This window comes from Centroberyx gerrardi, chromosome 1 (assembly GCF_048128805.1).
Source record: "Centroberyx gerrardi isolate f3 chromosome 1, fCenGer3.hap1.cur.20231027, whole genome shotgun sequence".
NCBI classification, from domain to species: Eukaryota; Metazoa; Chordata; class Actinopteri; order Beryciformes; family Berycidae; genus Centroberyx; species Centroberyx gerrardi.
In genome coordinates, this window is record NC_135997.1 from 12,174,060 (window position 1) to 12,240,447 (window position 66,388).

At 40.6% G+C, this 66,388-nt stretch overlaps 4 protein-coding genes across 4 annotated transcripts; 2 read left to right on the plus strand and 2 right to left on the minus strand.

Moving 5' to 3' along the window:
* Nucleotides 1-8,351: 8,351 nt before the first annotated feature.
* Nucleotides 8,352-12,758, minus strand: nsun3 (NOP2/Sun RNA methyltransferase 3). The gene is made up of 6 exons (XM_071919559.2): nt 12,498-12,758; nt 11,244-11,347; nt 10,609-11,141; nt 10,059-10,213; nt 9,050-9,171; nt 8,352-8,843 (listed from the first exon to the last, which is right to left on the minus strand). The coding sequence occupies exons 1-6, from the start codon at nt 12,672-12,674 to the stop codon at nt 8,531-8,533; spliced, it is 1,404 nt and encodes a 467-aa protein (XP_071775660.2). The 5' UTR covers nt 12,675-12,758; the 3' UTR covers nt 8,352-8,530.
* A 642-nt stretch (nt 12,759-13,400) lies between these two features.
* On the minus strand, nt 13,401-16,104 carry LOC139927399 (ATP synthase F(0) complex subunit C3, mitochondrial-like). Its single transcript, XM_071919525.2, has 5 exons — nt 16,055-16,104; nt 15,685-15,777; nt 15,023-15,094; nt 14,642-14,841; nt 13,401-13,811 (listed from the first exon to the last, which is right to left on the minus strand). The coding sequence occupies exons 2-5, from the start codon at nt 15,721-15,723 to the stop codon at nt 13,697-13,699; spliced, it is 426 nt and encodes a 141-aa protein (XP_071775626.1). The 5' UTR covers nt 15,724-15,777; nt 16,055-16,104; the 3' UTR covers nt 13,401-13,696.
* A 2,826-nt stretch (nt 16,105-18,930) lies between these two features.
* Nucleotides 18,931-22,696, plus strand: rrad (Ras-related associated with diabetes). The gene is made up of 5 exons (XM_071919533.2): nt 18,931-19,013; nt 19,422-19,807; nt 20,650-20,723; nt 20,859-21,063; nt 21,662-22,696. Exons 2-5 carry the CDS (start codon nt 19,438-19,440, stop codon nt 21,937-21,939), a joined length of 927 nt encoding a protein of 308 aa, XP_071775634.1. The 5' UTR covers nt 18,931-19,013; nt 19,422-19,437; the 3' UTR covers nt 21,940-22,696.
* Nucleotides 22,697-23,736: 1,040 nt separating this feature from the next.
* Nucleotides 23,737-50,979, plus strand: cdh16 (cadherin 16, KSP-cadherin). Its single transcript, XM_071919538.2, has 17 exons — nt 23,737-23,781; nt 23,900-23,998; nt 26,019-26,153; nt 26,702-26,831; nt 27,087-27,245; nt 29,165-29,361; nt 34,019-34,144; nt 36,232-36,382; nt 37,398-37,610; nt 38,442-38,518; nt 40,896-41,087; nt 45,519-45,760; nt 45,888-46,018; nt 46,708-46,947; nt 49,395-49,511; nt 50,636-50,752; nt 50,879-50,979. The coding sequence occupies exons 1-17, from the start codon at nt 23,737-23,739 to the stop codon at nt 50,977-50,979; spliced, it is 2,472 nt and encodes an 823-aa protein (XP_071775639.1).
* Nucleotides 50,980-66,388: the final 15,409 nt, after the last annotated feature.

Here is a 66,388-nt window from a genome sequence, read left to right on the forward strand (position 1 = left end):
CAACTCAATCTGGCGACCCCTATTCTCCATGACTACGGATGAGCAGTTAATACCTGGGCGCATGTACCGGGGAGGTCTACACAGGGGGCGGAGCAGTGTGTACACAGCGCTTCGATGTGTGTGTTAGGATCACATCCACATGTAGGTAGGAGAGGATCTGGGTGGATAGAAGACCTCTTTCATATGCATGAAGAGAGGCTGATTTTCTAAAACGATGAGCTGTCTTGAATAAAAAATGTTAGAGGTAATTTAGTCTACGGACAGCGTTTCTGAGTGTGAACCACTGCTACAAGTCTCGAATGATCCTACTTGGTTACACGTGCAAAACAAAGTTGGACAAACAGTGGACTTGGTTGAGCAAGATGGTATTGCTTCTCACTTGAAATTAAACCAGTGATGAACCAGTAAGAGTTTCTCCTGAAGCTGATAGAAGTTGAACTGAACCTTCAGGGAGTGGCCAGTAAAGCCAATTGTCATTTTCCCTTAGGTACCTGATTGCTTACGATGTAATTATCACATTTATTATTTAGCAGAATTTATTTAGACAAAAGTCCCCAAAGCAAAAGGACACACTTGAAACTTGTCAGTTACTATTTTAACATCAAAATAGCCTTTGTTGAGGGAGGCAAATGCAGTCGGATCAATCCTTAAATAGTTCCTCATAAGGATCCTAACCTGACAAGTCATATGGATTTCCTCAGCTTAAGTTATGTCATTTTTCAAGCTTGCTAAATCCACACGACTTGTCATGTACAAAGGATCCAGAAATGGACTGTTTCTTTGCAAACACAAGTCGAGTAAAGGTTTCACATGAGATATCGGTGATAGCTGATAGGATCTCATTTATCCTCTCAGTTTTACAGTGTGCTGTTTTAGTGGACAGTAATATATGTAAGCCAACAGCCTAAACTGACATAATTCCTTCCCATTTTTGCTGCATCTGCATTATTATTATTGATACCTAACTTGTTCCAATTTGCATTTCATTCGTGAAAATTGATGGTTTGCTACTCAAACCCAGCAAGAGACCAGGCAGTCCTTTCTCAAATCCCATTTTGCTGCAAGACTGTCAGAGGCTTAGTTTTATATCTCCCGATCAATCCTGTCTTTTCCTCAAAGGATGAATGAATGTCTGGGCCGGGGTAATCTGTCCTGCCTTCAGCCTGTTAAGCCTGTGCTTTGTCTTCACATGCAGCTATAATGGATGTCTTCTTCCCTGGAGCTGCGGAGGCTCACAGAGAACTACGGGGAGGCAGAGGCACAACACTGCGTCCCTCCTCGGTGTAGTGTGAGGGACCACACTGCAGTGAGTCTTGAGAGTGCTCCAATGTTTTGTATTACACATCCCATCGGCCCTTTTGAACCGGAACTTTCGACACTTTTGCAGAAATGTTACACTTAGATGATTGCAGCAGACGTACATTAGCAATCTCTTGTTTTAAAAATGTTTGAATATTGCTGAACCACAGCATTCCACTACCCTGCTTGTCGTTTGAACACATAGATTACTTTGGGACATCAAATGGTCCGGGTGCATGCAGCGATTATGAATTGTGGCGTTAAGAGACATCTGACATCTAACTGAAATCACGGGTTGTGCCAGAACCCTTTGAACTAGACCTGTGTGTGTTGCATTGGATCGTCGCCCTACCTGGTGTCCTCTTTCTCACTTTCCCTTCTAATCCTCTGTAAATCTCTAAACAAAAATAAAAAAAACACTATTCTATAGTAATTGTCACTGCTCTTGAATTGTCTCCGCATTTGGAGTCTGTGTGTATGTGTGTGCGTGTGTGTGTGTGTGTGTGAGAGAGAGAAAGAGAGATAGATGAAAGAATGCTGGGGATTTCTGTACTTTTTTCTATTATCTTGAGGTTATTTCAGTTACCCTCTCACTTTCAGTCTGGTCCCATTAATTTTCCTCTGGCACCGTCTGCCTGCGCTGACATTGATGGCACTTGATGGCTCCCCAGACCATAAAACACAGGAGAGGCACCGTTTCTGCCACATCCACAGAGACAACATGCTGTGTATCTGATAAATCCTTCAATAGACATCCTTCATTCTCCATTCTCTTTTTTCTGTCTCCTGTTTTGCATTTGCATTATACAACAACTTGGGAGCAGGTGTATTACAAGCACAGTACAAGCTTATTAAAGTTATATAATCACAATGAATACAGTTTGCATACATCCCACTAAAGCAACCAGGTGTATATTTGTGTGTGTGTGTGTGTGTGTGTGTGTGTGTGTGCGTGCAGGTGAAAAATACAGCAATTGACATGAACTTTACAAGCATTCATTCTTTGTAGTCTATTTTTTTCTTAGATTAGTAGTGTAATCAATCAATAGCTGCAATCCTACTCTTTCACTTCGACTGATGGAATATTGACGAATGATGAAGTTTGAAATGAAGGATGGAAACTCAGAAAGGCACAAAATCTGTAGAACCGCTTGTTGTTAACTCTGCAGCTTGTTTACTGGGTTAAGTTCAAATGCATCCAACCAAACGTTTTGCAGATGTGCCTCAAAATCAAATTGACACAAGTGTGTTTATTGTGGTTCAATCTGATTAAGCAACGCAAATAGTGATCAAGCTTTTCCAATTCAGTGATGTTAAATATGACTGAAATGCTGTGGCCCAATCTAAACACACACATGCAATGAAAAATGAAGATTACTTTTAACATATCCTTTCAAATCTGGAGGCACTGTGGTATCGTAACAATGTGTGCTACAAATTATAAAAGAGTATATTCATGGCCAAAGTTGAATCACAAGCTTGTCAGTTAGCTTATTTTGAAAAATTGTAGGTTGGTCAGAGAGTGATGAGGAGGAAGAGAAGCAAACACGACAACATAATATTAAGTATTCCTCACAAGTCACAGCATAAAACAGCACATTACACTAAATGCATAACTGATTAACTCATTTTCTTTTTCTTATGCCATTCAGGCAGTTATGAGGAAGTGCTAAAGAAAATTCAGATGTCTGTCTTTGAGCTGACTTTATATTGAGACGTCTCTCATGTTCCTCATGGCTGCAGAAGTGCAAACAGTTTTAAAGAACTGAAGCGGAGGGATAGGATGCAGCTGCCCAAGAGCCTAATTTTGTTTGTGTTTGTGCTGACTGGCCCATGCCTCCCTTCATCCAGAAACTCTCCCAGATTACAGTTAGAATATCAACAGGCACATAAATGCTTGCGGAAAAAAAGGCATTGAATTAAATAAAAGATACTGTGTAGATATCCAACTATAATATAACCCAGATCCGGAGTCCACAGCTCAGCAGGTTCGGCTCTCGTTGCTTGTCAGGCATTCTGCATTCTCTTTTATCATCTGTTTCTGGTTTTGATGAGTGGAGATCTGGTTCTGGTGGGTTCTGGTTATATTCATTTTTTAAAGAAAAAATAGTTTCTATTAGAACCAGCATTGTAAATGCAGACACTCAAACTCCCTGGGATCTCCCTGTCCATGGCCCTCCATCTATGATGTCATCCTTTGATGTGGTGTCAGAAGATGCCATCAGTGAAGTTATTAGCAGGATGAAGTCTTCTACGTGTGTTCTTGATCCCATCTCAACCAAGCTGTTTAAATCCTGCTTCCAAAGCCTTTCCCAAGAAACAACAAGTATAATAAACTCCTCTCTTAATTTGGGCATCTTCCCCACAGCTTTCAAGACTTCAATGGTAAAACCTCTCCTCAAGAAATCAAATCTAGATTACTCAGAGCTAAACAATTACAGACCCATTTCTAATCTACCTTTCCTTGGTAAACTTTTAGAGAAAATTGTTTTTAATCAACTACTTGTTCATCTAACCAACAACGGCATCTTAGAAAAGCTCCAATCTGGTTATCGAGCAAACCACAGCACAGAGACTGCCCTACTGAAAGTTGTAAACGACCTGAGAATTATTGTGGATGCAAACAATGTTGCTGTCCTTCTTCTCTTAGACCTCAGTACAGCATTCGATACAATCGACCACGATATTTTAATTGACAGACTTGAGAAATGGGTGGGTCTCTCTGACCGTGTATTAGCTTGGTTTCAGTCATATTTAACTGATAGACAGTTTTTTGTCAGCTTGGGTGCTTTTGTATCAGAGACTCATGGTATTGAATATGGTATTCCTCAAGGAAGCATTCTTGGCCCAATTTTGTTTTCATTATATATGCTCCCACTTGGAAATATTATTAACCATCACCATGTCAGTTACCATTTTTATGCTGATGATACACAATTGTACATCTCTGTCTCGCCAAATGACCCCAATGCACTGCATGCTCTCATTGCCTGTCTCACAGACATTAATGTATGGATGGGTAAAAACTTTTTAAAGCTAAATGAGGAAAAAACTGAGATTATTTTAATAGGACCCAAAGCAGCAAGAGAAAAACTGCACTCAATGCTTGGTGGTCTTAGCAAACAGATTAAAACTAACATCACAAACTTGGGAGTGATTTTAGACTCTGATTTAAATTTTAATTCTCATTTTAACAAGGTCATTAAAACATCCTTTTTTCATCTTAGGAATATTGCCAAAGTCAGACCTTTTTTAACTCAGAAAGATGCTGAAATACTTACTCATGCTTTTATTACTAGCCGTTTAGACTATTGTAATTCCCTTTTTACTGGATTACCTAAAAAGTCTATAAGAAAACTACAGCTAGTTCAGAATGCTGCGGCCAGAGTCTTAACCAAAACAAAGAAAATGGATCACATTACCCCACTGGCTACCTGTATCTTTTAGAATTGATTTTAAAGTTCTTTTACTTATTTATAAAGCTTTAAATGACCTTGCTCCTCCCTACATCAGAGATGTTCTTTCATTTTATATTCCAGCCAGATCACTAAGGTCCTCCACCGCTTTTCTTTTAAATGTGTATGTATGTGTATGTATGTGTCCCATAAAAGTACAGTGAGAGTGCCTTCTGTTTTTATGCCCCTAAACTGTGGAACTCACTGCCTCTGGATATTAGAATGGCAAGCTCTCTCTGTATTTTTAAAAGGAAATGAAAGACCTATCTTTTTAATCTGGCTTTTAATTTGGAGTAATGTTATAGCCTTAGTTTTTAAGTTCTAATCATTGGTTTTTACTTTATTTTTTATCCCTGGTGTTTATTTTATTGTATTTTTATTTTATTTTATTGACTCTTATTTATTGATTTTTTAACATTTTATTGTTTTATTGTTGTAATTTTGCTATGTGAAGCACTTTGGGCTGCATGCTTGTATGAAAGGTGCTATATAAATAAAGTTGAGTTGAGTTGAGTTGAGTTGGTTATGATTTGAAAGATTTTGTTTCTTTCCATGTGTTTGTGCCAATTCTGACGTGTTGTTTGACGATCAATTGCTACTATAATGGTTCTGCTGAATTTAATAGCATTTTTTTTTTCTTCACATTATATACAGGGGGTGGACAAAACAATGGAAACACCTAACAAATAAAGAACAGGGAGACATTTTGCCTTCAGGTATGGTGTGGTGCAACTCTCTTGTTATGTAAGTCCCTTTTGATAAGCTTCGACTTGCGACCCTTGTTCCCCTTTGCCTGCCATATGTTGTCAGCATTTTTCCCCTTTCCATGCTGAAGTTGCACTCGGCACAGTTTTAATGTAAAAACACACCCATCTTATCTGTCTAAATCACAAATTGGGGCTGCAATACAGATGAGCATCCCATGCCTACTAATTGAAACCCCATAGATTTGCCTTATTTGCCCAAATTAATTTCAGGTGTCAGGTACGGTCACTGGAGGGAAAGTTCAGGAAGTGATGAATTGAAACCTAGGAGTGAAATACAAAACTTTCTCCTAAACAGCAGTGAGTAAGGGCTCCATTGAGAGAAAGCTGGACTCACCAATGATGGTTGAACCTTCTGCGAAAAGACTGTTCTTTTCACCATCTGCATCCACAGCAGCCACTAAGAGGAAATTTCGATCAGAGGAGTGCACAGTTTACTGATCTCACATTACATGATTTCTGGGTAATGAAGTCTTTCAAACTGTCAACAATTCAAACTGTTATCTCCCGCTGCCACTTGCCACTAAAGTGCAAACTTGCATTGTACACAGATTGTACATCATTTTTCAGTTTTTGTGATAAGTGCACCTGCGATTTGGGCACCGACAATTTGGCCTCTTTGGAACTCTTACTTGCCTCATGTTGCATTTAAAACTTACATGTAAAAATAGTGATGGTTACATTCTGCTAAATGGCATTCAATGTAAGATGACTTGCCTGTGTACCTGCCTTTGTAATTGTGAGGTAGTTACTTCAAGTCCTTTTTTCATGATGTGTTTCCATTATTTTGTCCACTCCCTGCATAATAAAAGGATACCAGATAAAGGCAAAAGAGAAGGATTCATTTCACAACACCAACAATATGAGTGACACATCTGAACGTTAATGGCCTGAACAATCAGAATCCTAATAGAGCTCAGGAAAGATTAGCCTGGTTAGCTATCGTCTCCGACACTCATGTCTGTCTTGTGCTCCATATCTCTCCTTCTCGTCTCCTTTTCTCTTTCTACGCATGGTGTCTACTGTTCTTGTTCTAATTCTTCCTCTAATTTCCCCTCCTCCTCTCTCCTCATTGTCAATAGCTAGGGTTTTAATGATTACATCTGGCGGTGCCACAAATTAATTCCTGCCTCTCTGGCAAAAAGCTGTTCCCCACCTGATTATGCAAAGCAGGCCTACATTCTCTCCCTTTGAAGTGGAGGAAAAGCTGCTTAGAGATTCTCCCCTTGAGGAAACACAGCAATACGGGGAACATCAACAACCAGAGTTCACACAGGGGTCAACGACATGGTTACCCCAGCCGTGCTTCAACTCCACGTCTCTTTACTTTAAGTTGTGTTGATGTTGTGGTACGATGATGTATTCATACCAGACAGCGGGGCTACTTTTCTGCGGAGAGGCATGCAGAAGTGGAGGGAAAGTAGGACAGCCAATAAAAATAGCCATATCTGAATGCACCCAATAATCCTTGTGTCTATGGCCAAGTAGAGTAGTTGGATGAAACAGGTGCAAAGCCCTTGTAGCTTCCTTATTCCAGTGATCATATTCTTGACAGTATCACAGAGCCAACAGCCGTATAACCTCAGGAGTTTAAATAAGGCTTTCATATATTACTTGGGAGCAGGTTACTCAGAGAGCCCTTTGTGTTCCAACAGCTAAAAATACATGAATTCTTGTTTGGTATCGAATACAATTTTTACATTTAAAGCACCTTCTGCTTCTGCTCTGTACGTTTCTTCTTCTTCTGCTTCTGTTCTGTGCATTTAGATGTTGGAATATTAAGTTATTTAATGGAAAGCTGAATTATTGTGATGAAATAATATCTACTTTTCTACTCAAGCATAACGAGAAAAAGAAGTCTACCACGGTAATGAGCCAGCAGAAGAGATGCTATTGCCTTTTCAATCACGCTGGAGAGAGGTATGATGAAAGATGTGACATTACATTTAATGAGACCTGAACCATGAGTTTCTCCTGAGCAGGACAATGGAAGCAGAGAATAACAGGAGGGAAAAGATGGATAGATCCTACAGACAGGAGGGGCTAAGGTGTGAGTCAATTATGATATCATTATCCCTCTCACATTTCCCAGTAAACTCTGCAATGTTATTGAACCCATCTCAGACAGAAAACCTGGAGCTGTCTGCTGTTGATGCCAGTTGAGTACGTGATGTCTGAAGACTCATTTCAGAGGGTGAGATGGCAAACTTACATTTAAAACAAAAAATAGGCCACAACACATTTCAATTGTGGACGTTCAGGTAGGACCATTTGAAATGTTCAGTGATGACTTATGGCAACATGTAATCACAATTTACTGAAAACAGCCTGATTTACATATGAAATGATTTCAACTAGACAAATTGAAAATGAAAATTTCAAAGTTGTGAAGCAATGTGTGTGGCATCAAGACACTATTCAGAGGTAACAGATGTTTTTGTGCGGTTCGTAATTAATATTTACTTACATGCCCTGACCTTGTTAAGCTCAAAAGACGGAGGTTCTGAATGTCAGCTGCTATGATTCCAGATTCTACACTCTCTTAATGCCATCTCTCTCACCCTGCAACTACTGGCCAAAAATATGGTTAGAAACCAGTTTTCTAACAAAATTCAGACTGTAAGCAGTCAGTCCTGTGTGAATGAACTCAGCCATGACTTGAAAGTGAAAGCAACACAAAACTTTACAACAAAAATGACAATGTTACAAAGTCATAAATGCTTATTTCCACAAAAACACAGGTAAGAGATAAGATAAGATAAGATATACTTTTATTGTCCCTGTGGGGAAATGTATCTTGGACTCTGTGTTGCTGTGTCACTTGTTAAAAAACACCAGTTCCATACAGAGCATCCTTCACATCATACATACAATCATGCATACATACATCGTCATACAAAAAAACACACAAAAAAAACAGAACAAAGAACAAGGTTTCAAAGGATGTGCAAAGGAGATGTGTATGCTTAACCGTTTCCTTGCATGTGTCTCTCCTGCACAGCAGAATAGACACTACTTCTTCCTTCTAATCCGACACAAGAACATGGGTCCCCAGGTCCTTCCTGGCTGGGGAACCACTAGAATGCCGTGTTTGTGGCGGGGAGAGGACACAGTGTCACCCTGTGAGTGTCTATGAGCTGGGTGAGCGGGGCTAAATGTGAAGTGGTTTGAGAAGGGAATGACAAGCTCCTCCCACAGATCTTCAGGCTCAGCCTCGGGGCAGCTGTTCAGCACCGCCTCAACCACAGCATGGTTCTCTGAGCTGGACAATGTGCAGGTTGAGTAGACCACAACGCCTCCTGGACGCACCGAGGACAGTGCAGACCTACAACACACACACATACTTCAAAATTCATCATTTGGACCAAACAATTCCATTATTCAGTTAGGATTCCCAGTGATTTAGTGGACACTCATGAATGTATCACATATCCTGGGCAGCCACGTGCAGGGGACTGGGCGGATACCACAGGGGTGATGAATGGTAGATTCTCGTTGAGGGAGTAGCTTTAGTTTGGGGAAAGGACTTACCTAAGCAGCTGAGCCTGGAGGCCAGGCAGCCTGGCTCTCTCCTTCAATCTCTGGTCCCCCTGCTGGCCATTGGAAGAATACAGCCAGCTCCTGTCGTTAGAACATGGAGCGTCTACTAAAACCTGTGATGAAGAGAGGAGGGATGAGAAAAGTGAGTAATGAGTAATGGCAGAGTGAGAGAGGACAGGAGTGGGATGGCAATGAGGGACAACAAAGGGGGTCAGAGAGGACGAGCAGAAGTGAAGGAGTAAGAAGAGGTGAAGCTTAAATTCATATTTAAGGTGAAAACGACTACAGACTGATGCTGGAGGTCTATAAAACAATCTAATTACACAAATCCCAGCACACTTTACATTTTACCACAGTGCTATTGCCACAGCACCATGGTCATCAAGAGGCAAAGTCAGGTGAGTCAAGGTGAGACAATTTACTCCTCTATACCTGCGCACTATCAAACTTCATCATTATTCAAATTTCTACAAATCATGTCTGTTCCTTATTAAGCAGTATCTACTTACTAAAAGGAAGTAAACGTTGTATTATTGTTAAATTATAACTTTAACTCTGAATCTTCACAACTTAGCTGAGGGTTTTCACACAACTCTGTCCTCTTGGCATATTTAGAGAGAACTACATATCATTGTGCACCGTGGGACTGTGCAGAATCTGTACTTTTTTGTCCCCCTCCATTGCTGATCGTCTTTCAGGCTCTGTTCATACTGTAGTATATTTTCCTCTCAACCTTTCTTCACTTCAATCTTTTCTGTACTCCTTTACCTCAACATTTTTGTTCTAATATCTATCACTTCTAGTCCTCCATTCCTTCCTATCCGTTTGCCATCTGCTCCTCTCTTGAACAAACATCCTTTTCTTCTCTGCTGGGCTTATTAGCCACTGTTCAACAGATTGCTGTTCTTATTCATCGTTGCAACGCCTCCATTTGTTGGACATTAACGTGAAACGCAATTGCATGTTGTCAAAATGTATATGACAGCATTTCTCTCCCCACCTTATCATACTTCCCCGCTTCACTCCGCCCAAAAGACCGGCCATCCTGTGAAGATACGATCACTCTGCTGCTTAGTGAGTGAGGGAGAAAAGATTCCAGGGTTTTGGCCAGCCAATCCCGTCTGTGAGGATCTGGCTCATTACAGCAGAGCAATGCTGCAACATAGAACAAGTCAGCAACATTTATCACCGCCATTCAACATAGATGGGCTATTCATGACTGACAAAGACATTGCTAAATGAGATCATGAATGGCAAACTAGAGGAAGTAATGATTTAAGGTAATTTCCATCTAATCGAAAGTGTATGTTTATATTCAAAACTTAAAAAGCTGACATTTAAACTTTACTTTTGAGTATCAAAAATACCAAAATCCATTATTTGCCATTTTATTTCAAAGTTTGAGCTTAAAATATACACTCAAACTGTATAACTAGTTTAATTAGCTTTTATCTCACAACTCCCTTGCTCTACAATAATTGTACTGAACCCACAGCAGCATACCTCAGCCTGTCCCTTTGCACAAAAAAGTAAAGTTTAAAAAGTTTTACCTGGGGTGGCAGTCTGCATTATGGCTAAGGCTTTTCCCCCGGGGGCAGAGCAAAGATCCAGAACTTTTTCCCCATTTCTGACTTGCAAAGCCAGCACTGGAAGCAGGGAGGCTGCATTCAGGAGGTAGTACTGTTTGAGCTGGCCGGGCCAGTGGGCCTGGGAGGGGAAACGCAACGCAGACGGGTGGATGTAACATTGTAGCAAGGGACGGGGCAGGCTGGATGAAGACTGAGGCTCTGACTGAGGGTGCTGACTCAGCGAATGAGAGGTGCGGTCAAGCTGGAGATGGGAGTCATCAGAGGTAGGTGGACACGTGGAGACGGAGTGAGGTAGAAACAGCGAGGCTTTTTCTACTTGCTGCTTGGAAGGGGAGACCATTGAGGAGGCATCAAGAAGCAACGTGGAGGCGCCGGTTTGCTGTAGGACACTGGAGAAGCCCTGTGATTGGAGGATATGTTTGATGTTTGTCAGGGTGGCAAAGCGGTTCAGCATGACCCCATACTGCCAGGAGGGAGGGTCCAGGAGCACGGCTCTGCAGAGGAGACACGACCCAATGAAGGAAGGGCAGAAACACTGTGTCGTGTGTGTGTGTGTGTGTGTATAAGTTGCAATAATTTTTGGAGACAATGTTTACCTTGCAGATGTCCATAGGTTTCCAAGTTCATGACTGTATTGCTGGTCGAAACAGTCCAGTATTGGTTGACATGCAGATCTCTCTCTCTTACGCCTTTTTGTTACCTGTTGCAATAATGAGGCAGGTGAATAGGCCATGTTGTGGCAAACGGCAAACAAAACTTTAGCAATAAAATTGGAAATGTACCGAAAAAACTACTTGACTTGTTGCACTAAATCTGTCTCCACCTATTGGGACATAAATGAGTAAAAACTGTTTTGCTCTTTTGCTGTACTGCTGCCACATACAACTGCAGCTGAATTAGTTAACATTAGGCTAAGTCTGTTAAAGGCCAATATTTGTACCACATCAGAAACAGACAAACAGCTAATGATGTAGCAGTTAATTTAGCATACAATTGCCTGGAACGAGACCAATGTCAAGATGCATAGGCCCTTACTGCTACTACACAGCTATTATAGGAAGGTCTGCTTCCCTTATCCAATAGCTGAAAAACTGATGGTTTGCACTGCCCCTAGTGGGCAGTAGGTGTAAACCTGTTAAAAATGACTGGAAGTAGCCTACACTGAGTTACAGGGGTAAAATGCCCAGTGTATATGGACACAATAACACATTGACAACGCGGATCAATTATAAAACACACTCGCACAGCGTTACTGAGCTGTAGGCTATATTATCCATGTTCTTATCCATTACTCTTATCCATCTAACAGTAGCTCAAGTCATTCATAATTTTCTGCGCACCTGACCTATGCTTACTGCGTCATCTAGAGGGCAAAAATATTCACCTTATAACTATCTTTGGTTCAATTTTTATGAATGTATTTGAGTTCTGAGATTAATCTAAAACTTCTGAGAATAAAGTTATAAGTCTGAGTTTAAAGTCAGAATTCTGAGATTAAAGACTGAATTTATTCTCAGAGTTATGCCTCTAAACTTAGAATTCTGAGAAAAAAAGTCAGAAGTCTGAGTTTAAACGCAGAACACTCAAACACATTTTTCATGTGGCCCTAATCCTCTTCCGTAAACCACTCGGAGGAAGCTCGGAGGAAGTGTGTTCAAAGGTGGAGGTGTGTGTCATATGATATGTGTCAAACTCAAGCATCAGTGGTACCAGTTCTAGTTGGAGGGGAGCTGTACCAGAGGTGATGCTCCTCTAGGACAAAAAACAGCCGACTACTACCACAACTAGACAAGCAGACGAGTACACGCAATGCTACCAGTTAACATAAAATCCTATTCTCAATAGTTTACCTGGTTCCTCGGTGCTCCTTTTCGCTTAGTCGACTGCTGTAACACAAAGTCGGGACCCGTGTGACAGTTAAACGAACACACCCACCATAGACCTCTCGGCGTTAGATTTTTGGTTTTACAGCAAATTATCCTCCGCTTAGTATGAAGCGACTGTATCGAAAGCAAGTGTTTCAACATCCGCTTGCTTATTTCAAACCCTTGGTAAGATGTACGAACATCTTTTTGTCGTAGAGTAAGTAGATACTCTACTACTACTGTAGTAAGGCAAAACACCGGGGTTGTGTATGTACGTTGCTCAAATCCGTCCCCCCTCAACTCGGACTGTGCTCGATTAGTTCCCACTCTTGACACTGCCAAAATGACAAAGCTTACAAATATAATCGAAAATAATAACGTTACATGTTATCCACATTATTCCCCATTTCTTTGTAGCTACTTCAATGTTGGGATATTATCAAGTTCAGTGGGGATAAAAGTACATCCTGCCTTTATCTTGTTCAAACCATTCTAGTCTGTTTACAAAAGAGCTGCTCATTGGACATTGGAGTAAAGAATACAATAATTATTGGAAAAAGGAATAAAAGTCATACTTTTGTGTTGGGATATTATGACACAGCAGAATTTGTGGCAAATGTGTAGGTAAGTTTGTCAAAAACACTGTCACAGATGAGTGTGACCAATAAGAACAACTGTCAACTGTGGGACTATCAAGGTGCTGTCAAAATCCAAGCAATCATTGGGGTTTGATTGGTGTGTGTGTGTGTGTGTGTGTGTGTCCTGCTATTCACAGTAGAAACACACTGCCACTTAACATAACTGCCGCTGAATTTAAAATAATTAAAATATTGAAATAATCAAAATCATAAAAATGTTGCCCCACAAATGCACACAAACACATTTTAATAATGACTTAAATGTATTTTATTTCTGTTATTGGTTGCATGTTCTCTTTTGTTAACAAAAACATTTGAAGAAGAAATATACAATGCCATGACAAAACCCATCATTAAAAACATAATGACTTTGGTTTGCCTGTGTGTCATACAGTCACATCAGTGGGTTCACAATCATCTAAGAAACACCCATGAAGAAGAATCGGCAACATGATAAGCTAAATCATCCTGCCATTCATGGGAATATGAAACTGCTAATTGTGGTTAACATGGTGAGGTACCGCTTTACAGCAAATGCCAAACTGGTTACATGGCAAACAGGATGAGGAACGCAACCATCAAACAGAAGAGACCCATGGCTTCAGAGAGAGCAAAGCCCAAGATGGCATAAGAGAACAGCTGCTGCTTCAGGGATGGGTTCCTAGAGAGAGAGACAGACAGACAGACAAACAGACAGACAGACAGACAGACAGACAGAGGGAGAGTTGGGACAAATCAGGGGTAGAAAGTGTTAAAACCATAACTATCAAGACGATAACATGAGAACTAAGAGGATGAGGAACTCATTTGTCCCAGTGGGAATAAATCTATCAACATTTGCACATGAAACTTCTCCGTTTGTTATGATCTTGTTTGGCATTGTGGGTGTTTTTATGTTGTTTTTTTTATTTGTTTTGGCTTTAGTGTTTCATTGTATTGTTTTTATTGTGGTTTTACTGTGGTTTGGTTATTTGCCGTATGTTTTTTAAACCCCTGGCTGCAGACAAATTTTCCCTTAGGGGACAACAAAGGTTCAATTGAATTTAATTGATGACGCCCATGTGACCATATATAATTATTCCATCAATAATTAGACACCACTTGGAAAGCACAAATTTATGCCAATGCTGAACAATTCTCCACCTTGCTGTTACACCCAAAGACATCATTCCTATCACTTAAATTTTGAGTTTGAATGATTTTTTGACCCAGCAAACATATCCTTAGTCTCTAACTCTGTTCATTTCATAGTTATGGTTTAAATGGTTTATTATGGTTTATTAGAATTGATATCCCAGATCATCACCAAAATTTAATCAATTGCTCCTTGGCTCAAAGCCTATCTGTCCACCAATTTTCATGTAAATCCATTTAAAGGTTTTTGAGATATCCTGCTGACAGACAGGCAAATAAACAAACTGGGGTGAAAACAAAACCTCCTTGGCAGGAGTAATAATTGTTCTAAGATGACAGATGATGTCTTTAATTTACCTGGCGTATCCGATAATAAGGCTACCAAACACTGTTCCAATACCGGCTCCAGACCCAGCCACTCCCACAGTGGCGGCTCCTGCTCCGATGAATTTGGCGGCAGTGTCAATGTCGCGGATCACGGCGCTGGTCTGGAATCCCCGCAGCACCATCTGCTGCTGGGAGGCCACCAGGCTTTGTGGTGCCAGGATTGAGGTAGCCTGAAACAAAAACATAAACTAGGGTTAGCACAAAACAAGCAGGATCACAAAGCTGCAAGGGAACAAAAAAAAATCTGTAATTTATTGCAAAATGATGGCTCTCTTCAACTAATCAATGTAAACAGAGTCACCAGTGTCAGATACTAGAGCCGGTCAACTCTCAGCACTGATAGTTGCTCACCTCTGCTCCCCTGGCATCTGACACCACTGTTGCTGAGAGGGGTCTGTACAGCGCCCGGGATCCAGCACGGACCTGCATCAACACAAAACACCCACTTTGTTGTAACTATGAACTCCAGTTGGTGATCAACACAAGTCGACAACAAACAATTTAAACAATAAACCAGAAAATCCTCATTATAGCATTACTTTAATTTTTTTCTTTAATAGATCAATTTTCATGTAACTTAAATGTCTGCTACTACTTACTATATTATGTCCTGTGATTTTAGATAATAAAGATTCATATTAGCATATTAGGCGGGTAAACTCTGTTTCACATAGATAAAAGTGGGTAAATTGAGTTTAGGTGGGTTTGTCCTCCACTGCATCCCTGCTCATGTTAAAACTATGGGAGCAGCATGTGAACACTCCGCCCTTGCAGGGGTTAACATCAAGGCTAGCTAACTTTAGCAGAAGGGCAACAGGAAGGCTACATAACTGTGTGTCACTGTTAGCTAGCTATATCAATACTGCTGGTTGTTTCACCCTGAACGAAGACTTGGAGCTAGCTAACGTCAGCTTCTTGCAAAATATGATCTAATGCCATGGCATAAGACGCATTTTAGCTGCCTGACAAAACACATTTACCTCCATGTTGACAGTTCATTCATACAAACTCACCAGTGAGGGCGTGGAGACGAACTTAGCACAGGCGTACATTGTGATGGGATGTGTTGGTTAGGTCAACCAAGGGAGCTGGCAGTGACTCAGTGTCTGTTTGCAGAAAGCAACAAATAAAGCAGAAGATACAACTTCGGTTAGTTAACTGTCACTGCTGTTGCTAACTAGCTGTGTGAAGTGAGCGCGCACAGTAAGGTCAAGATCAGCTGCACACAGAATTAGCTAGAGTGGCTAAAACCAAGTAACTGGCAAATTACAAGTGCTGAGCAGCGCTATTAATTAAGCTACACGGTTACACTGTCAGACAAACACGAGACATGCAGATATTTTACGCAAAAGATTAGTTGAGATTGAAGAGGTTTGCTCCTACCGGTTTGTAGTAGAGGTCGAACAACCGAGAGGAATGCGCATGCGCTATACCACGCTTAAAGGGACGAGTTCCGGTTTCCAGCAGTCTGTGGGGGGAGTCTGGGGGAATCAAACAACTATGGGCACAGTATGGTACAGTAGTTAAAACACGTTTGGGACCCTTAAAATATAATGTCTCGTCACGATATTCACATTCTAATGCAATATTTACATGCGTATTATAATTTCTAAAAACTTGTAACTTATAACTGAATTAATGTTTAAGCAAGTTCAAATTGATTTTCTGTGTAGGCCTAGGTTATATGTCAACACAGATGCAACTCCTCCATATTGCCTATGTCTATATTGCATTAGAGGACAGAATTTTATCCGTCAACTTTGACTGTAATTTAGCACACAAGTGGAGTATAACTTTTAAATAGAATAAATACGCTTCGGATGTAGCCAAAAACAACACTGGTGAAAGACAAGAGCACCAGTTAGTGCCCAATTATGGAAACCCATTTCATGAGATAGGAGCTCATCATGACTAAATCATAATACGAAAGCTGCAGAGGTAGAATTGGAAAGTCATAGTCCACAGCTCCTGGTATAATTCACTTTACATTTATATTAATGTTTTCCGATGGAGTGTGTCATTTCCAGCCACAAAGGTCAGCCATCCATTTAGTCCTTAACTGTTAGTACAATGCAGTTTCTGAATGGCTGAACAGACTTTTTCAAGTCACATGGGTCAGCTGTCCCATCGCTGATGATTGATGACCCTAATCCTAGAATAGGCTATACTTTTTAACTGCTGAGCAGGCCATCCCAGGTCTGTAAGGTCAGCCATCCCATTCAGCTATTGTTGTTGAGTTAGGAAATTATCGGTTGCAATAAGTGTATGTGCATGGTAGTGTAAGTGTAATGAAGGTGAGTATAGGTCAGTGCTGTGAAGGGGTACAGTAGGAGGTGACACCAGGACGGACACCAAGATTTACTGTTGACCAACTCTCATAATGCCCTGAACTCATTGAATTCAGCACAAAATGGCTCATACAGAATCATTAATTATGGGACAGTTTTTTCCCCCAGGGCTTTTTACAATACATAAGCACACACACACACACACACACACACACACACACACACACTTAAAAGCAGTGAGTCTAGGATTCTTCAGCTGTAATATAACACATGAAGCCACAAGGGGGCAGGAACACACCATAGTCTTAAATTCATTGTAGGATTTATTTCAGCTCCAAAGGCTCAACCACACACAGCACAGATCAGCGCCGTCCTCTGCAATTATACATTATATGCAAGAGCAAAATGAAATAAATATGCTGCAAGAGTTAAGAAAAGGCATGCATACGGAAGAGGATTAGGGCCACATGTGAAAAATGTATTTGAGTTCTGAATTTAAAGTCAGAATTCTGAGTTTAAAGTCTTAAAGTCAGAATTCTGAGACTTTAAAGTCAGAATTCTGAGAATAAAGTCAGAATACTGACTTAAAGTCAGAATTCTGAGATTAAAGTCAGAATTCTGAGGAAAAAATTCAGAATTCTGAGTTTAATGTCAGAACTCAAAATTCTGACTTTATTCTCAGAATTCTGACTTTAAACTCAGAACTCAAATAAATGTTTCACATGTGGCCCTAATCCTCTTCCGTACATGCAAAAGTAAAGTAGGCTATAGAAAACAGAAAACAGAAAAAACATTCAGCGACTGTAGGCTATTTAGCCTATACGAATTGTGGCTCCAAAACGCAAGTAGCCTATGAAATGACTAAGTCTAAACGCGATTTGCCTGTAGTTTGTTCCATAAGGTTTATAAACCGAAATTGTGCATAATTCAATCGAGGCATTAACTAGTTCAGCAAACTCAGTGAGTAGCTTAGGCTGTTGCTTAGGCACTATCAGTTGGTCCAAAATAGTTGCAATGAGATATGATTTCCGTTATGTGGATAAACAGATGCCGATGTTGCTCTTGTCTTGCAAACCGCAAGGGACAGGCTGGGTGAGGTGGGGATGGATGCTGAACTGTCTGGAGCAGTTTCAATGACAGAGCTGCAGTAGCCTATAGGCCTTGATCATCTTCTTCTCATTCTTAAAGTCCCTATAGTCCCTATAATACATAGGGGACAAAAACACCTTAAAGTACAATAAGGAACCTTTAAACTTACTATTGAGTACCACAGACGCTCTATGAGGATCGAGTAGGAATATGCAATTATAGCAATATTGTAGCGATATTTCGTTAAGGTTGACCCAGATGGGGCTAGGCTATTTATAATGTGAAATTTTCTCTCTAGGAATTCCACCGCTTATTCCTCAGTGGTGGATGGGGGCGTCTCCCCTCATATCAAATTGAATTGCCTCTGAACCAAATGATTTAGCGGTAAATGAAAAGGTGGGTAAACTATAACCTTCATTTGATAATCACCATAAGGCGCAAAATAATAATTAAAAAAAAAAAAAAAAAAGCAATTCGATTTTCATAGAAGCATTCATTTATGCTTAAAAGATCCTCATATCCTACAATGCATGGACACTACTTAAGCCTACTATGATGTCTGTGAATTTATATTTAAGATTAATATATCTCTCCAAAAAGCCCGGGAACACTGAGTTCAGGTGGGTTTTCCCTGCTCCACATCCCTGGCTGCGCCCTCAGAAATAAGTTTCATTTGGCATTGCGGAAGGGAGATTCCTCAGCCCTTCCAGTCACCCCTCCCTCCCCCTCCTTCTCCTCCTCCTCTCTCTCTCTGTATGATGTTACCGTTACGCACCACTATAATAAGCGGAGACGTGATTCTCCGGGGCGAATCCCTCACGACGTCACTCCCAGTCCAGCATAAATAGGCTGATCAGCACCATTCAGCAGACTGAACCTAAAGCTCTTTATACCACAGCATCACTTCAAACAAAGGATTACTGCCGGTGGATTCCCTGTTCGTTGGATTTAATTACAAGCGCCAAGTAAGTTCTGACTATCGATGGGACATTTTAAGCTGTTTTATTATGTGTTCTGTTATATTTAGTGTAGTAGCCTAGTAGTAGTAGTAGTAGTAGTATAAACATGTGGTAAACTAGGTATAATCTTCAGTCGGTGGACATTGAAAAGCAAAAATGAAACAAAAATCAATCAGGTCTATATTTTCATTTAATTAGATGTTTTCCTTAAAGGAGCCTACTATGACTTTATGTCCTAAAGATTTGTGTGTAGACTGTTCTGCAAATAAAAAAGGTACAGTGAGTTTAGGTGGGGTTAGCCTCCACTACATCCCAGATTGTAATGACATAACTTAACAGACTTTAACATTTTCCAACTGAAACATGAGATCACAGTCCTTAGGTGTCATTAACGCATGGCACGTCTATCCACAGATTCTCGCTAAGCACCATGACTTTGAACAAGGGTGACAAATTGCGGAACATGGACAAGAGGAGAGGCAGCGTGCCTTTCCCCATGCATCTGCCCAACCTACACAGGAGGAGCATGCCCGTGGACGACCGGGACCTGCGCGCGACAATGCCACAGACGGGGCAAACCGGAGAGCTGTCCAACCTCTTGCGCTGCACGTCCTACTCTCCCGGCGAGCCGCACCGGGACAGCTGCGTGTCGGACTCCTCCGACTCCGTGATCTCGTCCGGCAGCGACGCCGAGAGCCAGGTGTACAAGGTGGTTCTGCTCGGGGAGCACGGCGTGGGCAAGTCCAGCCTGGCGCGCGTCTTCGGCGGGGTTGAGGATGGTCACGACTGCGATGAAACAGGTAAAGTGGTGGTGATGCTTCAGGATGAGTCATCAATCCCCCCACCCCCCACCCTTACTCACACACACTGATTGTGATGATGGTGCGATGATGGTGTGGTGATGACCATGGAGATATGTGAATGGCTGTGGTGGTGGTAAAGCTGATGATGATTAAAATAACTGTAATAGCTTTGGTTATTGACATGACACTTAACAATACAAAATACTGGTGCATTAACACATTTGTAAGCTTGTAATTCAATCTGGATGGAGTGCAGTTCTGAGATATTGAGCATCAAAGATTTGACATCCCAGACTGACAAAACTGTTCCTACTTCAAATCTAACATTCAAAGATCATGAATATGTGGATAATTCAATTTTGATTGGTCAGATAGAACCTAATTACAAGCTCACGAGTTGTCAATCATGCTTGAGTCTCTGAGCACACTGACAAAGTTTGGCTGATGGATTAATAGAAAAAACAGGGCTCACGCAAGAGTGTACATGTATTGATTATTGTTATTTCCATCTAGACAGCTAGGCACCAGCCCTGCCCTACAGCTGTCAGAAATACATCCAAGAATACAATGCGAAGGGAAAATATCAAAAGCCAACGAGAGAAATGATGGCACTGTCCACATCATAGACCCACTCACAAGCTGCACCAGCCATATTGTGTCACAATTTTGCCAGCTCTATTAAGTCTGATTCCACTCTGTGTACCAAAAGACAAAAGTGCTAAAATAAGTTTGAAGAAAAGAATAACACACATTGAAGAGTCCAAAATATGATTGTTTAGATTGTCTGTGCTTCACTCCTCTGTGTCAATCTATAATATATCTCTTTTTTTCTTCCTCAGGAAACACTTATGACAGATCTATTGTAGTGGATGAAGAGGAAGCATCCATTATGTTGTACGACATCTGGGAACAGGTGAGAATTAATGTATTATTTATGCTTTGATGTCTACAGATTTAGAAGTTGGAGTCTAATTGATATTGCATTAGTAAAAATAGGATCAGCCAAATCATTGTATGTTGCTAAACTTGGTGTCTACTTGGCCTGCAGGATAACAGCCAGTGGCTGAAGGAACAGTGCATGAGGATGGGAGATGCCTACATCATTGTCTATTCAGTGACAGACAAGTCCAGCTTCGAGAAGGCATCAGAGCTGCGTATTCAGCTGCGCCGAGCCAGGCAGTCCGAGAACATTCCCATAATCCTTGTGGGCAACAAGAGTGACCTGGTGCGGTCCAGAGAGGTGTCTGTTGATGGTGAGTCGCTGGGATCTTGATTTTATCTACAGGCATCTCTGTAAATAAGTGACCGTCTGGCTAATAGCCTTTTGAACCCAAAATGTGCCACAGGCCAACGTGTTTGGCCACTGTAGGTTTTCAGGTCATAGAAGTGAGTGTTGAAGTAAACAAAGGCTTGCAAAACGTAATGTAATATTTATCATTTAAGGCTTAAAAGCAAGCCTGTGGCTCACTCTACAGCTCGACATTCATGCCCAAATCTGACAGAATCTGTTTGGTCCGGACCAGTTTTGGTTGCATCAGGCCAAATTTCTCACTTAACTGCTCAGGTTCAGGTCAGGTTTGGGTTCAAAAATACCACTGAAAACTAAAATGTTGTGTTTCAGGCAGGGTCAGGCTCATATTACCCCTTAGGATTGATTTACACTCAGACAAAAAATTGTCAGGTCCAGCTTGGGTAGGGCTTGAATTTCCAATTTTCAGTCAAAATCTACTTGAACACTGCTTTGTCATTTCTTAATGTTTTTGTGGATTTTACACTTCCTCATAGGCCACTGTTCTTGAGTACGAATGACTCACAGCTCATTTTCCTTCTTCCATCTGTCCTGTGTTGTAGAGGGTAGCGCCTGTGCGGTGGTTTTCGACTGCAAGTTCATCGAGACGTCCGCATCCCTCCACCACAACGTGCAGGACCTGTTCGAGGGCATCGTCCGACAGATCCGCCTGAGGAAAGACAGCAAGGAGGAGAACGCACGGCGCATGGCCAACTGCAAGCGTCGGGAGAGCATTGGCAAGAAAGCCAAGCGGTTTCTGGGCCGCATGGTCGCACGCAAGAACAAGAAGATGGCCTTCAGGCAGAAGTCAAAGTCCTGCCATGACCTATCAGTTCTCTGAGGGACAGACAGGACAGAAGGACTCCAATCTTTTTCTTTGGCCTCTGAAGACCAGAAGCTGTGTGTGTTTTAACACTAACCCTAAAGGACTAATAGAGCTGTACAGAAATGCAATATATTTTTATTTTTTAGACACAAAACAAAAGCAAATAGAGGACTTAATTCATAAAACATGACTGGCGTTGTTCAAGTCATATCATGATAATGGTGATAATCTGCATGAAGCTTTTCAACGTTAAGACTTTTATTTTGAAATATGTTTTTGTCTGCCTTAAATGTGTTGCTGTCATAATGTGTATGACTTATGAAGTATGTATGATAAATCCACAAAGGCTTGTTATTTCTAGTTATGAGTTGTAAAGAATGCCTTGCTATTGGGTTGTTATTCTGCTCCTTTGTCTGAGGGAATTGATGTATATACTGAAACCTGAATGATGCTGAATATACATCTCGCTGTCCAGAAAAACATGATGAAGGATCTCAGTGTTAAGCCATCTGGAGTCATATTTACTTGAAACGTGGTACGCAGGTTCGTACTACAGCCAAGTTACTGAGGACTAGCCGGCGGTAATTGATTGCAGAGCTGAGAAAGAAATGATGTTACTCTATGTTGTTCCAGAACATTCAATTCAGGTTGTGAATGAATGAGTCAAAGCAATAAATTATATTGGTCTTGTGAACCTTAACATTATTTTGACATTATTTTGAAATTCTTTGTTTACATTTGACTTTTTTTGCAATAAAAATCTAAAATCAAATTCCTTCTTCTCCCGGTTATTCTTTCAGACAGTAAAATACAGCATGCGACAGAAAAGAAAGATCTTGTTCAAGCAATTTATGGTCCTCATGAATATTCATTTGATTGTATCAGTGGAATGGAACCTCACTCGCCATCGGTTTTACAGGAAGGAAACAAGGTAGTTAAGCATGGTTATCTGAAGGTGTTAACCATTAATCCACTGAGGGAGTACAAGTACACAATTTTTCCAGACAATTTAAACTCTTCTCACACCTCTTGGAAGGAGCACACACATCATTCAGAGAAGGTAAGAAACAGGAGGAACCATTCTGGAATAGCATTTGATAGGTGTTGTGATTTAACTGCGGACACTTTTTGCCATCATCATCATCATCAGCATCATCATCATCATCATCTGCTGTTTGTTGTTATTCTTCACTGGGCAGCCACAGAAGCTTGAATAAGAATGAATGGCCTGTATGTATAGGGTATTAGAAGAACTATTGCTATCTGTTATTTGTGCATTGCATTGTAGCCTGTGCTTTGTTACTGCTGAGAAAAGCTGTTTCTCAAAGATGTCTGTAAGGCATTTAGTTGTTACTGAAATTAAATCAACACTTGTATTCTTCCTTTTTTGTCTGATCATGAATAGTTTTGCAATGCACTGTAATGTAAGCTAAGCCTTACTTAAAAGGATGCAATTCATTATCTGACATTCAAAAACAAGCTGGCAAAAGGCAAATAGGAAGAAAAAATCTAGATATTTCAGCTAATCCGTCTTCATAGGCAACTAGATTTTCAAATAGAACAAAGCTTTACTTTCAAAATAGAACAAGGCTTTATTGCTCTTTTGTGACAAGTGTGGTTATCAGGTGTTGCGTCAAATTCCCATGTAAGTGAGATTTAAATGTAGGCTGCCTGACGTGCAACTCTGTGAAATCTGAGTGTATGAAAGAATTCCATGGTGGTGAATCAGTAACAAGACAGAAATTGTGTTGATTGTTAGGCTGAGGGCATGTGGCCTGAAATGTTGTGAATATGCTTCATTTACAGAGGCTCATGGCTGACAGAGGAGCTGTACCAATGTTCATCATACCTCTCACAGTAAGATAACATAATTTATTTTGGTCATCCTTTATGTCTATTACAGTTTATTCTGTTACGAAAGCAAAACGCTGCATGAACAATGTAACTGAGATACAGTTAATGTCTTATTTCACAGTTGGTGACACTTTATACATTTGCGCCATGCTCTGGGGCAAATGTTAAAATAGGCGTCCCTGAAAACTATGACGGCATTTTCCCATGGTACCTATCCAAGGTAAGGCATTTGATTTTACAAAGTAAGTTCAGGTAACTATATTTCTTTTAGCCTTCACAACCGCAGTAGTAGATGTATAATGCTCACAATCTCCCAAGTCTTCCTAATGTCTTTCTAATTTCTAATTTCTGGATATGCTAAATTTACGAATCCTGTTTTAGTAATGTAGCTAATATTATATCATTACAGCATGTACAACTCAGTGGAAAATCAGCTAGAGCTAAAATATTATGTTGGAGTTTTTATTCTCAAATTCATTGATATAGCCCTTGAGAGAACGATTGGCAGTATATGACAAACAGACACAAGTTTAAATGTATTTTGCAGCTGTAAAATGGTTAACATTTGCATTTTTTATGTGAAAATGTGCCTGTAGTGTGAGTAATGATAGGATAGAAAAACGTCGCAAGTCCTACTCATAAAGAATATAATCTATCAATATGTAATCAGAATTAATACAAGACAGAACCCACTCATCCACAATTCCCTTCAAGTGTCCTCAACATCAGACAGCAATTATTAAAGAAGGATTTTAATTCTTTTTTTTTTATTATTACTGAGTATTCTTCAAGAACAAGCCTGTTAATTGAAAACTTCTGCTGCCAGAGGAATTTTTCATACTCGTTCAACAGTCTTTGTGAGCCTGCAGGTCTTTGTGTGGCAAGGACATTGCTATATGCACAGAAAATGAAGGTAAAACGAGTTTCATCAGTGGCTGTATTTTTCCTCTTGCCTCTGCACTCAAGGCTCAAGATGTATGAACACGCCACTCTCGTCACTAGACTATAATTGATGTTGCGCACAATGCCTTTCAGACGTCAGACCCAGCCTCTGCATGCAGTCCAGCAGGGTGGCAGGCGGGATGTTTTATTCACACATGTCACTCAGGCATCATCTGGATTATGCAACAGCATTAGTATCTGGCACTTTAAGTGGCTGCATTGTGAATTCATCAAATTTAGTATGAACCGCAGTCATATTTTCACTCCTGTGTTGGATCCAGCATTATTAAAACACCCTTCAAATAATGTTTTAATGGCTGGAATGGAGGAGTTAGATAATAACCCCACTTTGTGATATAAATGGAAAGGACATAATGATTGCTTCAAATTGGTTTCAGGTAAAAGCTCTTCACAAGGGTCTGTGCATTAGAGAGTTTTTTGTCTACCGAGTTTTCCTTTTTTTACATTTTAGATGATCAACTCTGCAAACTATTTGGAGTGCAAAAGCATTGCAAATGTCACCAAGTAACCTGATAAAATAGAAGACTGTTTCAATCCCCTGGTGGCCTACTGCCTCATTAGACCACTGGCCTTAAACTTAAACATTTTGATGGTAGGGTATTCTTGCTTTGAGTGGACCTTATGTCAAAGAATGCAAACGATTCTGAACCTTGTGTCTGGTTATAGACCTAGCCTTTCTGCAAAGCATCACAAAGGTGTATGATTGTTTTTACCAGTAATTGGCCCACCAGCCACAGGACTAAGAACCAATTTTAACGTCAGGATACAGGCCAACAGAAAATATAAAGCATGTGGGGCAAGCAGAGAGCATCAGCAGCCAGTATGGGTGTTGTATTATCATCCGCTGTTCCTTAGTCAACATTTCACCACGCACGGTAATGGAGTTTCATTTTAACTGGACATGTGACTTTTCACCATGAATACCAGAGGAAATGGAGGCTTGAGTGTCATTAAAGCCAAACATATAAAACACACTCTGTAATTTTTACTTTGTGGGCAGATTTTATAAAAAATCTCAACAACAGACACCATTACTTTATGTTTCTTTATGTTGAGACTTGCTGTTGATGTCATGTCCAGTCACTAACCCTCTGCAGATGACACCCATATCCCTAAGTAACTTGTATAGATGCAGATGTATGATAGGCTGGCTGGAATAGTCACCCTGCTGATCCTTACACCTACCCATCCAAAACTCTTACACTTTGTTAATTAGTCGTAGGTCTTACTTTTTAACAGGAACGGATGTTTTATGAACTGTATTCTGCTCCATACAGCTCCATAGCCTCCCAGCCAATTACAGTGACCTGGTGGTAACGGGGGACGATGAGGGGATTTTTGGAGTCGACGCCGGGTTTCTGTATGCTCTCAAGCCACTGGACAGAGAGAAGCAACCATCTTACTCTCTACAGGTGGGCCATCATTAACGTTAGACACATATTTTACACAGTGATGTCCATGAGTGAATGCTGGTAATGATACTACATGTCTTACTTTCACAAATGTATTAATTGATTTTTTTTTTTTTTTTACCTCGAATTCATATTTACTTTTATTCAAGTAATCAATCAATTGTGAATATGGATCACTCTGATGTGAATATGGATGTACTATTTTACTGATTTAAAGAAAAAGAAGAGAGAATACTTGACTCTGTTGTCACCTGTTTGTCCTTACAAACCACAGAATCACAACAAAAATCATTTTTCAAGGTTCTGTACATTACTTACTTACTTGCTCTTATCATCTGGAGGCCATGTGCTTATGTTTGATCCTATATGAAGCATGAATTGCTCTTTGGATTCTCTGCATAGGAAGGTCAAATGCTCAATCCTGTGTCGCCTTTGAAGAGGTTGGCATTCATAGCTAGTAAAATGGAGCATAACTCAAAATTGGCCGGTCTGGCTTATAGAATGTCTGTGTGTGTGTGTGTGTGTGTGTGTGTGCACGCGTTCCGCAGGTGTCCTTCAGAGCATTGGTGCAGCGTCAGAGCTTCAACGTGGAAGTGTGTGTCATAGACAAGAACGACAACGTGCCCACTTTCACCGAGGAGAGCATGAGAGGCAGCGTGCAGCTTGGGCTTCTCAAAGGTAGAAAAACCTTCAGCTCTGATGTCACGCTGTGAGAGTCTGAAAGAGATTATTAAATCGTGATCACAAGGAAATAAAAGTTTGATATCAGACCTCCACATACCCTTGAAGGCTGCCTGCCTCAAGCTTTGTCATTTATGTATTCAGAACTCAGTGTGTTTTGTTGGAGAGACTTCTACTGCCACAGAACCACAATTCACATACACTGTATACAGTTGGTTACATTTTTGACTGACCGTGTCTTCTGTCTGTCAGGGATCCCGTTCATGCAGGTGGAGGCGTCGGACCGTGACGACCGCAACACAGCCCACGCCGAGCTGCGCTTCAGCCTGATGGAGCAGACACCCAGGATCCCCTCCAGTCACATGTTCTCCATCGACTCCGTCACCGGAGAGGTTTCCCTCACCGAGGATGGTCAGTGCCAGCTGAGTGACTGAAGGGAAGTTTTCAGGGAATGTGATAGCTTATAATTGGCCCCCGTAGAGTAATTCTCGTTTGGCTCGTCCCCTGCCTGGGACGCTACAGAACAGCGATCCTGAAGTTCGTAGTTATTCAGTGTCTTGCTCATGGACACTTCAGCAGAGCAGAACCTCCTGCTTGCTGACACTAGAACCTGTTTCCTCCATTTTAAAGTCCCCATGAAATGAACTCCCATTAATTTTACTACCTGAAAAACAGAGTATCTTTAATGGTGACTTCATGCTGCACTAGTAGGCATAAACATTTTTTCTAAATTAATAAAACCAGCAGATTTTTGAACAATCCCGCCACTCCACACCCCTCCTATCAAATGAAATTGCCTTTCTCTCCCTGACCCATATTCCATTGGTTTAGACTTTTGAAAGATCCCTCACTGCATTAAGTCCCGCCCCAACATCATGTTTCAACAGGAAATACATCAAATCAAGGAAGTAAAGATGCAATTTCATGGGGTCTTTAAAAGCAGTCTCCCTACTCACTAGGTCAGCATGCTGCAGAGAGGCCTTTCCCTCCTGATCATGAGTCTCTAACCTCCTCTTGAACATTAAGAATGTTTTCACGTCATAGTTTTGTTTGTTAGCAAGCCATTAGTCTCAATTAGTCTCACGTGCAAGCCGTTCCATACACTTGAAAGTAGCTGTGTGCTGTTTTGAGAGTCACGGTTTCATATCCCATTAACTTGTTCTTACTGTGCAAACAGATATTAAAAGGGGGCTGGTGCCAATTTAGAAATAAAAGCTCTGGCTCTAAAAGTGTTTGAATGTCCCAAGAGGAGGTCTGGTTAGTGGTCCTTAGGATAAGCTGCTAAAAGTCGTGAACCTTCCCTTTAAGTGATCTAATATTTGGATTCATTGGGATTATTTGACAGTTATCAAATAATATAAACAGGAGAAAAGCTTGATTGCATGGGGAAATGTAAATAGTTCACAGATATATAAAAGGCAATAATTTGATTTTTTTTAAAGACATCATTTATCTGGTGGTTGGGGTTAGTATTTATCTGACATTCACATACTGTTCATGAATTTACAGCTGTAAAACACAAATCACATATTGTACTGGATATATTAGATGTTTATGAAATAAGATACATAGTAAATGTAAAGATATGATACAAAAGTGATGCTAATGTTTGCATTTCAGCCAGTAATGTTTGGCTGAGACATATACAGGCAGGCACAGGCAGGCAGGCACACACACACACACACACACACACACACACACACACACACACACACACACACACACTAGACCCAGCCAAATCCTGTATGCTGGTGCTATTTCTGGAGCTGTGGTGTTGCCCTTTGTTCCAGCTTGGCGAGAGCTGGATGACTTTCACGCTTGCTGGTCCCTTCCCGCCCACACTGCTGCCTCTTTCCAAACCGCTTCACAGCAGTGAAACTGAAAATTACCTTCTTGATTTTCTACCTTGTCTGCAGGCCAGCTGTTACTGATGGCTGTGATTACCTTTCTAGTGGATTGCTCATGTTACTTCTCCCTCATTTTAGCACGAAATTGCAATTTAAAAACCAAGCGGTGAATTCAACTCCCAGATAGCAAAGGGAAGTCATGGGTTTAAAAAATGATGGACATCTTAGATTGAACAGGCGCTGTGTGAGATGTTTCAGTTATCACTGGGAAAATACAGTCTGTTAAAGGTTTTTGGTGTTTCCATAAAACACCACATAATTCCGCTGTTTTTCTTTCAATTGCATGAATTGTTTCTTACACAATATAGGACTTTACAGACATATGTTCTGTCATTAAACACAGCACAACATGTAGATGTCTGTGTGACAGAGGTTAAATAATTTTTTGTGTCCTTTTATCATATATCCCACTGTGACCACCAGGAGCCTCTACTCTGGACCCAGAGATGTGTGGCCGCTATAAGCTGTCAGTGATGGTGAAGGACATGGCTGGGAAGGCCAACGCTTTCTTTTCCACCGGCATCGTTACCGTTGAGGTGACAGGAAACACTTGGGCGTCGCCTGATCCTGTGCGACTCCAGGAGAACCTCCCGGGCCCGTACCCCATCCCCATCTCACAGGTGAGACAGCGTAATCCTAGCCTGATATTCATGTGTGGGGGGGTGTTGATTTTCCCTGAACCAATCACTAGTGACTGACGTATCCGGCCGCTCTGACGTTACTTTCAGTTACACTGATGCTGGGCGTATTTACTAACTTTACCAAGAATGTCGGTAGTTTTTGACAAAAATATCGTGTTTGCAAAGACAATTGTTGGTTAAGGAATGATTTCAACAAATATTATTCTGCCGAAACGCCAATGAAAAACCTGTTGCACGAACGGTTCAAACTTTAGTCCTGCCCACAAAGGCGCTGATTGGCCCGATCGTTTTTCCGATCGAGAAATCGCCGTTGAATAGAACGACACCAGACCCTGAATCTCTCGACCAAATCTGAAGAGTGGGCGGGTCGCGATTCAGGAGTCTTGAACCAGGCTAGCGTAATCCCACCGCCAAAATATTTAGAAATGAAACAAAGCTTAAAGTAGCAATACACCCTAAAACACTTTAACACTGTTAAAAACAACTATTGGCGATGATCATTTGGTAGTGTTTTTTTTTTTTTCCCACAGATAACTGGCCAAAAGGTTAGGGTTAGGGTTAGGTTAGGTTTAAGGTTAGGTTTGGGGTTAGGTGTAGGGTTAGGGTTAGAGCTAACCCTAGGGCTAACCCTAACTGTCATCACGTCCAATATTTTCATTACAGCTACAATGGAGTTTGATGTCAGAAAATTTTCAACCTGACGTGGAGGGTCAAGAGTATGTAGGTTTTTATTCCAACCAAAGATTACACCAGGCAATTTCACTTATTTGGTCCCTGCCTCTCTGGTTGAAGGTGTAAATCAGCTGGGCTGGTCCCTTATGGATAGTTAGCTATAGCTTATAGAAAGTTCTTCCCGAGTTGTCTTGGAGAGAACGATCTTCTCATGAAAGACAACACAGAGAAGTTTCCTTGCAGTTTGAGATGGACTGTGTGCTTCACATCGTGCGCATGATTAAGACACACAGCTGTTAATTTCCGCAGCTGTTTCAACTGGCTCGAATGTGATGCAGCATTCCTGCAATGAATCTTGGGGCTTCCCATTCGTTCTTGTCCGTCAAGTCACCATCCAATGCATCCTCGACTGGCCTGTTTTGGAATCGTGCTTCAGCAGTTAGATATGATGTAAAACGCATCATGGAAAACACAAGAACGCATATTGAGAAAGAGCCATGGAATGTAATGTAATTGAGTAAGGGACGTGACTCCCACTTTTTCTTGACTAGAAAAACTCTAAAGGCAGGTTGTGGGAAAGTGGGTCCACCAAAAAAGTAAATTATAATGTTTCATCACAAAATAACTCCTGGAATACACTAAAACCACTTTTACTTGTTTTTTTTCACTCTAGAGAAACCATACAAACATTACATTAACTAACTTGCAGTGCTGACTTTATTGTGAATGCTGTACCAACTGTGATATTATATTACCACAAACCAAACACTTTGTCAATACCCTGGATTGAGTAAAGCAGCATCATATTGCCAGTTGCTGTTTTTAGTGTCCCTCGGGCCTTCCTAAGTGACCAAATACTGAATTATTGATGTCGTTCAAATGCCATGGTTCCTTTCAGGCTACCTCCTGACTGAATCGCTTTAACCCCCATAGTCACTCACTCTCCCACCTACCACTTCTCTCAGGGACGTTATGCAAACCTAACAGCTTAAATTATCATTCAAATCAGCTTCAGTCTCTTCCAAAGAAATTATAGCGTGGTTTCTCAACCTCAGCCATGCTCAGCATGATAAAAAAGTCAGACGTGTATGAGATCACCACTCTTGTTTTATGGAAAATTCTTGTTTAATTGACCCAGTCAGACACTTTTCGCATTTCCTAGTCATGTAACACATTACTGTGTTACACATTACTGTGTCTATATCTGTCTCTGATCTTGTCTGACCTTCTCTTTGTTATAATATCAGCCGTATCCGCTTCACATGTGTAAAAATAGCCCAAAATCTCTGAGAGGTTTTGTAACACAAGGAACGGACATTTTGATCCTTGTGTGGATCTGTAGCTTCTGAGGAAATTAAATAAATGTAAGCCTGGCAAAAATGAACTTCATGTATCCACTGCAGAAAACTGTGGGAAGAAGAGACATGGGTTTCAGAGATTATTCTGATCCTGAATTGATTGCAATGTGTAGTTTCTGAGAATCTGTGCGGCCGGTAGGTATCTCACAATGCCTCCCCCTCCTCCTGTTTTCTCCCACCTCCTCCGCACTCGCCCTCAGCCTCTCATCTCCTCTGTAACAACAGCCCCTTCCACCCACTGAAAACGTGTGGATTCACAAGTGTAGGCACATTTGATTTTTTTTTTTTTGTCATATTTTCAAAAGCCACTACAAATCTCCAATAAAATCTATCACTCTGTCATGTACGTTGAATTCCTAATCACCACTGTCATAAAACACAGGTTTATGACAGTATAAAGAGCTTTTAAAATGTCTCTGCTTTTACGGTGATGAACAGTATGTGTGCCTGTTAATGTTGGCATGCCAAGATATTTCACTGGGCAGATTCCCCCTATGTATCTGCTTTTGTTGCAATGAAAACTGCATAAGAGAGTGAGAGAAAGAGAAAGTCAGAGCACATATTATACTAGACTAGAACAATCAACATGAAAAAAACAGACCATTCAGTTAGCTGCAGCATACAAAGTGACATTTCTCTCCACTACCCAGAATCTAAATCACACAGAATTGGACTAGGCTAACATGGTGTCTACTTGGGGGAAGCCTCATTTCGCCCACGCTGGATGATTGTACTGCTGTGCTTCGTAGGTGGTGGGACTTACCTCTGCTATGACACATCCACAGATAGTCATGTTCAAGGACTCGCTGTATGGATCTCAGCCCCCCTACAGTCTTAGATAAGCGGAACAGTCATGTCTACATCCACTAAGCAGTAAATAACGTGGATTATTTGCCATTATCCATGGTGTGACGACTCATTCGTGACAGACATTGAATAAAATCAGTCGATTAGCATTCATTATGTATTTCTTTTGCTGCCGCTCTGTATTTTTATAACATCCTTCTCGGTAAAGCTATGATGAAGGTGCACTGCAGTAGCACTTTAGTTCGCAATCAATGATCATTGTTTGGCAGTTAGACTGTGATCCAAAATACGTCAGTTTATGGTAAGTAAAGTAATTTCTGTGATCGCTTTTACTGATTCTGCAATCAGCACAAGCTTCATGTTGTAATACTTGATGTAAAATGCAGGAGTTGGTTATGACTTGTGCGTCATCGGGGCTGGGGAGCTTACTTTCAAAATGTAATCTACTGCAGATTGTTGATTGCCTGCTTAAAACTGTGATTATGGAATGTAATCAATGGAACTACCCAAACTCAGTAAACCGCAATCTACTGAAACCACTGGAGTGGAAGAGAGGCCTCGATCCTACCTGTGAATGAATGAGGGGCGGCAGGGCTTGTGTTCTCTGGGAATCAAGGCTTGGACACTATGTGATTGCATGCAGTAATCTGTTTCAGCCATACTAGACCTTCTTCAGGGCCACACAACCAATGTTCAATATTACAAATATTGTCAAATATTATATAATCTCCCTCTCTCTCTCTCTCTCTCTCTCAACTTAATTTTGGACTGCCTTCCCTCCAAAATAGGCAGAATACATTAACATTAAATGGACAAGTTATTCCATTTCACAGGCTATCATTTCAATACACCACCTGCTACAATCAATACCAACCATTGTTTCTAGATTTGGAAAGTGATGAGCTTTCCAATAATCAAAATGCCTTTGCTCCTTCCAAGATGTCCAAAAACAATCACCTATATTTCAGTGTATTCTGACTGAAGTGTTTATTTCAGCTCATTGCACAGTTTATTGTAATACATGTAAATGATTACATCCCTAACCCTAACCCTAACCCTAACCCTAGGTGTCATGTAAAAAAACACTCATCTTGATGCAGCTAAAACACAAACTGAAGACAGAATGTCCTCTGCGAGATGTTGGATCAAACACTGAGCGAGGCAAAACAGATGACTTCATAAATGTATTGTATTGATCTATTTATAGAGCAGTCATTGATCATTAATCAGGTCTTTAAACACATCTCTTTAAAGTCCTGCGGTCCAGAAACACACCATAACATTGGGAGGCGGCCAGCTGTGTGAAGTGGCTTTATGTATACAAAAGCACAGAGTTTGGGCAGCCATCTCCAAAACAAGGGAGGAGTGTGTGACAGTGAGTTGAGGAGATACACATGCCCTGGGTGTGCATCAGCTGTGCTGCGGCTGGGCTTCTCTCCTTGTTGGGTGCTGTTTGATGGCTACTAGGGCCCTTTCAGCCCCGTTGCACAGCTCTCTGTCAAGGGCTGTAAAGCAGAGTGGAAAATCCCCTTCAGCCCACAAAGTTAGTTCTGGCTGTGCTCTCTGTTCCACATCATTGTCAGTACATTTGGTTGGCTCTGTAAACACATGGTAGCTTAGCTTTGTACTTATACATCATGCCGGCCTTGTTGAGTAGGTTTCTGGCCTTGTAGTGTATGTTAATTTTCCTATTGTACCCAGATGGATGCCACTTTACAATACTTTTGATAAGACAAGATCGTAGCCTTTTTGTTAATCATTTTTTGTGTGTGTGTGTGTATGTGTGTGTGTTTATCTAGGTTAAATGGAGTGGAAGTCAGGCAGAGTACAGTCTGGAGGGGGAGTTTCCAGAGATGCTCTTCACCATCAGCAGAGAAGGAGTCATCTATCTCAACGCCCCTCTGGACAGAGAGACGCAGGACCAGGTCTGTACATCTGCAAGATAAACATCTCCGGCACAAAACACTAAAAGTCAAAGAGTTTAGGATTAGCGATTGAACTGTATAAACATTAAGGTTGTAAACTATAAATTGCATTTTGACACAGGCTGAGAAAACTGCTACACCATGCCTTTATGAATGAGTCACATGTTTGAATCCTGCTGCGCTTGTGTTATTTGCACCCATCTGTCAGTAAAGCAGCACAAACTTTTCAGAAATTTTAAATTACATTTTATAGCAGTGTATGACAAAATGTGTGACTGCCATGGTTTGAGGCATATGATTTAAAGTCTCATTTTCTGGTCATCATGGGATCTTATTAAATTTAACACCAGCAGAATTACATGAAATGTTCCAATGCCATAATCCATTGTTACATATGATATGCAATATGCAGGCCAATATCTGCAGTGCTACTTTTGTGTATCCAATACATTTTCAATAGATTTCATTAACTTTCTATTACTTGCAATAACTGGGAGTCAGATCGTGGAATCAAAACCCACTGGAGGAATTATATGTGATGGAACTGATGGCAGTAAACTCCTGCCTCATAAACTTAAACCTCGTAAACTTTTCTCATATTGTTTAGGAAAAGTCATCTCCTGTTTTAAGACTCTTTCCTGATGACCTGTGACATCAGCAGCAAATGACCTTTCATGGAGAATAGCCATGGGGAATAGCCTATTTATAAAACTAAACGGAAGTGATCAAGGAAACGGCCTAAAATGTGAAAAGCACAGCTGTGTTCCATGAACATGTGGCAAAGAGAAGAATTATTGTAAGGATTATAAAGCTAAAGGCTTTACTTCAAATCTTGGGCTAAGAGAAGAATCATTATTTGGATTAGGATTACAAATTAAAGTTCAAGTGTTTGCATTTCGCTCTAGGGTTTTGCCCACTTTAACTTAAGCCCCTGACAGCTTTGAAGGGCTCAATGAACAGTAAATTTTGGCACAAATGCTTCATGGTTGAAATTGAGATGTATCAGGTAAGAGGCCAGAGAACAACACGGGGGCAGTGAGCTGCAGCACTGAATGTGATTAGTCTTAAAACATATGCTTTTAGGGTAATTAAAAAGACTCTTACAGCTAGCGCTTAACACTTTCTGTCTTGTAGTGGTCATTTAACTGAAGGTTGAAAATGTGTTCCCCAGGTTGATGCCTTGTGGTTTTAATTTAGTGTGCAATTGGATTGCAGGAATTTCATAATGTCACCAATGTTCATCTGTCCTCCAGCTTTCACCACCTGTGATAACCTTTGACCTTTATACCCTGCCTGCCTGCAGCCGTCCCTTATTTCCATTTCAAGCTCCTTAAAACATAGCCTACATAAGATAAGATAAGATAAGATAAGATAAGATAACATAACATAACATAACATAACATAACATAACATAACATAACATAATATAACATAGCATGACATGGCATGACATGACATGACATAAGAGGAGACAACTTAAATTTCATATTTGTACTTGCATATAGTATGCATACACACAGAAACATATAAACACTCAGTTTTTCTCTGACCATGAAATCATCAAATACATGAAGATGATGGAGGGGAAGAAAGACAAGTACGGGTAGAGGAAGGACAGGAAAAGGTGGATTAGATATACAGTAGGCACACCCGCTCTAAGCGGACAGAGGCGCGTACCCAACATGGCTCCAGAAATGACTGATAACCTGCGGATGTGCTAAAGAGCAGCTGAATGCCAAACTTCTGTTATCTGAATATGGGTCCATAAATCAATCGGCCCGCTCTCTGAGTGGTAGCGCTGTTAGTGCCTTTTCACGTTGTTAGCTTCGTGGTCTCATCTGCCAAAGGCACAGCATGGAGAAGGTGGTGATATAGGTAATATCTTATTCCAAGTTTATCATTGCAGAGCTTCATATCCCAAGGTTTAAACCAATATCGAGTGCCATGAATGTGGTGCTCTATGGGAAATACAGTCGAGGTAAAAATGCAAAGATTCCACACATGCATAACCAGAAGTCTTAAGTTGTTATGGGGTTTTGTTAAGTATTCCCTGAAACTGTGTCTTCTCTTTTTGCCTGTGTTGTCAGTTCCAGATCAGCATTGTGGTGGAGCGGCCAGACGGCAGAGAGATTGCCAAACCTGTGGAGCTGCGGGTGATGGTGGGCGACGCCAATGACAACAGACCCACCTTTCCACAGGCACAGTACCACACTGTGGTCAAAGAACTGGCTGCTCGGGGTGACTGACAACATCTATCTATCTATCTATCTATCTGTCTATCTATCTATCTATCTATCTATCTATCTATCTATCTATCTATCATGTTAGTTTTACAATTCTTGTAATCCATTATTAGTTTTTAAAATTAGAATGTTACTTTCATTTTTCTTTGATATTTCTTTTTTGTGTGAAAAACGCAAAAGTACTCTATAACAAGTTACCTTTAATAAAGAGTAACTTTTCAACATAATTAGTTACTTTTTTAAGGTACTGTGAATAACAAAGTAAAGTAACTAATTACCTTCAAAACTAACTGTCACCAACACTGTCTATGGCATTTTGTTGATTGCAGAACAGAGGTGATCAGAATGTTCCAAGTTCAAATCCAGAGCAGAAAAAACATGATGTTTTGTTTCCTTGCAGACATGCTGTGATATGAAATGTAAATGGTCAACATACTCTCAAAACATATTGTTTTTTATTAAGGGTTCTATGGACACAAGAACTCTAAAAAAATCCTCTGTCCCATTCATTCTGTAATGGGAATATTATTTTATAGCAGCAATAATAGGGTAGAGGAAACATGATGAAAGTGTTGGCTCTGGGTATAGGCTGGAAGTGATGAAAGGGCCGAGAGTATCAGATAATTTTGTAGATGAGGCTGTGAAAGCGGATTGGGATTTTTGCCAGGGCACCAGGGAAAGCACCCTCACTCCTACGGGTGCTCATAAAAAGCACGGGGTGTGTTGTGACATATCAGGTCCCGGCATAAAAGCTTTTTGTTGACGCTTTAAAACAGTCGGTTCTCGGAAATGAATTACACGGGACAATCTGCTAGTCTAAATTGGATCACAGAGTGAGGATTAAATGAGAGGTATTGTCATGCTCAGTTTCCCCTCATCCCCATGCTGTGCTCCACATGTCCGGTGCTTGTTGCAGACAGCTGCCTCGAGCTGTTTTGAGGTCCTGCCCTCTTGGCTGTTCTTGCCTTTCAGAGGGCTTACATTTACTGTAACTTACTATCTTTCCACAGGGACAGAAATCCTGACAGTGCAGGCGGCCGATAACGATGACCCCAAGACGGACAACGTGCGGATCTTCTACCGCTTAGTGGGCCAAATCCCGGAAAGCCCCCGCGCCCTCTTCAGAGTGGACCGTGACTCGGGGGTCATCTCTGTCCAGGCAGACAGCATGGAGGGCACAGCGCCACAGTACACCCTCACCATCACTGCAGAGGATGCTAAAGGTGACTCTGGACTCTGGAACTTAATTTCCACTTTACCTGCTGTTTGCTTGATTGATTTTTTGGTCATCATTTGATCATTAAAGGAACAATTAGTAATATAGACTCTTTAGCAACATCTAATGGCAGCCAGAGGAACTACAACAATATCGGCAAACGCGTGTCCTACTCCACAAGTCCCATCACCCTTAAGCCGCTTGGTTGTTTGTGAGCATATTGCTTACACATATTTATTTATCCACGGTGAAGCTATGGCGAGATAAGCAGTGTTTCGCCTATATACAGTATACTGTAAAATCATGCAAAAAATATTTTCTATAGTGTTTTCTGTAGTGTTTCTATAGTTAATTCAGTACTTCAGTATAGCAATTCAGTAATTCAGTCGCTGCTGAAAATGCACAAGATTTTTTTTAAATCAAAGATGCACCTTCATGATCGAAGTGACAAATAGTGACATGTGGTGCCATACACACACACCCCCACCCCACCCCAACTTATACTTCTATATTATTTGTGCAACAAGCCAGTAAAATATTACTGATTGTTCCTTTAAAGGTATAAAAGAGAGTGTTCCAGTCAAGAGACATCTTCGTGTACCAACAAAAAAAGGTTGAAAGCTTATTTCCATTGTGGTCCTCCACTTTACTTCCTCTACCATACTCCCTCCCACCATGCTCATGGTATGCAGACGAGCTTCTGGACTGACAGATGATGCCGTCTCAGTGACTCAGGGATCGGAGTGTGACAGATGCAATATGAGACACTTGCTGTTTTTCTTTGTGTTGTGGACTGACCCTGACTCACTAACAGAAGCTGTGATGATGTTCCTGGCAGGTCTGAACAGTTCATGTACTGTGGTTGTGACGGTGCAGGATGAGAACAACAACCCACCTGTCTTCTCCCAACATGAGGTGTGCATCCACGTGTACACACACACACACACACACACACACACACACAAACACAAATGCGTCAGTCTGCTCATAAAATGATAAATAATAGGTTAGCTTTGTAAAAAGGCATACAAAAACATCACGGGTGATAATTAATGGTTATTGGACTGGGTTGAATTGCTGACTGTGAATCCGCTATGCAGGTCGCTGATCTGATTTTCCTGGCGGGGAACTAGATATGCCCTCTAATCTCAGGCTTATGGAGATGGATCCATGTTATTGGAGGAGTTTTATTCAGTTCTTTGTACTCCAAATGGACAGTGTTCTTTGAGTTTAATCTGATAAAGCCTGCAGTTGAAAGTAGTTTCCATTCATTTATTTATAGCCAACTCCACATACGTCACCACAGAATTATATCCAGTACCTTTGACATATTTACTAAGAATACAACTAAGTATCAACATGTTGATCGTAATCGCAACATTATAGAGATTTATTTCTCAACTGCTTTCATGGTTCAACAACCAGAGGCATATCAGAATGAATTTACAAAAGAGGAAAATTGTTGTTAATCCATCAATTATTTACCCTCTCTTTTCTACTAGATTCTCATTATTTTTTAATGTGATAACTGTCGTATAACAAGCAACTTTTATTTTTAATGAATAAAAACAGCTTTGGGAACTACTTCTGACATCCATCTTTATTTAATAATGGCCAAGCTGAGCAAGGCATCGGGGCATCAGCGAGGCCGCAGACAGTCCCAGCATGCAACGGTACGGTAGTTCCCTCGTTGTGGCATAGCTCACATCTGCTGGTATGAAGAAAACAGGCTAAAGATAGGCAGTTACAGAAAATCCCCTAGCTTCCACCCACATGTATTGAATAATAGAGGAGAGAAAAGTCATGAGGGTTTGGGAGGTACGTGGGAGAGCCATCATGTTGTGATAATGGGGGACCGATCTGTGGCTGTTCTCCCTGTCAGACCACACTGACACCGAAAGACTGCATGGACATTATGAGCTGCTATGGAATGTTTTATTTTGAGCGAGGAGAGGAGGTTCAGTTTGAATGAGATGTCCCACTGCCTTGGAATTTAACACTGTGTAAATTGTTTGTTGAGTTTTGATATGCATGTCCAGACCAATGATAAGAGACAGCGCTGTTTATTGCAGCCTTCTGTTTTCATAATAGGATGTCACATATCATACTCGCTGATATATCATCTGTCGTCATGGTATCCTCTATGCCCTCGCCCCCGGCCAATCAGCACCATAGGCTCTTTACCACGTGTCTTTCAAATATTGGTGTTGCTGAACGTTCATTTTCAAGCTGATGCCAGCTACAAACAAACAAATGTGCACACATGCTCAGATAATCGCCCCCCACACCCACACACACACACACACACACACACACACACACACAGAGGTGGAAAAAGCTCTTGAATAGGTCACGCCTGAGTAGTCCAGCTTTTTCCATGGCCATGTGAAGGCAGAGCTATAGGGGGTGATGTGGGAGGCGAGTGGTGACAGCGCTGGGTTCAGCGAGCCTGTGGATGGGGCAGCCAGATCAGAGGCACGGCTGCTTCACCAGAGGAGAGCTGTGAGTGGCAGATTAAAGGGCTGTCTAAGCGCACAGATACTGCAGGAGGTGTGTGAATGAAGGTCAGCTAGCACAGGCAGGGCAGCAGGGGGCAAATGCACTCTCCCATAGAGCCACACATCTATTCACCGCTGCACACACGCATAGCAAATGAGGCATTAAGTCATCTACGAGTTTTATTGGCGACCAAGGAGTTGCAGCCACATGGACAGATGTCTGGCAGAGCTCACGGTGGCCTGTAAGTGACAAACAATAAAGTGACATTTTCACACTAGAAATGAGTAAGCTGAGTAAGCTGAGCAGAGATCCATCAGAAACGTCTAGTGAAGAGGCAATATATCACAATGCAAAATATTTGAATAATAATACAGCTTTGTCAGAACCAAATGTCTCGCAACACCGGCTGCTCGCTCGTCGCAGCAGCCTCTGTTGCTGAGCAGTTGAAAATGCGAGTGGGTGGGTGGGGAGAGGTGGGGAGTGTTTGTTCCAAAACAGGTTATGGTCTGGAAAGTGAGTTTTGAAAGCCAGACATCTCAGCAACTGGTGACGTAATAACTGAGTCATGGCATGGTATTGATCAACAGCCCTACCAAACCCCCACAGATATGTTTTGGTCATTTTGTCTTACTTATTGCACCTTTAACACTGTCATGTGTACATAAGCACACTAATGCACACACATTTGTGCTACTCAGAAGTATTATCCTGTCAATTCTTGGCTCATAAATTAATTAGTTATGCTGAATGATCATATTGTGTGATCTGATTTTTTTCACCTCTTCCTTGTCAGTATGGGCCCTATCACATCCCAGAAGATGCTCTGGTGGGAACCACGGTAACAGCGGTGTTGGCAGGGGATGCTGATGTTCGAGGAGGAGACAGCTGGCAGGTGGAATACCGCTTGGAGTCCGGGAACGAGGAGGAGGTCTTCACACTCGTGACAGACAAGCAGACCAATGAGGTCTCACTCGTCCTCTCAAAGGTAAACAACACAGACCAGCCTGCAATCTCAATTTTTTCTGGCATGATAGGATGGAACAAACACCACACACACACACAGACACACACACAGACACACACACAGACACACACACACACACACACACACACACACACACACACACACGCACATTAACTTATTGACCCCCTAGCTAACTCACATTCTGACAGTAGATCAGCTTTTCACAGACCCCATATTGAGGTCAGAAAAAGACTGCGACCTCAAATTTGAAGCAATGTTTTTTTGTCTTTCTGTCTTTTGTCAACATGCTGTTTACGGTATGAGAGGGTGCAAACACATTTCCTTTCTCAGAGGGACAGAAATCAAGCATGTCAAGGACAACTTTCTGCAGGCAGATGTCATGTATCTGTCCTTGGTGTCTGTGCAGTCCAAAAGTAATTTGTATCAAAATAGCAATCGCATATCTGAAGTCGGTTGAGTTTCAGTTAGTAGTTTTAAGGACATTATTTTCATATCAGAGGGCGCACATGTGAGGTGCCACCACCAAGGTTGGAAAAGAATGAAGTCAATACTTCAGTCACACATGCCTCAAAAAAAAGAGTCCAGATGACAATGGAATGTTTTAGCCCAATAATCTCCCCGATCCCCGGGGCGCATCGCCCTTCGCCTGCCTCCTATAATCCAGCAGGGCGTTTAGGGATGAGGGGGGAATGTGTGTGTGTGTGTGTGTGTGTGTGTGTGTTATGTTGTGTGTGTGTGTGTGTGTGTGTGTGTGTGTGTGTGTGTGTGTGTGTGTTATAACGGTCTGCTCCCTGTAAGTGGGCCAGCCAGGAGACAGTCTATTATTTTCAACCTCTCTTTGGGAATTGATGAATGCGGTTGAACTGTGTTGCACATGTTCCTCTGAGGGAAAGCAGGAGAAGTCTAAAAGCTAAGAATGGACCCCGTTGTGTTATTTCTGATTTACACACAACTGCTTGCAGTTTTTAGAAGTGATATCATACAGATTGAATTCTTGTCTCTTTGAGCAGCTTTAAACATGTACGTTGACTCTGCATGAGAGATTTCACTGTAACTAACTGTAGTTTATTTGGTAAAAAAAATAAAAAAATGAAAAAGACAGAGCTTAAATCCTTTACAACTGTAGACCCAGTGGTTTAAAATGAGCAGCAAACTGAACAGTCTAATTCATGGTCTTGGAGTGTGAGGTCAGTGCCAGGCAGACACATTTCATTATTAGAAATTACACACTGCTCACAGCCCAAGTGAATAATTAGATTGTGTGAGCAGACACTAATGGCAGTTTACCACATAGACTAGAAACGGAGGTAAATGTATAATGAACCAGGGGATGTGAGGGGAATCTAAAGAGGATGGGGAGAAGAAAGAAAACATAAGACATTATTTTAAATCTAAAACCATTTTATGATAAAAAAATAAAAAAAAAGAAATTAATTGAAATGAAATGAAAGAAAGTTTTCTTTCCAGTGAGAGCGAGGTGTTACATCTTGTTACAACTGTTAATGGAATAACATTCCATTCATGTATTAATCCATTATGCTAATCATAATTTGCAGCTAATAGTGTGATAACCCTAATACATTTCCGATTATTGTAGTAAAAGTAATCACCAAAGAAATCTTCCATAAATATTCATCCTTTTTCAGATGCAGCACCATACTAACTAAATTTGTGAATGGGTGACAGTTGTATATTAGATTCTCACTATTATTAAATTGTCAGTTCAGCTATTACAGCATTTGAAAAGTGAAAATTTCCACCTTCCTAAATAAAACAGAAAAATGAAAGAACGATTACGTTAACAGGAAAAAAGGTATTATGTTAATAGCAAGTAACTTTTATTACATTCATGGGAAATGTATTACGTTAACAGGATTATTGCTTCAACTTAGTTATTCAATTAGCAGTTGTAACATGGATGATATAAATAAACAATGAATGAAGAAAGGAACTGCTGTGATTGTAATAGGATCAGCCAGCAGCACAGGACCAGCTCTGTTTTACAGCAGTAAGCATGATGGGTAAGGACAAAAGGAGAGTAGCAAGGATGCTGGGAAAATGGTTGAGATGGACACTTAACAGATTCCAGGGTGACTAATGGTTTCTGCATGTAACTGGGGTTCATTGCCATGGATCTGCCTATCACAGAGAACAAAAGGAGGACTAGAAATATCAGACTGGATTTTACAGAAATGCAGGCTAGCTATATATAGGGATGATTCAGTATCACTTAGAGGTTGAAATCTTTTATGAACAGAAAAGTCTGACTCAAACAGGAAGGGAATTGGGGTTTAAGATACTTAATGAAAAGTGGCAGCTGTATGGGAAAATGCATTACATGTAACGGGATTACAATTATTTAATTACAAATGTGGAGTGTAATCCATTAAATAATTATCAGGAAAATAAAACAACAATCAGATTAATGCTGAAAATAAAATAGGTGGCTACTCAGCGATAACAGATACAATCTTAATTTCTGACATCTTGAAATATTGGTTTATAACGGCGAAGATGAGCTGAAGGTGAAGATACAGCAAATTGGAATGAATTGTTTAACTTTACATGCTATGGATTTCAGGTTGCAAAGTAATCCAAAATTAACCAAAAATAGTTTGATTATATTAATGAGTTTGAGTAATATAGTGGATCAGATTACAGGTTGTAGTCTAATTAATAAATAATCAATAATCTGGAATACATTTTGAGAGTAATCTTATCCCTGCACATGCCCTGGCACACTGATACACACTGATACAGTCGGTTAATACGTCACTTCCAGTCAGCAGTGTTACTCATCCACTCTCGAGGTGTGTCTTTCTTCTCCTTGGCAACACAGATGCACTCAGCCTGAGCAGCATGATGTCAGCCAGCAACACAGCTTTAATAATACCTCGTTTTACTGGAAGATGGAGCAGATAAAAGAACAAAATGGGACACCAAACACAAGCTTCTGGGCAGAATTTAGAAGGTTACTATAAAATAATCAAATCCCTTAAAGGTTAAGACTCAATAATGTAATCTCATTGCTTTCAATTGGATTCATTTGCCTCCAACATCTATTGTCAGGCAAGACTTCAAATTTACTGACTGAACTGAATACCATTATAAAGATCATGTACAACTATAATCTTTCTATAATCCCACAATGAAAATATTTTTTTTTATCCTTCAAACAGGTTTCTGAGTAATCCAATAACAGATTACAGTTAGTATTCAGATTACAGTAATCCTGTTACATGGAATCTACTACTCCCAGTTTTGCTGCTGAAAGGTCTCACACTACAAAAACTACTCTGCATAAATAGCAAATACATTTTTAAACAAACTTTTACATAGGCAATCATAGAGTGTAAGATCACAGTGGATACAAGACACACATCCCAGACCCACATGTTTATGGACACCTGTGTAATATTCCCCATACATGTAATATACAGAGTGAGACACAGTGTATAAAAGTCTGTACAGTATTGGATGTACTGTAAATGTATATTTTTCACATGGAAATTATATGTAAAAGTCTCCTCATACACTCTGGCACAGGCTGTATAAAAGTTGGTAAAAAGATATGTTATTTTTCAGACTTCAGCAGTGTGTATGTGATTTTTACATGCGGTGTGAAAATAAATATATGAGTCCAGAATCTATAGGTCTAGATCTATAGGAATATCCGGCAATCCTGAGACCTTTCCATACAGGTTGTACGATTATGTTTATAAAAGCCTGTATAAAGACAAATCCATTACGGGGGTAGTTTTTGCAGTGTCACATTATTAGAATAGCAGTTGCACTCAGCTTTCATCATGGAAAATGTTTCATTAGTGACACGGTGAATCAATTCGCTTTTTCCCTGTGACTCCAGTGTCTGGTTCATATTGGAAATACAGCAAAGCTCTGCCAGTAAATCCAGCTCCCTCGTAGGTAAGGGGACTGGTGTGTGTGTGTGTGTGTGTGTGTGTGTGTGTGTGTGTGTGTGTGTGGGGGGGGGGGGGGGGGGGGGGGGGTGTCACTGTGTCTGTGTCTGTGTCTGTCTGTACTCATACAGTGTAAAGCAATCCTTAGCAAACCAATGACTTCCACTGAATTTAGTTCTGCCAACAATATCAATACCTGTAACTCAGGAGGGGCCTACATTTTGCCAAAATACCGATATCCTCTAAATAAATAAAATTAGGTGACCTTAGGTAAGTTCCTAGGAGAGCTTAATAATGCATCCATGTAAATCCTGTATTTCCTGGCATTCATGTTGTACATTGCACTTCATTTTTAATCCTTGGATGAGAAAGAAACAAAGCTCTCCGTAGGGCTGAAGAATGTTACGATCGCAACTGCAACCATGTCACCAATAATTTCCAGGACAATTTGCGCACCCATCCCTATGTATGTGTTTGTGTGTGTGTGTGTGTGTGTGTGTCTACATACGCACAGGTATTGGACTTTGAGCGAGAGAGTGAGTACATCCTAGTGCTCAGTGCTCAGAACCCTGTTGCTCTGGTCCGTGGTCGCTACGGACCCGCGTCCACGGCAACTGTCTCCATCTACGTTGACGACGTGAACGAAGGTCCGATCCTGTCCCAAAGCCATTACGAGGTCACAGTCAGAGAGGGCGAGGAACCGGGGCGGGTTATTGCCACTATCCGGGGTTACGACCCTGACTCTCACCCAATCAGGTAAGCCAAGGATTATTGAACAGGAATAATTAACAATAACCCCAATTCAGGAAGTCAGAGACATGGAGTATTTCATTTATGATTTTTAAGAGTTGTGTGTGCTTTCCTTTTCCCTGTTTTTGCCCAGATACTCTCTGCGAGGCGACACCAAGAGGTACTTTTCAATAGGGAAATATTCCGGTGAGCTGAAGACTGTGCAGGCCTTGGACAGAGAGGAGAACAGCACCTACACCATGGAAGTCATTGCTGTGGACGGACGTAAGATGGCTTCCATGACGACGTTGTTAATTACCGTACAGCTATTTGATCAAAGGCTGCATTGTTGAGAGAATATTCTAGAAATCCATAGATGAAGTGATGGAATATTATGAAACCTTGAATAGAGTGCAGTATAATGAATAAAAACATCACACACAGGTGGATGGGACATGTGCTTGAATGTGACTCAGTAGTCCCAATTTATTTTTGAAAAAGGTTCTCACATTTTACCTCCAAATCTCACCTTGTCAGGCCTCGTGAGACTGTTCTGTGCAAATTGTATCTTGGAAACTCAAGGATAGAATTGTCAGAAAAATAAGAGCACGTGTACACACACACACACACACACACACACACACATACACAACTTGAACTTGAAACAGAAGGCACTGCATTCAGACATTCAGCCCATGCAATGAGAGTGCAGTTTCCCTCTTCTTCTGCTTCTAAAAACTAGTCACAGTTACCTTTCAGATTCATTTTATTTCATGTCCATATGTGCAACACTTAAAGTAAACCCAAAGTAACCCATAGTGTACAGCACTAGGTCTACAGTGTAGGATACAGCAGTCATTATTTGAAAACTAGGAAATGTTAGTTGCCCTAAGCATATTCTGTTGCAGTCTCCCTTCATTCTCTCCTATAAGTTCCAGTTATTCCAGTTATCTTTATGTTATTTTGTTTGTCAGGAAACTCTTCCTTGTCTGCTTCCACCCTGGTGACCGTCCAAATCCTGGATGTGAACGACAACAGCCCGGTGCTCGTTGGGGACTACTCCTGGAAGTACCTGTGTACGCCCCGCTGGGAGGACCAAGCCCTGGTGCTGGCCTCACGGGACAGCGATGGGCCGCAGCATGGAGGGCGACTCAACTTCTCCCTTCGCAGCGATGCCACCGTCCGACGCAACTGGAAGCTAACACCCATCAATGGTGAGGTGAACTCAGACCAGGTGAACCCAGCCACCCCACAGCATGCCTGTTTTATGATTCACCATGGAAAGAGAGGCCAGTCAAGTAAGGTCAAATTGCCCATGGCTCCTTCAGATGTTTGTGTATCAGATGAAACATCAAGGATTATACAGGAAATGACTAAACAGAAAAGGACTTTTTCATCCTCAGCTGCTGTGAGAGGGCAACAGTGCAACTATTAGCCAATTCTTGCCAAAAACAACAATTTCATTGATTTTAATGGTTATCAAAGGGGACATTGTGCAAATAGATGCTATTTAAATATGCCTCATGAGGATAGTAATATTCTGAATATGCTCCTTGTCTTACAAAAATAAACACTTTTGTTTATCCTACTGTGACTTCTACCCATTGGAATACTTAATGCTCACTCAAAGACACAGTTAGTGGCATTACTAAACTTCCTTTTCCTCTTTGGTAAAAATCACTGAATTTCGACAACGTTCCCCCAATACAGAAAAGTTGTCAGACAGAGTGATGTCATTATGCCACGAGGCTGTGCAATGTGACAGAACTGACAAATAGGTTTTGAAATAGGCCACTGCCAATGACATGACTTTAGAAAAGAGTAAATAACGTGGACATTGAGTTAGCTCCAGTGTGTTGAGTGCTGTGAGTTTTATGAATTGAAACAGGCAGTACGCCATAAGTGGCTAAAGTTGTGTGCACAGTCAGAGGAACAGAGTGATCTGGCCTGGAAGACTTGCAAATTGCCTCGTTCTAGCTTCTTCCTTTATAATTTCCTCAGTTCTATCTGGGATGGGAATTATAACATAATGACCCTCTTTTTGCAGTTGTAAACTGCCAGCAATGTGCTAAGTGAATGGCTTCAGACTCGTTCGCTGCTGTCATCAAGTCTTTTCATACAGCTCAACCATTTCCCTCTCGATTTTTTTCTTATCTCCCTCTTTCAATCCCCTGTTCCTGTCGGTATTGATTCAGCCCAGCTGTAATTATATTTTCTGTGTAATTTCTATGACGTCGCCGCTGGGTTCCTGCCAGCTAATGGAAGCTAAAAGAGGAATCTCCCAGAATGCTTTGCACCCGGTCACAGCAGCACCAATAATGTCTGCTAGTGCCAGTAATATCAGTTTTAGAGTACAGATTTTACATGCTCTACCTCTTTTCTTCTTTCCAGTGCTTTCTTTCCTCTTTTTCAATGATCCTGCACACCAAAAGGAGACAGGTGGACCATGTGTGTGTGTGTGTGTGTGTGTGTGTGTGTCATGGTCACTGACCCCAATTCTTTCAGAGACTCAAGCGTGCCTTGTTGACGGTTCTTCTCAATACATGGTTAGGAAATCTATTAATGAGGCAGCACACTCTTATTCCATTCATGTCCAGTCTAAGCAGCTGTACTTAGCATGAAGAAAATATAGAAATACATATGTCTGTAACACATTTGAAAACTTTGATAGACTTTGATATTTTAATGTAAAAATGCTTCCTGGTATCATAATTTTCCAAAAGATTTTTTTGGCAGCTGGTCCATAAAACAAAACTAGGAAAATGTCACATAAAATATATCACACTTAAGTCTAAGTCTGTTGTGTTCACTGTTAAGTCTAAACAGTGAATACAGCTGAAAATAAAAAAAAGACAGACGCCTCTTTAGAGGTGTGACACAGCTCTTGCAGCTCTTGACAGACAAATGGAACATGAAGGGGAATGACGGTAAGGGGTGAGCGTGGGGTTTGGGACCCTCAGATAAGGGTTCAAACAGCTTGATAAACCCCTTCTCTTTACAGCACAGGGTTTTACGTCACGCAGCCAGCCGTGTCTTTTGGAAAGATTTACAGAGATTAGATAAAGAGTTAGTCACTTTAGACCGCTCCAAACACAACTCTTCTTTCTCATGTGTTTTGCAGTGGTCATTTATGGACCTCAGTTTGAAAACTGATAGTAGAAATTTTTTAAATATTTTAATTTGTATAAGTAAATGTAATTAAAAATGCATTAAATGAAGTAGAAACGATTTGTCTCAAAAACCATGAAGGTTTTGCCTTTCTTTAAATTTATCAGAACTGGAAAATTACAACAACTAATTAAAAAAGTTGCATCCATATCAGTCTCCAGCCAGCACCGCATATTGCATTCAGTTACAATAGTTTTGGTTCAACATTGTACATACTGTATATGATTATACTGAAAACACAGGGTTTCTGCCCCACCTCTATCTACCATTTTCTATCCCATCATACATTTCTCATTCAGTTAAAGGTGTCTCTTCTAATCTCTCTTCAACCATGACCTCATCATTCGAGCAAAGTGAGAAGATGATTGCGTCTGGCTAATAAATATTTATATCACAAAGTACACATCTGCACAATCCACACAGCATTTGTTTTTTAAATTAATATTCAATGTTTATCATCTTAGTCACCAAGGGAATGTGTTTTTTCCCACAGACACCCACACCAACCTGTCCTTAAACATCCCATACCTGGCCCCGGAGGTCTACACTGTGCCCTTCACCATCTCCGACAGCAGCTCTCCTCCCAGGAGCACCTTCATCAACCTGCCAGGTAATGCGGATACCGCCGGCTGACGAGCTAAAGCCAGCGCAGAGAGGCTACAGGACAAAAGGGTAGGAATAATCAATAGAGATCAACCCAGGAGAGGCAATGCACCAGCACTGTTGTTGTTTATTAATGATGCTGTGGGGCTTTAGCAATGATTTTCCCAGGCTTGGGATTATAAAGCTCTTCGAAGACTGTGTTTTGCTCAACAAAATCTACACACACTGCACTTACATGACACAGAACAACACATATATAACGTCTGACACATGCAACTCTGTTTCACTATTCATTATTCCTATGACCCAGCTCATTTGTAATATATTAATTTCTGTTTCCTACAGGCAGAAACAAGAGAAGAGTTAGTTCCTCGATCTGTGATATCATACAGATGCACAGCTCCACAGCAAAGTTCCAGTTAAATGTTAAATAATAAATGTAAACCACAAAGTCAGTCTCCCATTAATCATCAATGGAGCAGGTTTATAGCCATAGGAAAAGGTGTTCATGTTCACAAATCCCAATTAAACTGTTGGGAGGCAGTTAAACCTCCAGGGATGTAGGCAACAAACATGTTAATCCTCGCTATAATGGGAATTATTGTAGTCCCTGTTTAGTCAGCACCAGAAGTGTGACCAAGTCAACTTTGTTCAAGTCTCAAGTCTAAATATAGATCACGATCACCAAGTCAATTCAGAAAAAATCAAGAGTCCAGTATCAATTTAATTCAATGCAATATGGTATTAATAGGATAAAAACTTGGTAAGTGCATCATGAGTTTGATTTCTATAATCAGTTTCAACTTCAATAAATGCAATCATGCAAATCTCATAACTTTCAATCTAAGTCATTTACATAAACACAAGATCTTTTGTCAATACTTTAGAAACCTTTTCAAGTCATCAAAGTCAAGTCCCAAGTCACCAGTACCCAAGTCAAGTCTCAAGTATTCTCTTCATGCAACTCAAGTCTCAAGCAATTAAAACTGTGACTCGAGTCTGACTCAAGTCCAAGTCATGTGACTCCAGTCCCCTGCTCTGGTCAGAACCACTGTGATGTGTCATATTATAATGTATTGTAATGGCATCCTCGATCTGTGGAATGTTTTTGTCTTTCCTTCTTCCCCCTAGTGACAGTCTGCCCCTGCAACATCAGAGGAAACTGCAAAATGGCTGCCAAGCAGTTGCAGGGCATGCCGACCATCCAGTCTACAGTGGGCATTCTGCTTGGCACCTTTGGGGTCATAGGTAAGATAAAAAGGCTGAGAAAAGGAGTTTTTTTTTATTGCAACTGTACCAGCTACTTTTACAGAATAAATAAGCCATAAGATAGTTAAGCCTTGTGCATCTCTCTGTGCCTTTTCTTCACTCCAGGAACTATCCTCATTGTTGTTTTTGTGAGGCTGTCCTACCAGAACCCCAAACCGCCCAGCAAAACGAACCAGGAGAGGGTTCCCTTGAAGATTTCACTGTAACTAGGAGGGTGTCTCATGTCCTGCTTACTGTCCTGACTAGCTGTCCCATCGCCCGCCGAGGGCCAGCAAGAGATGACAGCAGTAACAGTAAGGAAGTTTAATGGGGTTAAGGCTGATTCGTTCTCAAGTCAGTGAATTCAAGTGACCATGAATGTTCGAATGTGAATGTTGTTATTTCAGTCATTGGATCAAAGAAAGTAAAAAGACCCAGTGTGACTTTTAGATTAGTCAAGATGTCTGATGTATATTTGAACTCCTTAGGCCTCTGCCTGAGAACAATACTGTCGTTTATGTTGTTTCATTTTTTTTTTTACTGATTATTACCACTACATTGCATGTACCTGTTATTTATTTATGTTAAAAATGTCAGGTTATTGAGCTCTGATGCTGTTTGCTTGATTTTTAATTATGATTGATAGATTGATTATGATAGATTGTGATAAAAATGTAAATCAGAAAAAAAACATGACTGTAAATTTTGATTTTGGATTTTCAGTTAACACAGAAACAGAATTAAAACGTGTTCCCAGCACATGTAATTACATTTAACATTATATCCATTCAAAAAAGAGAAAAATGCTGTTCTTTTATTCTCTCCATTAATGTATGCTGTAAGGGTGATATGAGCCTGTGGGTTTGAACATCACGCCTTTTAAATCTGCATGTAATCATTCCTCTACTCTGCAGCTACCTTCTATCTTCCACCTTATAGACCAAAATACTTTTAATCTAATGAGACAGTCTAATGAAATTGTCCTGTGTCTGTAATCGCATTAGCGGCCGAGCTCCAGTCTCTGTGATTGTGGCAGTCTGAATGCTGACCTGGACGACCCAACAGGCAAGCAAAGCTATATTCAGACCAAAGTGTTGCTATGAATAGATCAACTGAAGGTTCACTGACTGTCGTTCGCCCAACTGTGTCCAGTGAACTATCCATCTTTCATTTTCAAAACAGTAAGCTTGAATATATTATAATAGTATAATATAATATTTATCTGTGAACTACCTTTCACTCTATTGCATCACTTGAAACTCAGTTGGACATTATAGTCACTTGATAGCTTTCTCCACAAGCTACAGTATAGTATGAATACATTTAAGACTTATTATGTTTAGGCTGTTTATTTTAACAGAATCAGGAATAATAGATTGGAAAGACTGACTATGTATTGCCTAGCACAGGACACGTTTTCAGAGTAGGTCTGAACTCAGAAATATGTCTAAATATGCTCCACCAAAAGTTTATTCTGTACAAACACACAACATTTCTACATGAATTGGTCTTCATTAGGTGTGTTGATTACTACCCACAATGCCATTTATATAGTATTCCATACCAGACAGCCACACATTCAAATGGCGCCATCTGTGTACATTCCATTATTTTCAATATGGGTTAAATACATCTCATTCATATCAGTCTCAATCACATAATCACAAGTTACTCTGACTCAGAGAAAAATACAAGTGCAAAAACCTCCATATTTTATTCCATACAATCATATTAGACGAGAACATAAGAAGTGGTACATAAACATAATTACAAATATTCCAAACTGGGTTTTTTTTCTTAACATGATTTTTCAAATATTCAAAACTTTTTTCCAATTTGTACATGATAGGGAGAGAGAGAGAGGACAAGCCCTCACATCTGTGTGCAGGTTAGCAGCTGTGCTTTTTTTTTTTTTTTTTTTTTTTTATCTTCCAGGCTAGAGCTAAAAGCCTGTTGTGGCGCAAAGCAGGACACAATCACAGATTCAGCAGCTCATCCTCTCTAATGTTCCAGCTCGCATGAAGTGGAGGAGAAAATACGGCAACAACGGAACAGAAGCGAGCTGGCACCATCTAAAAATAACCGCATTTACATATCCACTATTACAAATACATGTGCAGAGACGCTCCCTCAACCGGATGTTTTCAATGTGCGCTGAATCACCAAAGACACAAAACAATACTGCTACTACACATCCATTACCCATTTAGTAAGGCTATTTTTAGCCGCAGCCAACTATTCCCAATCATAGTTCAGCATAATAGGAAAGTGTACTTAACGGGACCCTGAGGGAGATGGGAGGGCAGAGGGGAGGGGATTAGCCTGTGACCCGGGGTCAAGCGTTTGTACGTCTGTGAGGCAATGAGCCTCCAACTTTAGCCTCTATGTGTTCCAACTGATCCTCGGAGGACCGGGGCGGTTCAGCTGGCTGGACAGGGGCCGAAGGCAGCAGAGGAGAGAGATGGAGACGAGAGTTTCAATCGCTTCAAGTAGCTTGGGAAATGAGAGGTAATTCACCACATATGGATGGATGCTCAGGGACAGGAACAGAGGAGCAGCGGTCGGTTTTCCCCAACTCTTTCCACTGCTGGGTTACGGACACAGTGGAGTGTTTTTCCTAATCCCTCCTCCCTCCGTTCCAAGTTCCCTCGCAGCCTCGTCTATTTTAAGCTTATTTTAAGATTGTGCAATTTTCCTATCTGTAGTTGTTAGGGGAGGGGGTTTTCTGTGTATCGATACTGATAAGTCCTACTTTATTTTAAATGTGACAATTAACCCCCCCCCCTCCCGCCCCCCCAACACACACACCACCACACACCTACACGCACTCACACACACACACACACACACACATACACACATACACACACACACACATTGCAAAAACTGACAGACTTAGACTTAGTGAAATCATCTTACTGCACTGGAAGATAATTTTACCGGTTTCAACAACTTTTACTTTTTTTCAGGATAATGTAACTTGTTTCAGGACACTTGGGAAAAGTGAAATTGTCTTGGAGAAAGTTTCTTGATTCAAAATTTTCTTCATTGTTTTATGATGGTTTCTTAAAAGAAGTCATATTGGCATGTATCAAGTGAAATTTATTGAAGCCAGCAAGATTATCTGCCAGTACAGTGAGATAAATTTGACTAAAAATACCATGAAATAAGCTTGTTAGGTCTAGAAACAAGATAAAATCACTGGACAAGTTGTCATTTTTTGCAGCAATTTGTTTCACCTTAAGCTGGTTGAACCCATTAACAGAGACACACACCACCATGCATATGCTATGTTTTCAGTTGGTCAGTTTAACAGGGAACCGCCATCATATTGTTGCCAGATTTTAACAGAATGAAAAACGCCTCTCTCCTGCTGCCAGCACTCTGGGCAGACAGAGGAGAAACCCGCCTGTTTGGAAGGACTTCACTGCCATCATCACCATCAATAACCACCTGCTATTTAAAAATAACAGTTTAATCTGTCTTAAAGTCAGCAGCACATTTGTTTTTTTTCCTATCGTGATTAATTTAACAGGGCTACAACTCCTATAACCCCATCTCCTGTGTTCGTTAGACAGAAGTCAGCTGAAGGTTAAATAGCGAGAAAGGACAGCCTACATCCCTTATCCAGTATTAGAAACGTATAAACTGCCCTGATCCGATGCATACTTAATCAGTTTGGGCGTCTGTATCTCTTGTGGGTTTGGAGAGGGTCAAGCACGAAATCCAATTTGTATTTGATGTGATACTGATCTACTCAGGGGCTGAGGTCTCTGCAGACAACCAGTCCGTTGTTCATTCAAGTGTTCTGCTGTACCGCCATACACGTGTGGGGGTCAGGTACAGATATATATACAGTGCTCATTTGCATTTTGATTACACGATGCTGATTGCATTTCAACTTGAGCCGAACACCTTGTTATCATCTTATTTATGAACGCATATAGGCCTTCATTTGAATTTCTGCCGTATAAAAGTTCACACTAAATCAGGCAGAGGAGCATGTAGAATAAAAAAAAAACAAACAAGTTAAAAGCATGAAAGTTTTTCCCCTTTGAAGTGACCTTGGGAAATGTTGCAGCAAATGTGAGTGAGACAGAGTGTGGGAATAAACTTACTGGTAGTTGTTTCAGTGACTCCTGCTCTTTCAGTAAATTATGTTTGACTAATATAAATTGCCTGCAATTACTGGCACTTGGGAAAGGTCAGAGGCTGTTAGGGTTTTCCATGTGCACAGTAAATTGATCTACTGACAGGAATGGTGCTGCTGTAAAAAACTCACTGGTGCATTATATTGCATCATTGTGGTTGATGTGCTCCAGCTGTCTACTTTAACGGTAACACAGGAACTGCAGTGTACCCGACAGACATTTTGAGATCAACAGCGAAGCTTCAACAAACGCTGCTCTCTTCAAGGGAATCTCAGGTTGATGAAAACATCAGAAACAAACAGTTTGTATGGTCCAGCCTTCCATCAACCCTGCTGGTTTGGGTATAGAGTCGAGTTGACCTGAGGTTGGAAGAGGCTGCGACACTGTCTTGTTTTCAAAACCCCTGATTTTCTTGCTGGCAGCATGAGAAGCTGTTAATCCTCTGTTTACTACAGCTCCACTCCAGACTCAGAACAGATGCTTTGTCCCTCTCTATTTTCATGTCTACTGACATCACCTGTGAAAAAAAAATAGAGTGCCTTTTTGTGCTATATTATGTGCAGCAACAATGCCCCTTGAGACACATTTAGAAATGAAATGTTTCGCAGGAAAGGCTTTAAAAGAGAGAGAGAGGGCCCTACATGGTTCCGTCTTTTATTTCTTTGTCCTCCAAACATTCATTTCATACAATTTGGTGTTCTGAACAGGAAGACTAGTTGAACTGCTTGTCACATGAAATGAACATTTGACAGGGTATGTGCGTCACTCACATGCTATTTATGGTATTTCAGAGACTGTAATCATTCTTACATTTCAGAGCTTCAGGACCGGAAGGTGGAAATCGACAGCAATTTGACTCAAATAGCAGCTGGAATATATACTGTATATATAGATATATATAGAGAGAGAAATAAGAAAACCACACTTAATTTGCCACTCAGCACTGTCTGTACCTCTAACATAATTAGCATGGGGTTTAGATAGACAGATAGATAGATAGATAGATAGATAGATAGATAGATAGATAGATAGATAATAACTTTTTTAATCCCTGAGGGAAATCCAAATATATTTTAAATAATTTCTATATCATAGATATATACAATATATAATATCTTAAAGAAACAAGTATTCAGATAGTTCATGGGTTTATAATGCCAAAATGTCTGTATACTGAAGATATTGTTAGTGTGAATTATGTTAATGATGATAATGTTATAGTGTGAATGGACAACACTTTCATCAAATACACTTTAACATCTAGCAAAACTCATTATCAACTCAGCAACAGTCAATCTCTGAATAAGGGAAGTATGACAATTGAGCAACAAAACCATCAATCACAAAATAATGGAAGATGAAATTGTGCAATCATACACTGCTTGATTTACTATCATCTGGAACCATATATTGTATAGAATTGTGAGAATAGAAGTACTTAATTCTTCAAACAACAATACAACAAAAGACATGACTTAAATAAATAAATAAATATCACTTTAATGTATTCCATACACCACTTGTAAAAGAGCCACGTGAGTGTGAGGCAGGGACTTCGGAGCAAAGTGTGCTTTTCAGCAGGAGTAGCTGAAGACCATGAAAGAGAGCAGGCTGCCCAGATACAAAAGGTTTCATCTCAACACATCAGGGATGGAGACAAAGGGCACTGAGTGGTGTTCTGCAGAAAAGGTGGAGCTCTGACGTCCAGCAGGTGTCGAAAAGACCATGAAAAGACTTATTCTGTGCATGTCTTGTTAGGCGGCTTATGTAAGAAAAAATCACAGCACATGCAAAGGGATCGTTAATGAGTGTGACTTGACAAGAAAGAGACAAAGAAGGCAAAGACATAAAAGCAAAATTAACAGTGAGATTGATAGGCATTATTATCAATGTCTCTTTTATGGATTTCTATGTTTCCTTTTACTCAGCAGCCAGTTCCTATAGTAACAGAAGAGGCTTTGGTGCACTTTTTCACCTAAGTAAAACTGTGCAGCAGAGATGGTTTAGTGTCATGCATGTGGCTCAACTACCGGATGTCAGTTTTATCATTCCACCTTCAGACTAAAAAAATGTCCTTTGTTGCTCAAAATGATCACCCACTTTGGGAATTTGCCAATATTCATGAAGAATACTATATTTTCCAGAATTTGACCTAGAGAGGAAAGTGATCAGCATAGAAAAGCACTCAACATACCTTGTCATTTCATATTCAATTTTCATTTATTTCATATTTTTTGTATCTAAAGAGGGAAGCCACTACACAACATTCATACACCTACCCCTCCTTGTAACTGATAGTCACAAACTAAAACAGGCAGCAAAACAATTAAATGAAAATGTAACAAACACTCAACCTTCTCAGACCCCCACACACACACCACTTACAACCAACCACAAGTACAGTAAATAATGATAAATAATAATAATTATAACCAGTCACTTACTGTACAGTAATCTGTAAAAGTCATCATGTTATGAAGATGTTGGAAGAGCAACAGGTACTCTATACGATCCAACATGGCTGCCCACACATTTTATTAGAGGATGAAGCTCAGTAGTTTAGTGTAACAAACTGTAGGCTTGACAAGTCACTAGTGGTATAACTAGCCCACACACACAGACACAGACGCAGACACAGACACACACTCATACACACACACACACACACATAGTCCACCTACACTATCTCAGTGTACAGAGAATGCGGATAGTGGCCTCTGCCAGGGAGTCATGAGCTGATGCTTGAGTGGGATGTGATCTACTGTCCTTGTGTGGGCAATCTTGCTGTAAAAGGTTGCAGAAGAAACAAAAGAGATATGAGAACAGGAGGAGAGGAGAAAGAAAGAAGAGTCGAGGAGAGAGACGGGGGCGACGGTGTAACCAACTCAGTTTTTCCACTGGAAGTCACCAAGTTGTAAAGGCACTTTCACCCACTTTGACATTCTCTCCGGGGCTTCCTTTAATGTGAAGCGCACAGGCTTGACTGATCTCCGCCTCCCAGAGGAGGTGGACTTTCGGCGGTTTTAATCTGACTGAGCCCGTCCCAGAGAGAACAGCTCCCACACTGCTGCATTACAACTTCACTCTGGTCTTTTGGCTTAGGATGTTTACCTTTGCAGTTTAGTTGGTCGCAAAGTATTAGAAGTTTAACCGGTCAGCTGCTGACTATCAGATCTCCTGCAAATCCAGCCGTTCTCTCTCCTCCACTGGCCCCTACACACACACACACACACACACACACAAACTGTTACCATGGACACAATGCAATTCATTCACCCCAAGGTAATTTAGAGGAACATTGACGTACATCGCAGGACTTGAAATTAAATATTTATCTAACTAACCTTGGTGAAATTTGTTATATATTTGTCTGTGCGCTTAAAATGGAAAGCCACACATGATACTATTATACTGCAGGTAAAATGTATTTCTCTATGTTGACCCTGCATTCATCTGTATTTCAATGTGTTTCTCTGTATTGTATCCTTCAGTCAGTGTCATCTATGCATACCCAGTTTAATAAAGAGCAAGCTCTCTGAGAGTGTTGTAAGCTTTTGCTTTTGCAAGGCTACATGCTGGAAATATGAAGCATTCAGAGATTCAAGACCTGTGACCCTCACTAAGAAAGCCAGGAATGTGAGGTTATGCAATGAATATAGGAACAAAAGACAAGCAAAGGAGTTTTAAAAATTAACCGATGGTTGCAAGCTGCTTGATCTCACATTTTTAATCAACCTAGCAGATATAAAGAAATTTTAATAGAAAACATGGCCTACATTAATCGAATAAAGCCACGGTTATAGGTCTTTCTATTTTCACAGCTCTCATGTAACAATAGCTCTTGTCATGTGACAGTTGTAATATTGCCAATCATAATTTCACAACATGCTCATCTCTCATCAGAAGAAAGCTCCATAAACACTAAGTGGATGGAAAGAATCTGAGGCGGAGAATCAGCAGGCCGTTAGCGCAGCAGCTGCTGGGGGGTTTGTTACTGTAAGGGATGCTGCCTGCCTCGTACTGTAGGCCTACTGATGACCGTTTTTACTCGACGGTGCTTTCCAACATCCAAGGCCGAGGGCTCGGCAGACATGTGACCTATTGAACGGTGACTGGAAAGCTTTGCAAGTGGTGCTGTCAACACCAGGACATAAATAAAGCTAAAGATAGGGCAATGTGGCCACAGCCCGGGTTTCTGGTCAGCCAAGGCTTTTTATAGAAACACTCTGATTTATAAAAGGCTAACAGGCTATTTTTGACCCTATGGGCTTGGGGCAGAGGGATCTTGGAAACTTGTGATGCTTCTGGGTGCATGACTGACCCCTCTGACTTGAATGTGTTGGTGGTGGTAGGTTGTGGGAGTTGGGGCAGATAGCAGATGTGGCGGGGATGACAAACCGGCCAAAGGCCTGTGATGTTTTTGGAGACAATCCAGCCAGACAGACAGCCAGCAGGCCGATCACTGTTGATGGGTCTGTCTGGGTTTGAATTCAAATAAAGCTTTGATATACTCTGCTTTATTTGAATTGAAATTAAATTCATAATATGTTCAAATTATTGTCGCAATTGTATTTTTTTATTGCAAACCTGATTTTAAAGGATAAGAGAAGAAAAGTATTAAATTACATTTATTCATTATTCTTTTATCTCGTCATAATATTTCATCATAAGCAAAGCTCCATGAAAGGGTAAATAAGCAGCCCCCATATTTAACTAATGTGTTGTTCATGTTTTGAGTTTGAATCAACTGTCACCTTTCTGTTTCTGCTTTAATATCACTGTATTGTTTTTTTAGTTTAGTTTTTAAAAGGGATTGAGAAGGTCACACTTGTTAAAATGTGATCTCTGTGATCGACAATAATTCAAACCTAACAGTAGGCTTGTGTGACTCTTTTAGGGTGACAGGATGACATATTGAAGTGTTATTGTAAGAGGTCAGGGGTTACAGTTTTGGCATGTTCACGACAGATCCTTAGGTCATGTTATATATTAATCTACAGTATCTCATCGGCATGTCCTCGTGTCCCAGTGGCTCCGGTGCATGCGAATCCAGCTCACATGTTGCGTGTCACATCATAAAAACAACTTTTAAAGAACCAAAATACGGCAGTAAAATGTATCATATCAATATTTACTTGAAGATATTCACTTTTCATTTCCATAGTGGGACAAAAACATTGGAAAAAGATTGTGGAAACAGGCTAGTTTGATCTATTAGTGCTTTACACCAAGAGAATGGCACGAATCCAGCAAAAAAAACTGTCTAGCCAATTTTAAATATTTATTATAATCATGGACCTGTGCGATCCCTGAGTTATATCAACCTGCTTCAGCCTCGACTGAAATAACAGCGGCTGTAAAATGACTTAATATTAAGTCTGATAGAGATCAACGACAATCTAGTTATGCCTATGTACTTAGCAAGCCAAACGTTTCTGACATTGATATTAAACAGACGTGTACGAAATAAATAGGAGATGGCCGAGGCGTGATGCAGTGCTGAGAGCGTGTTGCTATAGAGACCCAATGCAAACAGTGGATCTTGGACTGACTCATGGGGTTTTAAGGGTCACTACTGAGGTTCCCCGAAAGCCACGTGGGTGTCTGCTGCCAACCCAAAATATGCTGTGGCTCCACATTGGGTAACCCCACACTGTCAGTGTCAGATGTCAGGGGGCAGTGTGTGTGTGTGACTGTCATACCTCGCATACCGTTTATCAGCATCTCAATCAGCATTTAGATATACTGACTAACTAAATATTACCGACATAAGTCAATGCCAAAGCCAAGGCACACACACAGATATTTGTCTGAACAATAGTCCATAGATCAAAGTTTTTATGGTGTGTGAGTTGACAGCCAAGTATAGAATTACACAGAATTACAGATCATGACATGACCTTTGTTCTCTTTTATTACCATAACAGACCACCAACAAGGTGCCAAAGAGAAGAAACCTCATTTCTGCTTCTGGTGTGAGTGATTATCCACTCAGGGAACCAAGGCCATTGCCTGCTTCACTGAATGCTTTACGGTGTGTATACATAACCAAATAAAAGGTGTATATTGTTGAGGAGGTTGTTGTCGTTGTAACCTAAACTCAACCCAGCATCCTGAGAACACAAGCCTGAGGCGCATGGCGGTTTGGATGGGATGGGTTGGAGATGAATGCCTCTTATTGTATCTACAGAAACCGATCCCATTCACTGAGCTACAACACAAACCTCATGCATGTTACTAAATAATGAATACATTAAAGCACACGTGTCACTGAAGGGGTCTTTAGGGGAAAGAGGCGTCAGATATTTTTGTAGTACGGTTTATTTTCTGACAGGGTGACGGCGATGGATCACTGGCTCATAGAGAAGTAGGGGAGATATGAGCTGGCTGAGGATTTGTGTTGTGCTGCATGTGCTGTTTGTATCCATGGCAACTGTACCGTGCCCCCTGATGCCAGATAGAGTCGCTGTCCTCGACAATATTGAGAAACCTAGCATGATTTAAGATCGTAGCGCCCCCTTTTCCACTCTACTGCTGTAACAGGAGAAGTGAATCAGTCTTTGTGGACAACGGCCTTGTAAGGGTTACGAGATGTGAAGGTTAGATAGTTTGGGTTAGATGTCCACCAAGAGGTTCTGACTCTGTGGTTTAGTGAATAAACGAATAGGTGGTGGGAGGCTTTTGTGAGCCTTAGCAGGTGATGCTTCATGACTGTCAAATACATTACGTTGTGTTCAAATTGAATTCATTTAGGAAAAAAAATTGCATGGCGTTCATTTTCTTGTAAGAATGAAAAGTGGATTGAGTCGGAGATAAAGAGTTAATCAAATATGTCAGATCAAGTTTTTGGGAGATTGGCTCAATTTGCCTGTTAAGTAATGAGAACATTGACACCAAGTCTTCCTGGTTGATCATTTGCTCCAGAGCTCCATGCTAATACTTTAGCATACACTTTGCTGAGTGATAGGAGGGAAAGGAATATTATTAGGAGTACTGACATTTTAGAAATAAAAAGTAGTCAGTGGTTTTTATTATATGGCTTATGGATTCATAACTTTACAAATTGAAATATCATTATAGCAGGTTTATTTTTGGAACTATTTCAAGTGAACAACCATGTATTCATCCGCTGCACAGTGATTTTTAACTCTACACACTCTCCCACAGCAATTACTTTCTCTTAAAACAGGGAAAGTAGATGCCGGTAGTTCAAAACCGTTTTTTCCTACTCCTACACAAAACTGCCACACTTGGCACATATCACTGAAGATTACTTACTAGCTTTAGAGCTGTTACAAGTTCTCATTTTCTCACTTTTGAGATAATGCTAGTTGCCTATTATGATTTCCCAGTCTGTGTTCTCATCACTTAACAGGTAAACTGTTAAAAATGAGCCGGTCTCCCAAAAAACTTGGTGCATTCTTTTCAGACTGACAGGCAATTTGTCCTGCTGATTGTTGTACTGTGGGTTTGTATTTCACAAGTTGGTCAGATGTTGCTGTGTCTGAGAAAAATCAGTAGAACAAGCAAGTAGATATCCTGATGCCAAAAATATACGTGACTGAATCTATTTCTGAGGTCTCACTGCAGTCTCTTATTACACGGCACATTGATTGTGGCTGGATGATGTGCTTGTTCAGGTATTCTCAGTCTCAATAAAGCTCCCCGGATGCTATCTTGGGAGGATAATTTGAGAATGTGTGTTAAATATACTCCACACACCCACTTTCATTCTTTATTCATTAACCTGCAAACACAATTTTTTCCACAGTCATCAGCAGTAAGATGAAAATGAAACCAGACAGGGTAATGCAAGACCCTGACTCATGCAAGTCTTTAACAAAGCAAGGGAAAGAGTCAAGGTCAAATGTTAAAAAAAAAAAACAACAACTTTGACCTGATGTTGTGCTTTTGATCCAAGAAATGTTTTCCTGCAGTATGCATTATCATCAGCATCTCAAACTGAATGACTATTGTTGTTAAAGCCATTATCTATGACATGCATCAATCCAATTACCGATTAGATATTGTACAGTTGTCCATGATTTCATTTTCAGTTTTTCAAATTCAATCCTGTCCAGCAAGAGACAATCTGGAGTGCTTGTTGCAGCTGATACAAAAGATAGTAGATGCTGCCACCTAGTGGAGAATGTACGAACACTTGTTGAATTAAATATTATATGATATAATCATAAAAGAAACTAAAAATATGAAATCAAAATACAGTTATATAGGGAAACATGCCTGAGCACAGAAAACAAAGGAACCAGGAAATATGAATGTGTAGAAAAAATAAATGTGATCCACAATAGACTCGATTTGCTCCAAATGCAATCTATTCAAACATGAATTGAATAGTGTGTTTATCAGTGTTTGTGTTCATGTAAATCAGTATTCTGTGGAATTATGCTGATTTTCTAATCCCCTTTTTTGCAATACAAACTCAGACTGATTGTGCTGATTTTGAGTCAGTATAAAAAAAAGAAGAAAATCATCAGATAGGATCACTCTGATCCAAATACCACAAGATCAAGATTACAGAATTCAGATGACGTCCATCCTGCCATCTGTGGGACAAATAATGTTGCCACATTGTAGAAAAAATAAACTTCCCATATCTGTGCAAGCTGTTTTCATTCATTAATTCAACGATACTTTTAAAAATAAAGATTGACAAGAAAATCTCTCACTGACCATCTAGCTGGTCCAGCAGTTATTACGAGACATTGTTTTCAAGATTTTGTTAATTTAATGATATGTAAGCATTAAATACTACTGTTAATCTATATTTTCATGATGTAGCCTATAGGTTGTATTACTGTATTACTGTATTACCCCGTCCTCACCAATTACATCACAAGTTCTTGGTTATATACTGTATATCACCCTTTATGTCTCTAAGTCCACCCTGAATCCAAATTTCCAGTGGGATCAGGATTATCCTGATTTTTGGCATCAAAATGATCCTAATCTCTGTTTTGAAAAACGCAGAAGCAACATTTTAAGCTTGATGAAAGGTAGGATTGGATTACCAAATCCAAATCCAAATCTGAACGATCAGAATCTCATTTATCTATTTTGAAAAACCCAATTTTCAGATTTAATCCAATCCAATTACTGAAATCCTATCGGATACATTTTGAAAAACTGGGCCCTGTTGTGTAAAACAGGTGCAGAGAGACTTTGTTGTGCACATACAGGCAGGCAGTGCCATCTGTGGGTGAGCAGGGAGAGTTCCTCACATAGAGATGGTGTGTGAGAGGAGCAGATGAGCCTGAGTTTGATGACTTAGTGACAAGAAAAGTGTGAGTGACAAGAAAGTCTACTTTCAAATATGCAATACTTTATTGATACCTGCAAGGGTGGAAGAAACTAATTACATTTACTCATGTTGCTGTAATTGAGTAGCTTTTTTGTACTTTTGTACTTTATGAGTATTTTTTAAAATCAGTAATTTTACTTTTACTTAGGTATGTTTTTACTGAAGTATTGTACTTCACTACATTTGAAATCTCCATAAACATCAGAAACTGGACCATCGTAAATTGACAAATGGACTGGAGCCATTCGCAGTGAACGGTACCAGTCAGCAAAGAAGAGAAGAGTAATCTGGCTTTACTTTGTTTGCGCACTTTATCAGACAGATCAGCGCTCCTGAAGCAGGTAGGACTCTGTGCCTTGCTCAAGCGCACTTCAGTAGCACACATTGCCGACACAGAGGCTTGAACCCAGGTCCTCCAGTTGAACGGTGGTGTCCCTACTCACTATGCCACCCTGCTGCCCCACCCATGACCTTTGAATTACATGTGTCAAAATTAGAAATACCCGCCCATGCTGTACTTAAGACCCAAGGTGTGTAAGCTGTCTTGATGAGATGTAAGCCGTCTTGATGAGATAAATGAACGAGCAAGATTTAACTGTGTGACGGTGTAATATACACATTGTTCAATTCCATTCCTATTCCTCAGCGAACAGACTCTTTGTAAAAAGTCATTCAATGAACACTGGTGGTAAATAATTGACTGTAATCACAGTCTGCAGGATTCTCTCACTCCCTCAGCTCCCAAGGCTACAGACTGGCTACTGATTACCTTGAACCAAGTCTCCTTATTACTTTTGATCAGTGAGAGTGAGTTTAAACATTTGCTGGAAAGACTCCTCCTTCAAAAACATACTGTAGAGACCGGGTACAAGGTTCAGTTAGTGCTACTTGAATAAAGGACGTGATTTCAGTGTGAAAGAGCGTCAATTACAGTACATTTGACGGGTAAGAATAGAAACAGCAGACTATATTTAATGTGGATGTGTGCCTGTACTCCTCTGTCAGCAACCTGCTGTTACTATTTGTCTGAGCTTAGAAACACACTAACAGCCCAAACAAAATCTTAGACCATAAATTATGATTGGACAGAGAAACATTTGATTAGATTCACTGCTCCTGCTCTACTGATTAAATCCTCCTCCCGTCTCTTCCGAACAGGCTGCAGTTGCTCCTGTAAGTTCATTTTAGCCCCAACTGAGGCAGCAGTGAATGAGATGTTTGATAAGAGTAGAAGCAAAAAGTAGAGAATACAAAAATGATCAGGGCTTTCTTCTGTTTACTGTATAAATGTCAGTCCACTAGGAATCTGGTAACAGCCCCTTCAAATGAATAAATAACTTTAAATCCAATTTATTTCAAATTTTATTTCATTCAACAAACATGTTGACACTTTGAATACATTACAAAAATACAGTCATTTAAACCACCCATAAATTCATTTATATTATTTAACAGCAATGGCATGAAAACAATCATAACTGAGGTGCCATTCTCCACATGTGCATTCTGGCATAAAATATGTTTCTCCCTGCCACTAGCTCTGTGTTTGCAAAATCCAAGTCCATCTAAATAAGGAACAGCATTACACAAAGCTGCCATAACTCACACAAGAGTGAGACTCCAGGACCATTAGGAATTACAGTGGTGGACTGTGGGTGCATTTTTCTTACAACTGCAGCTACAGGAGTGAGCTGTTAAGCACTGTGTGCATCACTCGCTGTACAGGAAAAACACTGCACCAAGAAATCTGACACTGCACAGTTGGAGCGTAGTTTTATCTCAGAATAGAGATTATGAAAACAAAGATTTACTGAGTTTGACTGCTGTGAAACATGACAGTTCCAGTATAATGCTGAATTCACTGACAAATCGTTAAGTTTGCTAGAGCTCAATAAACTATAAAAGCTACAGATGAAAGACATTTGTGAACATGGATGTTTTTTGTTTGTTAAAGCTAGTGAGCATGCTAAAAATAGCGGCTACCCTGTTGGGGACGTATATCTCAGTCTGCCCTTGAGCTGTAAAGGACCCGAGATTTGACTTTCATACCCCTCCGTCACGGCCAACCAGATGAGCCCGGGCAGCCGCAGCACTAATCCAATCCCACCTCCAGTTGGGATTGTTGGGAGTGGAAGGGATCTGTGGCCACAAGGATTGGGAATC

Excerpts from the sequence above, each read along its gene's own strand:
- nsun3 (XM_071919559.2), bottom strand. The coding sequence starts at position 12,674 with ATGTTGAAACACTTGCTTTCGATACAGTCGCTTCATACTAAGCGGAGG. Across the intron at positions 9,172-10,058 it reads AAGCGGGGAAGTATGATAAG|GTTTTAGTAGACGCTCCATG; the intron begins GTGGGGAGAGAA and ends TCTTCATCACAG. Across the intron at positions 8,844-9,049 it reads CTCCAGGCTCAGCTGCTTAG|GTCTGCACTGTCCTCGGTGC; the intron begins GTAAGTCCTTTC and ends TGTGTGTTGTAG.
- LOC139927399 (XM_071919525.2), bottom strand. The coding sequence starts at position 15,723 with ATGTACGCCTGTGCTAAGTTCGTCTCCACGCCCTCACTG. Across the intron at positions 15,095-15,684 it reads TCGTCTCCACGCCCTCACTG|GTCCGTGCTGGATCCCGGGC; the intron begins GTGAGTTTGTAT and ends GTGTTGATGCAG. Across the intron at positions 13,812-14,641 it reads CTTATTATCGGATACGCCAG|GAACCCATCCCTGAAGCAGC; the intron begins GTAAATTAAAGA and ends CTCTCTCTCTAG.
- rrad (XM_071919533.2), top strand. The coding sequence starts at position 19,438 with ATGACTTTGAACAAGGGTGACAAATTGCGGAACATGGACAAGAGGAGA. Across the intron at positions 20,724-20,858 it reads TGTACGACATCTGGGAACAG|GATAACAGCCAGTGGCTGAA; the intron begins GTGAGAATTAAT and ends CTTGGCCTGCAG. Across the intron at positions 21,064-21,661 it reads CAGAGAGGTGTCTGTTGATG|AGGGTAGCGCCTGTGCGGTG; the intron begins GTGAGTCGCTGG and ends CCTGTGTTGTAG.
- cdh16 (XM_071919538.2), top strand. The coding sequence starts at position 23,737 with ATGGCTGACAGAGGAGCTGTACCAATGTTCATCATACCTCTCACA. Across the intron at positions 41,088-45,518 it reads TCTCACTCGTCCTCTCAAAG|GTATTGGACTTTGAGCGAGA; the intron begins GTAAACAACACA and ends ACATACGCACAG. Across the intron at positions 46,948-49,394 it reads GAAGCTAACACCCATCAATG|ACACCCACACCAACCTGTCC; the intron begins GTGAGGTGAACT and ends TTTTTCCCACAG.